The sequence below is a fragment of the Arachis hypogaea genome, chromosome 3, assembly GCF_003086295.3.
Source record: "Arachis hypogaea cultivar Tifrunner chromosome 3, arahy.Tifrunner.gnm2.J5K5, whole genome shotgun sequence".
In the NCBI taxonomy this organism is placed as follows: domain Eukaryota; kingdom Viridiplantae; phylum Streptophyta; class Magnoliopsida; order Fabales; family Fabaceae; genus Arachis; species Arachis hypogaea.
In genome coordinates this window covers 11,527,498-11,599,162 of record NC_092038.1, presented here as the reverse complement: position 1 = coordinate 11,599,162, position 71,665 = coordinate 11,527,498, and the positions used below count along the sequence as shown (strand labels likewise).

The following is a 71,665-nucleotide window of genomic DNA, read 5'->3' as shown; positions in this document are numbered from 1 at the left end:
CTACAGTTTGCTTCGTGGTCGGCTTAAGAGGAATTTCCGTGACAGGATCAGACATACTGAAATCTGGATTGCAGTCACAGAAATCTACACTTAGGCCTCCATACTGAATTGGCACTTGCTCCGGGGAAATATACCTATTAGAGAAAGAAACACCACATAATGTCATAATTCACAACGCAATAAACAAACCAAAAACAGAAGAAGGAACAAATTTTCAGAATATGAATATCCAATAGCAGAAGTTACTAACTTGAAAAGGATATCAGGAGACCTGGATGGCCCTGCAAACACAAGTTTGCTCTTGGTCCTCTGCGTCATGAATGGACTGATCATGGTATAAAATGCAAGATACCACCAGGGAGCATTGATAAAAACCTATTCATTCACAAGAAGTTGATTTAACAAGCATCGACAAAAGGATGATAATTGAAGGGAACCTAACTAACCTGTTTGGCAACAAACTCGGGGTAGTTATCCTGAAGCAATTGGAGAGCTTGTTTGGTGGCAAGACGAAGCTCCCGTTTGGCAGGGCCAGGGGAATTCTTGAGGTCGTTAACTTGAAAAATGGTATTGATGCCACCGGGAGTGAAGTCAAGCTTCCTAATACTCCTCTCCAAGAACTGAATCCGCCACCGGAGGAAGTTGTTTCTCTTTTCCTCGGTGGAGAAGGTCTTATCATAGAGGTCCTTGTTCTGGAACTCGCCGTAGACGTTGTAGCAGACAGGATGGCCCTCTCTGGAGTGGCCGTGCATGAAGACGACCTTGTCCATGTCATCGCCGAGATCTTCGTCGAGGAGAGCGTCGATGTTGAAGTCCTTTCTCCATCGGAGAGTGTTGTTGATCATGGCGAATGCGTCCTTGACCTTGAAGTCGCGGGCTCTGAGGAACTTGAGGAGGATGACGTCAGTTCTCTCGTCCTTGAGGAGAGGGACTCCCCATATGGAAACGTCCTCCTTAATGGAATCTGCTAGAAGCTTCTTGAACTCTTCAAGGGAAGCTTTCTCGGAATCGGAGAGATCAGAAACCCTATTGCTCTCTTCCTTGAACGATACCAGATTCTGCGGAAGCTTGTCACTGCGCTCTTGCTCTTGAGGAGTGGGATTGGGATTCTGCTCTGCAACTGCAACCACATCCTTTTCCTGTTCCGGTTGGCAAGTGTCAGCTTGGACAGCCTCGGGTGCTGACGTGTCTTCTTCTGGTGCTGGTTGTTCAGGTTGAGGGAGTGGCGGGGAAGGTGGGAGGTCTTTGGCGGTGTTATCACGGAGTGGTTCAGCTTCTGTAGCTAAAGCGAGAGCAGGCACATCAGGGTTCGCCGTTTCGCTATGTGTAACGGTAACGGTAACAGGAGGCGGAGGAGGGTTAGAATCGCTGTCAGCCATTTTGGGAGAGAGCGAGAGCGTGCGGGTGTGAAAGTAAAGAGAGTGGGAGTAGTGAGTAGGTGTGTTGGGTTTTGAAAAAAGACAAGGGAGAGAGAATCACAAAAGTGAGAGAGTTATTAATTACAGCTCAACCCTGAGTCCAAATCGTGAGTCCAAACATGGTTTCAACTTTCAACTCTCTAAACACAACATTCCGCAGCGGTCAGAATCCTATGCCTAAAAAAATACCTCTTATTTTTTTACTTACCATTCAATTCATTCATCGAACCACGTTCCTTTTCCTTCTTCCTTCAAGAATTTTCGAGAAAATACTTTACACAACCGTATCTTCAGAGTTTCTCAACAACTCCAGCATCCTTCAAAATTTTTGTTAGGCCACCGCTACCGGAGTTGATGGGCAAAAGTGAGGAATAATACCGTGACATTCAGCATTATTTTGTTTATGCCGTAAACGATTAAACGAGATAAATTAATATAAGAGTAATATTTTAAATAGTTCGTAAAGATTTGGTGGTTCGACAGATTTGGTTCCAAAAGAATTAATTAGGTCTTGGATTTCTAAAATTATTAGATATATGTTATATAGGTTTTCAAGACAAGTTGAATCGGTTAACACGATACTCTCTTTCTTATATAAAAATTGTAGGTGTGACGTGTTAGATAAAACAACAGGTATTGTACTCAAGACAAATTAATTTCTGGACACGTAGCTAAAACGACGTCATTTTGGAATAACGCCAAACGACACCGTTTTGAGGGGACAAATTCGTCCCCACTTTTATTTCCTGATTCTCAAAACTTTGACGTTCTAAAATCAAATAGGTCTTTAAAATTTTGTTATAAGTCAAAAAGGTCCCCTAAAATTTTTGTTATAAGTCAAAAAGGTCCCTGAATTTAAGTAGATACTTTGTATAAAAAAATGTATCCTCTCCCTTTCTCTTTATAAAATTACAAGTGTCCCAAATCCTCACCTAAATTTTACGACCTAACCCTTCATATTCTTCACTCCATTAACGTTTATCAAAGTTCGTAATGGTGCTTTGACAGTGTGTACAGAGACTGCTTGGTGGTGGTGTGTCATGCATATTGCCATTGTTCGAGATAAGTTAGTTTTTGCTGTATTAAATTGGTAGTAAAGAGTGAAGTATGATAAACGTGCATATGATGTACGTTTAGGGTAGATCAAAAATAATTTGTTGTAGGTGTAACTTAAGTGAGAGTTGTGAAGTGGTTACGGGTAGATATTTGATAATAACAAAAACAATGTAAATATTTGAATTTTTTATTCTATTATGATGTTGTTATATTGTGTTGGTTGCTTGGTTAACTTGTGACATAGTTTTATCTTTTGGTATTTAGATGAGTAAAGAGATAGTAACTGTATTTTACCATGGTGAAAGTTTTGTTAGAGACAACAAATGGGTACTTATGCACATTAATGAAAAAGTCAAAAAATTTCTTCTAATAGACATTGACTTGATCTGTTTTTTCGACCTATAGAAATTTTTCTTAGACTTGGGTTACCATGACCACAAGGCAATATATTAGTATGATCCAACTTCTGCTAACTTAGAATCTGATATTCACCCAATTAATGAAGATAAAGAGATCAAAGTTCTGCAAAAGAATAAGATATTAAATGAGGATACTGACGAATTCTAATTGTTTGACTGTAATTATACTTAAGATATGTCATTTTGTGTGCTTGGGATTACATATTTTAACATACTTTGGATAATTTTATCATGATTTGATTCTAGTGATGGTTCTAGTTGCTTAATTCGATGGGACTAATTTGACATATATACTATAAATTCAGGGACCTTTTTGACTTATAACAAAAATTTTAAGGGACCTATTTGACTTTAGAACGTCGAAGTTTCGACAACTAGGGAATAAAGGTGGGGACGAATCTGTCCCACAGCGACGTTTGGCATTGTCCCAAAACGACGTCGTTTTAGCCACGTATCTAGGGACTAATCTGTCCTTAACGCAACACGTGTTGCTTTACCTGACACGTCATACCTACAACCTCCACGTAGGATAGAGAATGTCGTGTTAACCGGTTTAACCTGACTTGGGGACCTCTATGGCATATATTTAGTAATCTTGGAAATCTGGGACCTAGTTAATTTTTTTGGGGGACAAATTTGTCGGACCGTCAAATTTTTTGGGACCTATTTGGGGTATTACTCTTAATATAATGTAAATTGATAAATATATTACAAATTACATATTTTGGTAAATAAAATAATTAAATTATTTATTTATAAAAAATCTTAAACTAACTTGGGTTGGTCGAATAGTCAGCTCACTCGTATACTTAAATAAGTATTAGAGATTCGAATCTCGCCTTGTGTATATAGCAATTCATTGGCCCGTAATAAACCCTTAAAAGGAGCTCAGATTTGCGATGAATTAGTTCTTACTCTATCAAATTGAGGAATATCGTTGACAACAAAAAACATAGACTCATCAAAATTTATTGTTTTTGTTCATTATTTAATTATTAATATTTAAAAATATCGAAAAAAATATATTGTTAAATTATTCAACTAAATAAATTAAATTAAGAATTATTCTCCGCATCCAAATAATTTTAACATTCAAGTTAATTCAAGTGATTTAGAGTCACGCATTTCTTTTTCTCATTTTCTTCTCCCCTCACGCTTCTTCTTCTTCTTCTTCTTCACCCTTAATCTTACGTCTTCTTCTTCTTCTCCTCTTTTTTTTAGTTTTTATTATCGTTACCGTCGTCACCAATACCACCACCACCTCTTCCTCCTCATATTTCTTCTTCTTTTTTTTATTGGAATTTCTTCTTCTCCTTCCATTTCATCCTTCTCCTCCATCATCATCATTATTGTCATTGTCGTCTTCTTCTAATACGTATCGTCGTTATCATTATTAATTCATTCTAAATATAATTTCGATTCATTCTAGATTTAAATAAGGTGCACTTGGTCTATGCTTATTTTAAAACGAGTTTACATTCTTAATTTAATTTTTGGTTCATTATAAATACAATTTCAGTTCATTTTTGAGTGAATTAAGGTGCATTTGATCTCGTTATTTTGCAAAATTTAAAATTCTACCTCCTCACCTTCTACTACTACTTCTTCTTCTTATTCTTCTCCTTTTTTTTTCTTCTTCATCTTCCTTTTGTTATAGATTTTCTTATTTCACTGTTTTGATAAGAATAAAACCAAGAAAAAGATAAGAAAAATCAAACAAAAAAAAAGAAACAAGAATAGAAAACTCCGCAAAACTCTTTATTATATTCTTCTTCTTGTCTTGTTCATCTAATCAAATAAAGAAGAAGAAACACATAATACTGCAAAATTACTTAATGAATTTGGATGTGTTTTTGTTCATGATTTAATTTTATTTTTGTGTTTGTTTTCGAACTAAATTTGTGTGTCGTAATCATTAAGTAATTTCGATTCATTCTGAATTTAAATAAGATGCACTTAGTCTATACTTGTTTTGAAACGAGTTTATATTTTGTATTTAATTTTCGGTTAATTCTGAATATAATTTTGGTTTATTTTTGAGTGAATTAAGGTGTATTTAGTCTCGTTGTTATGCACAATTCAAAACTCTTCTTTCTCACCTTCTACAATCACTTGATGGATTTAGACGTGTTTTTATTTATAATTCAATTTTATTTGTGTGTATGTTTTGGAATTGAGTTTCTGTGTTGCAATCATTACGTAATTTCGGTTTATTCTGGATTTAAATAAGGTGTACTTGGTCTGTACTTGTTTTGAAACGAGTTTATATTTTAAATCTAATTTTCGGTTCATTTGGATATAATTTCAGTTCATTTATGAGTGAATTAAGGTGCATTTGGTTTTGTTATTCTGCACAATTCAAAACTCTTTCTCCTCACCTCCTACAATTACTTGATGGATTTGGATGTATTTTTGTTAATGATTCAATTTTGTTTGTGTTTGTTTTCGAATTGAGTTTGTGTGTCGCAATAATTACGTAATTTCGGTTCATTCTGGATTTAAATAAGGAACATTTGGTCTGTGCTTGTTTTGAAACCAGTTTACATTTTGAATTTAATTTTCAATTCATTTTGAAGATAATTTTGGTTTATTTCTAAGTGAATTAAGGTGTATTTGGTCTCGTTGTTCTGCACAATTCAAAATTCTTCATCCTCACTTTCTACTGCTTCTTCTTCTTCTTCTTTTTAATTTTTTCTTTTTTATCTTCTTCTTATTTCATTTTGTTATAATTTTTCTTGTTTCACTCTATTAAGATGAATAAAATAAAAAAAAAAGAAAAAAATCAAGCAAAAAAAAAGAAGAAATACATAATAGTACAAAACCATCAGAGAGAAAATGAAGAAAAGAAAAAAAAACATAGACGAAGAAGAAGTAGACACTCCGTATATGAATGCGAGTGTAATCACGCTCTTTTAATAAGTGATTTTGGTTGGTGTGGCACCTATTTGAATGATTATAAGATTTGGATGTGTAGCAGTTCTCAAATAAAAATATAATATAACAATATAAATATACATGATATAACTAAAAATTTTAATTTCTTTTTTTATTCTAATTCTAGAGATTTTTATTCTATTTTATTTGAATTTCTATCTAGTTCTCTTTATTCCTTGATAGAATATCGTATCAAATAACTTGATAAGTGTAGAAGACACAAGTTGATAAAGTGGTGAGTTGGATAATTAAACTAAGTTGTAATTTTTGATTCGGTCAAAATTAGATAAACTAGCTTAATTGAAATCTTTAACTAAATCAAAAATAAAAGTTGCTAGCAAATCATATGTTAAAAACAAGTTGTACATAATGATAAAATTAAATTGATATTTATCAATTTGTCATATATGTTAATGAAATTATACAAGATGATAAATTGATAAGATCAAGTTGATATTTATCATCTTAATAAAAATTGAACAAATAGTATCTTATTTATTGTTCATATCACTAGTTTAGAAAACAAAATGCTATTTTTATACTAAAATCAGTCATTAAAATTATCTACCAGTATATTTATATATATAAATACATGTGTGATTTAATTTATTTTTAATGTGTATTTATATTACAACTTATATTTTATACTAAGAACTGATTTTAATATACATATAGCATGATTGTTTAAAAAATTATATACAAGTGGTTAAAATATTTACTAATATATACCAAATTTTACATAAAATTAATGAATGAAAATATAAAAGAACATTAATAAAATCTCTAATATAGATAATTTTTTTATAAATTTTCATGATATATAAGAAGTATTATAAATTTTTTATATATTTTAAAACTTTATAATTTTTACGGCTCTTTGAAAATAATTTCATTATTATTTATAAATTTTAGTTGTGTTGTTTTGTCGGGGAATATTAGAAAAATATCATAATTTATTATTTTTAGTCTTTTTTTTTTTGGCTTCCTAGGATATCCTCCAATTCAATATGTTAAGGACTAATCCGTCGTGGATTTGAGTTCCATTTAAGAGCCTGATGCTGGTTAATGGGTTGCCGCATGCACAAGGCGGGATTCGAACCCCTGACACTTGCTTAAGCAGATGAGTAAACTCACCAATCGACTAATCCAAGTTGGTTATTTTTAGTCATTATTTAACCGTCAATTAATTCTTTTAGTTTAACAGTCTGCTATACATACAAGTCTTTTTGGCATACAAGTTAATACAAGTTAGTCCAAACCCAACAAAAATAACCCTCAATTTAGATTGCGTGTAATTGTAAACATACTCTTTTCCAACTCTTGAATAGCGCAAAAAACATTATAACAAATGGTTCTTCTCTCTCAATCAAAATTGCAACACTCAAAATTCAAATAAGGATCAAAATCTCTCAAAATCGTCGCGAAAAGTGAAGGAAGTTTCAAAGTTGAAGAAGATGAAGAAGAAGAAGCAGCAGAAGATGAGAAGGAGGAAGAGGAAGATTTTTGAATTATGCAGATCTTATTAGTACAAAAATACCGAAAATTCTTAAACAATATACATAAATATCTTATTGTACATCAAAATTTGCTACAAATACACAAAAATGTTTCTTTTAATGCTGTATTTGTTTTCTTCTTCTTTTTTCTTCTTATTTCTTTCTTTCTTTTAGTTGAATGAATGTAAGTTCATCATCTTTCAAGTAATTTTACAGTTTTATGTGTTTTTTCTTCTTTTTTATTTGATTTTTTTATTCTTGTTAAGAGAGTAAAATAAAAAAAAAACTTGAGAAGGTAAAACAAGAAGAAAAAGATAAATAAGAAAAATAAGAAAAAGATAGTGATGATGATGAAAAAAAAAGAAGAAGAAGAGTAAAAGACGAGGGAAATGAAGAGGAAGAGTTTTGAATTATGCAAAACTTATCAGTACAAAAACACCGAAATTTTTTTAACAATACACATAAATATCTTAGTTTTACACCGAAATTTGCTACAAATATACAAAAATATTTCCTTTAATATTGTATTTTTTCCTTTCATCTTTTTTTTCTTTTAGTTGAATGAATGTAAGTTCATGCTCTTTCAAGTAATTTTACAATATTATGTGTTTTTTCTTCTTCTTTGTTTAATTTTTTATTTTTATTCTTGCTAAAAAGGTAAAATAAAAAGAAACTTAAGAAGGTAAAATAAGAAGAAAAATATGAATAAGAAAAAAAAAAGAAGAAGATGATGATGATGATAAAAAAATAAAAAATAAAAAAAGGAGAAGATAAAAAAGAAAAAGAAGAATTTTAAATTATGCAGAATTTATTAATATAAAAATACTAAAAAATTTTAAATAATACATATAAATATCTTAATTTTAAACCAAAATTTATTACAAATACACAAAAATATTAAAGGATTCTTCAAGCAGTGTGATCCTGGTAAGCTACTACTGAACTTTCATTTCGTCAATTACTTTTTTTTCCCTACGATTTTTAATTTTGTTTTAGTAAAAAAGATAAGTCAAAATTGTGTTTGAATTTGTGCATTGTTTGGTTCTGAATTTAAGTTTTCCTTAGAGTTTGAAGCTGCAATTTCCGGTTTTCTATGCTAATTTTCCGGAAACACTATGCAAAATGTTAAGTTTCAAAGATAAATAAATAAATAAAGAAAATAAACGAAAAAGTAAATTCAAATATGAGAGGAGAAATTTTTTTTTAATTATGCAAAATTACTCGGTATATATACAATGAAAATTTTTAACAATTCACATAAATATCTTAGTTTTATACCAAAATTTGTTATAAATATATAAAAAATATATTTTTTAATACAGAACTCCTACATTATATTTAATTCAAATCATAACGATGAACAATAATTTTTATAAACGAAAACAATATTATTCACCTATAGAATTATAAACTACTAACATAAATATTAACTAGAATCGATCCACACATCACCCACTTTGTTTGATTCAAAACAGTAATTCACTTTGCTCTAGTTGAAGTTACCATCTGAACTTGAATTATTCATTATCTTCAACAACGAGAAATCACGGTTTCAGAAACTAATTTCAAAACTTGATTTCAAAAATGTAGAGAGCGAAAAAAATCGTGAAAAACAAAGAAAGAGAACGCAGAGAACGAAGGAAGAAAAACGCAAAAAAAAAACGCAGAGATAGAAGATAAAAAACGCTGACAAAATTTTGAAAAAGAAATGAAATCCTTTCGAAAAAGGCAGTTATATATTCGCGCGTTTATTGAAAAATTGGTTAGATTAGTGAGCGTGAGGTGAATTATGTTAAAGAGACATGTATGGACTTGTATCAAAAAATTACTTGTATGTGGAGAATATTTGATAATTTAATTATTTTAATTACTAAAATTGTATTACCAATTTTTATCGCATTGATTTATCTCGTGTAGATTGTAAACGAGATAATTATGAATGTATCTCATTTACACTAACAAGATACATTTCTAATTATCTCGTTTACCGTGTAAACAAGATATGTGTATTTGTAAATATAAAAATATAATTTTTATAATAAAAAAACAATAATGCTCCACATTCATGTAAAAAATACATGGATGTTATTAAAGTCTTTTTTGCTATACATGCCTCCTCCAATTTCCAAATCGTTTGTGATTCACACGCTATATATAACGTAAACCTTCTAAGACATTTCCTCAACGTAAACCTTCTGAAAAGCAATCTAAATCTTCTTCTTTTCTTCTTCTTCTTCTTCTCTGCTCGTGTTATAGATTGCATCGTTCTCTTCTACTCGCGTTTTCTTTCTTCTTCTTCTTCTTCTTCTCTACTCGCATTCTTTGTTATGGATCTGGATTGACTTCAACGTAATAAGTTTTGTCGTTCTTCTTCTTCTTCGTTTTCTTCTTCGATGTGGACTTCTTAATTGAAACAATGAATGAATCAATTTTAAATCAGTTGAATGAGAACGATTTGGATTATTCTTCTGAAACGAACCAATTTGATGAGGTTTGGATTATTCAATTTTGAATCGAATTCAATGGAATGCAATTGCTAATTTTATTTGAATTGAATTGAATGGACGGAAGTGTTCTGAATCTGAATTAAATTGATAACATCTAAATTGTAGACAGAGGTGTTTCGAATTTAATTTTGTATAATGGATTATGTTTCGTTCACTGAGTACTACACAATTATTTCAATGTGAGTACGTGTTTCGGTTCATCATGCAGAAAGTTGTTTGAATTTGATTTTATATAATGGATTATGTTTTGTTCACTCAGTGCTATAGAATTGTTTCACCATAATGACATTTTGGTTCATTATGCAGAAAGCTGTTTGAATTTGAATTTATATAATGGATTATGTTTCGTTCACTCACTACTATATAATTGTTTCACAATGAGTACTGTGTTCTGTTCATTATGTAGAAAGCTGTTTGAATTTGATTTTATATAATGTATGATGTTTCGTTTACTCAGTACTATACAATTGTTTCACCATGAGTACGTGGTTCGGTTCATTATGCAGAAAGCCGTTTGAATTTGATTTTATATATTGTATTATATTTCGTTCACTTAGTACTATACAATTGTTTTACCATAATGACGTGTTCGGTTCATTTCTATTTTGCACAATTCAAAACTCTTCTACCTCGCCTTCTACTGCTTCTTCACCAGAGAGAAGGAGAAAAAGACAAAAAAATACAGCAGCAACAAAAACAAAAGAATGACGATAAGGAGAAAACACGTGAAGAAAAAGGAACGCAAAAAATAAAGAGGAGAATGAGGAGGAAGAGAAACGCAAAGAAGAAGGCGAAGAAGAAGCGCAGGAGACTAAGAAGAAGAAGAAGTGTGGGAGAGAAGAGAAGAAGAAGAAGAAGAGAATAAGCACTAGGCAAGAGCGGTCGTTTCGTGTGTGTTGGACGCGTATATTTCACGTTTCATTTAATGGTATTAGATTTTTTTGGTGTTGGACCAACTTGGATGGACTTAGATACAAAATTACATGGATGTGTAACATGACTAGTAAAAAAAATTAATAATTTAAATTAGACAAAACTTTTAAAAATTTAACGTTTCAAATAATAGAGAAGATGAGTGATTTTAAAATAATAGAAGAGATAGGCAATTTTAACTAACCAATTAATGGGCGACTGAGTGTATCATGTAATTTGAAACTATCCATTTAAAATCAATACATTATTTTCTTAGAAACCAACCCATTTAAACTATAGTAAAAAAGTTTAGTGTTAATTTATTTTTTTTTAAAGTATGTTTCATAAAAAAATTATAATTAAAATTTGGCTCTTGAATTAATTACGAAATATTTGTATATACTTATACATATAATAATTAAATTGTCATAATAGAATAAAAAATTATAATAAATAAATAATCTAAATTGCTTACAATAATATAATATTTTTTTATGAAATCTTAAATATATATTTTTTTATAGAATGAGTAATAATTGGTTTTATTATTAGCATTGTAATGTATTTTTTTGCTATTAATTTAAATGTGTTGGTTTTTAAGAAAATAATGAGTTGATTTTAGATAGACAATTTCAAATTATGTGATACGCGCAGTTATTCATTGATTAGTTAGTTAAAACCGTTTATTTAATTTGTCCTGTTATTTTGAAATCATTCATCTTTTTTATTATTTGAAATAGCCATCTTCCCTATTATTTTTGAAACGTTTCATTTTTAAGAGTTTGGTCTAATTTAAATTATTAATATTTTTTATTATTTTCAAAAATTATACTTTTATATTTACAAATACACATATCTCATTTACACTGTAATCAAGATAATTATGAACGTTTTTGTTTATACTGTAAATGAGATAAATCAATATTACGTATATTAATAAATACGTTACAAATTATATATTTTAATAATTAAAATAATTAAATTATTTATTTTAAAAAAATTCCCTCTATCAATGTGATATTCCACTAATCCTGAAAAAAAAATATATTTTGTAACAATCAAAATCATTTTTTTTCCATCGGGATTTAGCTCAAATCAATTGAAAACTTCTATATTTGGCTTGTGGTATAAAAAAGGTTACATAAAAAAAAATTGAAAGAGACACTTTGAGATACTTCGAGCGAAGAAGATACTACTCTATACACGTTAACGATGAGAAAACGCAATGAATAACTAAAATCTAAAAGCAACTTGTTTTTTGCAGGCATGATACATGAAGTCCTAAAATAGGAGAAATTTTTTCTATTTTTGCAGCTTAAGGGTACGAAAATAGTATAATTTTATCCCGTTAATTGCAAACATACAACTAAATACGTAAAATAATAGATTTTTGTAGTCGCATTTAAATTTATAAACAATTTGCAGTCATGCTACATATCTATATAAATCTGCATTCAAGTTGTCCCAAGCCTAAATCCAAGCCTAAATACACTCACACGCATTCTATCTAATTAAATGAAACATGACTTTCACGCGCTCAACACACACAAAATCGCTATTTCATTCGCATTTCATTATGAAAAAATGTTCCTTCTTCTTTAACACACACAAAACCGCTCCTTCTTTTCAAATCTCTCTTAAAATCACTCGAACTTCACTCACGCTCTCTGCAGAAACCAATATTGGAGAAAAATCGTGACAATATTTCGTAAGAAAGAAGCACAAACGAACCACCACAGCAACAGAGACTGACGAAGGTATGAGAAAAACTACTGTTCATTTTAAATATTATAATCTCGCGTTTCTCCTAGTTGCATTTTAGGTTTACTGGATAGACTTGCTTCATTTAGTAGATCAACGTATTCTGATTCTATTTTTATAGCGTAGCTAGGGCTTGAAATGAAATGTGTTCTTATTTTCATTCAGTTCACTGGAGTTACTATTTTTTATTCACTTGATTGTTAGTATGTTCACTTGAATTCTTTTGCATGCAAAAATGCTATTCTTGATGAATAAATATTTATAACATTTTACTCAGCACATGCATGTTGCTCGGTTCAGTGGTGTTACTCATTTTCATTCACTTGATTGTTAGTGTGTTCAGTTGAGTCCTTTTGCATGCAGAAATATTTTTCTTGATCATTGAATGCCTATCACGTTTTATTCAACACATGGATGGCGTTTGATTCAATGAAGTTGGTTATTTTCATTTACTTGATTGTTAATGTGTTCAGTTGAGTCCTTTTACATTCAAAAATGCTTTTGTTGCTAATTGAATGCTTATTATGTTTTATTCACAACATGAATGGTGTTCAGTTCAGTGGAGTTGGTTATTTTCATTTACTTGATTGTTAGTGTGTCCAGTTGCATTTTTTTATATGCGAAAATAACTTTGTTGTTGATTCAATGTCTATTAGGTTTTATTCAACACATGAATGGCCTTCGGTTCAGTGGGGTAGGCCATTTTCATTCACTTGATTGTTAGTGTGTTCAGTTTCATCCTTTTGCATGCATGAATGATTTTCTTGATGATTGAATGTTTATTAATTTTCAGTGGAGTTGATAATTTTTTATTCAACTAGTTGTTAGTGTGTTCAAGTAGCTTCTTTTGCATGCAAAAATACTTTTCTAGGTGTTTCATAATTTTTATGTTTTATTCAGTGCATTAAGTGAGTTCGGTTCAGTGGGCTGTGGCATTTTCATTCACTTGATTAAGATATGCATGCTTGTGCTTGTCAGTGTATTGCGTGAAGTATTGACCAATTTTTTTGTCCTTACAGCAAAAATGGAGAAGACAATGGTGACAAAGAAGGAGAAGCCGCGCTATAACGTAAGTACATTAAATATATTTATCCGCTTTGATTCGAATAAAATCTATTTTGTATTATAAATATACCGTGACATTCTGTTTCAAAACCTTGCAGAAAACTCACGATTGTAGATGCCAAATAAAGGCAATAGCGACAGTGTTCAAGATTTTGAGTCACAAAAAGAAAGATGTCGTTGAAGAAATGGGATTCGGTGCCTTAGCACATGTCCCGAAAATGAACGTCTCTCACACCCTTTTGAGAGAATTGATTGATTGCTATGATGAGTATCATGGATGCCTAAAAACTCTCCATGAAAAAATATACATAACACCTCACAAGATAGCAGCTGCACTGGGCATAAGCCACGACGGTAATACACTTTCCACTTTCTGCTTATTTTCGGTTCATTGATTCCTTTGATTTCTGTTCATTTGGGTACAGAAAATTAAACTGGGCCTTTTTGGGTGACTTGTTGCTATCAAAATATTGTAGGGAATCGTTTTCCTGAAAAGGTTGAGTATGGCAAACTGAATGAGGCAGACAAGGTAATATTTGACAGCCTCAAATGTGTTACGTTGGCGACTGATGATTAGATTTTTGATGGTATTGAATTTCACAAATGAATTCTCGTTGCAAGTATAGTTTCTAAACCAATCAATAATCCTTTCATACAAAAAGTTGTTTGTCACTAGTACAAACCCCTAAAATTTATAAACCGAAGTATTCAAACCTCGGGTCGTTCTCCCTAGGAATTACAATAAAGTGTCTTGTTATTGGTTGTGAGTTATTTCGGGGTTTTGATAAGAAGCATGAAAGATAAATGGCAAGAAAGTAAACTAAGGCCTAAAAAAGTCTTGGCAATGGTTGGCGGTCAAGAATTTCTATCCTAATCACTAACCACAATATGAGAATTGGCAAGGATTAATCTCATTAAATCATCCTCTAACTAGTAGTAAAGGAAAGTCGAATGAGCTATATCAATCCTAGTCCATAAGTCCTAACTCTCCACTAATTTAATTAGTGAGAACTAGAGTCAATGGATCCAAATCATCAATTACTTGGACATTAGTAACTCAAGAGTTCCTAAGTTACCTTTCCAAGCCAAGAACATAAAACTCTACTCTAAAATCCAACCAAGCATTTCATCAAACACTTGGAAGGCACAAAAGGAAAACATAGTAAATCAACAACAAGAATTAATTCTAACTACAATCAAATGTAAAGAATTAACAACAACAATTAAAGGAAACAAGATCTACATGAATTACCTCTTATTGAATTGAAAGAAAATGGAATGAACAATAGTGGATCTACAACAAAACATAAGAACAACATAAGGGGAATTACAACAAAAGAATAGAAGAAGATGAATCTAACAACAAGGAATTGAAAGGTAAAAGTAGAAGAAAGCAAAGATTAAAACCTAGATCTAAGAACTAATCCTAATCCTAATCTTAATCCTATAGAGAAGTGAGAGCTTCTCTCTCTAGAAACTAACTCTAACTACTAAACTAAGCTAAACTAAACTAATGGTAACTAACATGTGTTTCCCTCTTCATTCCTTGGGTTAAATAGCATCAGAAATGAGTTGGATTGGGCCCACAAGGCTTTAGAATTTGCTGGCCACGTTTTGCTTTAAGTGAACCAGGTGGCAGCAACGGCACGTGCGCGTACTATGCATGTACGCGTCACCATGCGCGGTTAAACCATAGCAAATCTTATATCGTTTCGAAGCCCCTGATGTTAGCTTTCCAACCCAACTGAAACCGCATCATTTGGACCTCTGTAGCTCAAGTTATGGTCGTTTAAGTGCGAAGAGGTCGGCTTGACAGCTTTCCGGTTCTTTCATTTCTTTATGAGTTCTCCAACTTTTCATGCTTTCTTTCTTCATTCCCTTGATCCAATCTTTGCCTCCTAAACCTTAAATCACTTAACAAACATATCAAGGAATCTAATGGAATCAAGGAGAATTAGATTTAGCTATTTTAAGTCCTAAAAAGCATGTTTTCACTCTTAAGCACAATTAAAGGAGAATATACAAAACCATGCTAATTCATTGGGTAAATGTGAGAAAAAGTCTACAAAATACTCTAAATTCAATACAAGATAAACCGTCAATTTGGGGTTTATCAGCAACTTTGACAAAGTCTGTCCTGAATATGAGTGTTGAAGGGGAGGAGAACCGGCAACAATTTCGGAGGACTTTTGTCGTCTTCATACATAAGTGCTTCCTGTTGCCGACAACGGTAAGCATGGCCTCCCCAATCCATAAGCCGTCTATCTTTCATGTGGACAACATCCGACAGTGGGATTAGGCAAATCATGTGCTCAGCTTCTTGAGGAAGGGAATCGAGAACAAAAGAAAGGGAAAGAAACAGTCCGTTGATGGCTGTGTTTTTGTTTTGATGCTTATTTATTTCCATGAAATCAAGTTCCCTTGCTTGAATGGACCTGATGCTTCCCTACCACCATGGGTGGCCCACTGGACAAAGAAGATGATGCTTGATCGGATTTCACAGGAAGCAACGGACACAATGGTAAATTAAACAAAAATTTCTCCCTAAAATTTCTCCTAGTTGCATTTTAAGTTTATTGATTGAGTTGCTTCATTTAGTACATCGACTTATTCTGAAATGTGTTCTTCATTTTGATTGTTTGTGTGTTCATTTGAATCATTGTGCATACAGAAATATTTTTTTGATTAAATGTTTATCATGTTTTATTCACCATATGAATGTTGTTCGATTCAGTGGGGCTTGAAGTTTTGATTCACCTGATTCTTAATGTGTTTAGTTGAGTTCTGGTGCATGCAGAATTTTTTTCTTAATGAATGAATGTTTATCACGTATTATTGATTAGATGAATGGTGTTCGGTTCAGTGTTTCTGTTCATTTGGATTCACTAATTGTTACCGTATTTGCTCGTTTCAGATGCTTCTAAAATACTCTGCTAACTAAATAAGTTTGTGTGTTTAGGGACTTTTGTATAGAAAGCAAATAAAGGAGAAAAAATAAAAAGAAAGAAGGTGGAGAAGAAACCAACTTTTTTGAAGGGGAAAGAGAAAGGAAAAGAGAAGAAAGGAAAAAAAGAAAAATGTTGATATAGATTCTTCTTTAGAAGAGGACACTTTTTCCAAATCTGGATCCGAATCCGAATCCGACAAAACACCGCCAGCCAAGAGAACAAGACAACAAAGGCTGGTTAAAAAATAAAATATTGTTGAGACGGATTCAAAATAAACAAGAGAAACTTAAAGCAGTCCCACGGATTCAGAAAGCAGAAGTGAATCCGAAAACCAGTAAGTTTGATGTTCATATTGGTTTCACTTTACTTGTATTTGGTTAAAATTGTTCTTATGCGCTTGTTCTTATGTATTTCAAAGAAGAAGAAATTGGAAAAATAGCAACAAAGAAAAGAAAACAACCACAGAAGGTGGTTACAAAAGAAAGCAAAAAAATGAAGCATGTGCCCACGGATTCAGAGAGCACAAGCCAATCTGAAAGCTAGTAAGTATCAGGTGATGTTCATTTATGTGATGTTCATTTCAGTGGGCTTTATAATTTTCGTTCACTTGATTGTTAGTGTTTTCACTTGTCCTTGATTGTTAGTGTTTTCACTTGTCCTTTTGTATGCAGAAATATTTTTTTTGATAATTGAATGTGTATCACGTTTTATTCAGCAAAAGAATTGCATTCGGTTCAGTGGTGTTGCTCATTTTTATTCACTTGATTGTTAGTGTCTTCAGTTAGGTTCTTTTGCATTAGAAATGTTTTTCTTACTGATATTTGTCTCCGATATAAGTTCGATGTGTTTGTCTATGTTGCAGAAAAAAAGAATTTGAAAAAACACCCATAGTAAAAAGAAAACAAGCGGGGAGGTTGACCAAAAAATAAACCAAATCAGGAAAGCTTGTTTTCACAGTTTCAGAGAGTAAAACTGAATCTGACAAGGAGTAAGTTTCTCAAATCATATTTTCGGTTATTCATGCTTTCGTTTTAGGTTCATTGATACTTATTTTATGAATTTTCATAACTGAACAAGAAAAGAATAGCGCTGCAGAAAGAGGAAGAAAGGCGTTGGAGATTTTAAGAGAAAATAGATCAAAGAAAAGAAACGATGGAGCTCAGACAACAAACGTTGTTCCAGATAGGTTTGACTCCACAAAGGCACGAAGTGATTTCTCTGAGATGTAAGATTCGGTTTCTTATATTGATTTCTTTTTCTTTATTTGCTAACATTTGATAGAACCTCTTATAATTCCTCTGGATTCAATGAGTAATACTTATTTATCTTGCTTAGACTGCCAACTCTAAACCTGGGTAGCAAACCTATCTTACAGACTGAAGCAAGTTCTACACCGTCTGTAAATGTCCCGGACAATACCAGGTAAATTCATTTATTGCAGGCTTTACTTTTGGTTCAATGGGGTCCAGAAATGAACTTCATGTGTTTCTAGACCGCTGCTTTTAATCTTGGTTGCTGATTTTAATTTGGTATCTTTTTTATTAGGAAAAATATCCCGAAATCCCGATACAAGTTTTTTGAGGAAAGAAAATCCATCAAAAGAGGAGTTTTAAAACTCTATCATTGTAAGTTAAAAATATTTATGTTGCTCTTTTAAATTTAGGTAATAAATTTTGTTTAATTCATCACACGGAAATCGTGTTTAAATGTCAGTAGCACCACACCTGTTTTCGACCTACAAATAATTGAGGTTCGAGAAGAAACTCGTTCTCAACCTTTGGAAATGTGAGTTTTTTATTGTGCAAATTTCGGTTTCTCAAAACATATTCTAATTATTCAACATTAACTTCTTCCTTCTTTATATTCCTTAGAGATCCTATTGCGGTATCTCTTTCGAGTTCTCTTAAGGAAGAGTTGCTGAAAGATGACTATATCTATATCCCTTATGATAATGAGTAAGTTGCACATAAATTTTTTTTTATTAACTTTAATGGTATAGGATAATAATTTGGGTTCATTATTGAACTGTTTTTTGTATAATGCAGCAGCCCTCTGAAAACGCAACAGCAACCCTGCAAAAAAGCACCGTCACAGCAATCGAAACAAGAAGCACCTATTGATGTGTAAGTTTTGCTGCTTGTACAAATCTTGATAACTTCAGTTCACTACATGGTTTAGTTGTGGTTCAGTTGCTTCAAAAATAAATTCAATGTGTTCTTATTTTTGGACTTTCTTCTGTTTCTTACAGCTGCCCTGTGGAACCCAAAAAGTAGGCTGCGGAGGAATCTTCCCTGAGGAAGACAGAGCCAGAACCTCCGTTGAATGTGTAACTTTTAATTAATACCATTTTTTATAATCTTATGTGTTATATACTGCTTTTTCATTATTTCTTTACGTTGTAATTATAATTCTTTTTATTAGTTTTAATGGTATAGGATAATAATTTTGGGTCGTTATTGAACTCTTTTATGTTTAATGCAGCAACCCTCCCGAAGAACAAGAGCAAAAACGCCAAGAAGTTACGGCGGCATGTCAATTGGAAGAAGAAGCACATCCTAATTTGTAAGTTTTCTACTTGTTCAAATCTGGATAATTTCGGTTCACTGTTTTGTTTTGTTTCGGTTCACTGATTTCTTTAATCCAAAAATCAATTACTCTCTCTGTTGTCTTGCAGTGCTTCTTGTCCTAGGCAATGGGAAGATGATGTGCCTTCCTTCAGCCTTGGGATAAGTCCCTTAGCATCCAACCAACTCCCCCGTCTCAAGTGACAGTGACTCAACCAACTCATCCCTCTGAGCTGACGGTGTTAGGTCTTGAAGTCCTGACAGATGCCACGGTAGATGCTGGGGTGAGGACAACATTAAAGTTTGCTGAAGTAACGAGTGCCGAGCTGAGTTTCACAGCTGATGAACTTTACAAAACTCTGGAGAAAGAAAAATAAATCACGGAGGAGTTAAAGGAGAAGTGTTATCATTTGATGAGACATGTCAAAGTAACCAAAGATGGTACCGATGAATATGTCCCCTTATTCATCTTGAACCATAAAGTGAATTTCGAGTGGCTTAGACATCACTTCATGTCTCTAATACCCGAAGAACAAGTGGAAAGCACGGTAAATTCTTTGCCTATTGCATTAACATTAATGATTTTTCTAGAGACTCTAATATCGCATATCTCGTAAATTTTCTTCTTGTAGGTGGGCAATACACATTGCATGATTCTTAACAACATGAAATGTCCCCAATTTGAGAAAGATATATACTGTGTGCCAACGGATATTGTGGTAGGCCAAATTTTTTATTCCCTGTTGATTGAATGTGTATAACGTTTTATTTAGCACATTAATTGCATTCGGTTCAGTGGTGTTGGTCATTTTCGTTCACTTGATTGTTCGTGTTTCAGCTATGTCCTTTTTCATGCAAAAAAATATTTTTCTTGATGATTAAATGTGTATCACATTTTATTCAGCACATGAGTTGCGTTCGGTTCAGTGGAGTTGTCATTTTCATTCACTTGATTATTAGTGTCTTTAGTTATATCCTTTTATTTAGAAGATGAATGGTCTTTTACTGGTTCTTTTGTGATTTAAATGAGGTTTGTTTTACAGATGTTTGTGTTGGGAAAACATGGCACGGATTACCTTGATCCAAAGACCAAGAAGGCCTACCGGTTTGATGTCGAACGATATGCACACCAACGCCAGTTTCTGGAAAAAAATCTTAGGCTGCTAATTAGGTCTCATCTTCCTAGGGTTGTGACTCAGAAGGAAAGATATTCTACTTCATTTCCTGCCTTATCTGATGTTGGAGGGGGCTAATAAATCGGTATGAGTCAATCTGTGGTCTAGGCTTCTTACTTCCTGGCAAAGGACAAGACGGCAATACCAATCGATATAAACTGATCATCTGCCTTCTGTAGGGCTTGTATTGCTTTATGCAGGACGGCCTTAACACTTTTTTGAATGACTTCTCTCCCTTAACAGTTGAAGTCAGGGCTGGCCTGTCTGACCCTTCTAAGTAGTGGCATGTCTGTCTGCCTATGGGAATTCTCTAAAAGCTACATCAAATCCTTAAGATAAAGTCTATAATTTCTAAGCCTACAACGACAACTATTGAAGACTAACTATCAGTCTCTCAATCCCCCGAACAAGCTAATCCTGAGGTCTAACTAGAAGATAACTTTCTTCCCAAGGCCTAGCTGAATAGATTCATTAAGGGCTTTGAGATAGCTACATCATCTTAGACTATAGACTGTTGCTTTTCCTCATATTTCTTTTCAAGGTATTAGTAACGAAGACGTCAAGAGTAGTTGCCTTTGTAGCTGCGTAGCCTTTATGGATATACTTTTTTCGCATCTCAAGTTGCTTCTTATATTCTCTACGGTATTGACTTAAACTTCTTCGATTCCTTTAACTCTACTGATAGGGTCCCGGAGTGTCGGCAGCGAAAGAGTTAACAACCCTGCCCTGGTCATGCTCCACACCCGTGAAGCACTCCCTCCAACCTAAGAGACTGGGGAAGCCTTTGCCCCGTACGCTTTTAGGTACTATGGGGGCGGTTGCCCTACCACGGGACTGAAACAACAACTATCGTCACTTCCCCACACCTGTGGGTAAGTGCCTTGCTTTCAAGACTAATAGTAGAAAGTCTATTACTAGTATACTGTAGTCCTCTATCGCTCGGGAATCCCACCCGGGATTCCCTCACTTGACTGACCCTGCGGGACTATTACACCTATTCCATTCCTGGATTCTTGGCTGTTGTGGAGAATCCATTCCTTTGTTTATTTATGAAAAAATCTTGTTCAAAGGCTTCAATCCATTAGCACTGCTTTCTTGTCAAGCAAGGGAAGGAATGTTCTCATTTCAAAAGTGAAGTGAAGCATGGATGTGATTTCATGCGAGAAACTAATATCAGAGGCTGGCAGTGGTAGTTACATGATCTGAGGAGAGGAATTGAATGCACTGTTAGCAAGAGAAAGGAAAGATAAGAGGAGGTCTTTGTTTTGTATCTCCTTACTACACTCGTAACCCAGGAACAACCCCTTAAGGTGCATCAAAGGCGAGTAAGCCGACTACCTCTTTTGGTCTACCATGAATGGACTCGAAGGATCATAAATTAATAAAGTAAGTATTTGGAATCAGCTAGCTGGAAGAGTATTCCCCTTCAGGCATTAAGAACTCCAGAAGAAGTTGAAACCTAATGTGTTGAGGCTATCCAGCAATGTTTTCTTGAAGCTTGTTAGAGCACTGGAGCAGAATAGGTAACGAGTAGCTCTTTTTTCACAATCCATTAGGCTCTTCGATTTTCTTCTTAATCCAAGAAACCACATATTCAATATCAATGGAAGTAATTCACCCCAAGGTAAGTGAATCAAAATAGTCCTAATTTTTCCACTTTGCAAAATTCTTACTGATATTATCATCTTCTACTTAGAAACCACTACTTACATCTTGTAAGCAACCACTTCCGACAGCTATTCCATCTTCTAAGCAACCACTTCCGACATCTATTCCATCTTGTAAGGAACCACTTCTGACATCTATAACATCTTCTAAGCAACCTGTTAATACTAGTTTTTACCATGTGTAGTGACTTCCCCATGCCGAGTAATACTTTCATATTGATTCTCATTATCACGGTGTAAGGTTAAGTGCAACTCCAGAAGGAGAAACAGACTCCGTTAATGCTAAACTCAATAATATGCAGGCCACATATACAGCAAAACCCTTTTTTAATGTTAGCCTGCGGGGCACAACTTCCTCCTCCATATTGAACGCTTGCCCACGCGCAGTAGCATCCTCCTGAATTCCTAAAGGATCAAATCTTTGTGGCTCATTAAGCAATATTCTAACTGCATTATTTAAGGGTTCCCCACACTCACATGGGCTGGGGACATGAGGGTGTATGCTACATATTTGGTGATAGAATGTATCCCGAGCTACCCTCAAAAGAGTACTTAGATCAGGGAAGCACAAAGCATGCAGTCTTAAGAACAATTGCTTAGGAGCAATGTTCCACCAAATACCGAAGCATGTCATAGCACAGAGACATATTATAAAGCATGAGTCCCTCAGGTATGAATACCTTATAGCCTCTCTCATTGTGAAGGACTTGATTTTCCCATCCCTCCATTATCAATAGCAGCTAACAATCCTGGCTTTTCTGATCGTACGAGTGGAGTGCGAAAATGGGTCAATTCAAAGGGGAGTGCCTCCCACGCTTTAATTGGAACCCAATTTGCATATGTATATATGAGCTCCCAATACTTACACCTCCATTTACATTGGCGCTCCCCCCTTAACGCTGACTCAAGAATAAAAGATATATTTGATGGGTCAAGATGAGGAAATTTCTTAGGTCTAACCACGTTTTTGCTTAAATCCATTTTACATATCCACTTGTACCAAGCGGGGGGACTGACCCTTTGAGCATTGTTTCCAGTTGTACTACCTATTCGGTCCTCCCTAACTGGAGGAATATTCCTCATTATAGGGATTCCCTTTATTAATGCCATAAACAAACTTATCATGATTGCACCCCTCCCCCATTATCATTTGGAAATAATTCTTTGTTAATGTTGAGCTCTACTATTTTATGTTTAGGGCATAAACCAATGTTTTCCCACATACATTTAACATGTTCATCACCTAAGTTAATGCATTGAATTCTGTGCATTGAATTCTGCCATTCAGACTGTATTTATCTAACATGCTTTGAATAAAAGCTTCAATGTGCTGAGGAGAAGAAGATGAACTATGACTTTCATTATAGCAAGAAAAATAGAATTCTATAGAATACCTATTGTAGCGAAAAACACATGAAGTTTGTAACATTTCCAAATCTAGCTTAATGAACGCCAACTCAAACAAAGCATACGGAAGTAAGCTAACAGGTGGAATTGAATATTCAGACTTAAGCGTTCCCAATTCCATATTGGAATAATCCACTTCAAGATTCATAAATTGAATAACAAGATCAATTATTATCAAATCATTTGTTATAGTACTCAATACCTCTATCAACTTATCATGATCTGTGGTATAAAGAGTATTTGATAAGTCAACACGAAATAGAGTATCAACATTATTCCAAGAGCATACCCTATCATAAAATTTCTTGGCCCCGTTGATATCACGATCTATTAATGAGTTATTGGATAAAGGATATCATTCCCGAAGAGCTATCATTATGGAATTCGCAAGAGCCAGAGCTATCAGCTCCTCTTGGGGCTCCCAAATAAGACAATATAAATCTTAATCATGAGTATGCCCGTCCACCATAAGGTGAGCAGGAAAGGTAGTACGGTGAAAATTATTAGTATTCTTATTAGCATTATGTTCATCAGCCCTAATGAGCCTACGAGAGGGAAGTTGGTATTTACCATCTAATAGCTTTTCAGTAAGATCCTGCATATCTTTTGTTGATAACCATTTACTCCAATCATATGCACATGTGTACTTTATATCCATCAATTGCACCACATGATCTATAGTACATTTAGTAGTGATATCCCTAAGGCTAGACATTATAGATAATCCTGTTCTAAGGTAAACTGATTTGCGCTCTGTGAGCAGTTTAGAAGGGAATATTCAAACCATAAGAGGATCTATCAGTCAAAAATAGTAGAAATGACACGGATTTTATTAAGCCTACACCACAGTCCCTACCACCTACCTCCTACTAGATTCTATATCTAAGTGGTAAGGTCTGATTTAGTGATGAGAGGTCCCAGGATATCTCATCAACTGAAACATGCCACTAATCTAAGGCTGTAATTTCGGAAAAGGGTAACATTGTTACCTTTTTCTCTAAATGGCTAGTCTAAGATGGAGTAATTTTTTCAAGTAATCTCGAAGTTTTCACACGCATCCAAGCAATTGGTATTCGATTAAACCATGGAAAGCATAGATTCGCCTCGCCTACTTGGATTCGGCCCCTGCTTGCCGTGAAAATAAAAGAATCCAGACATGTGCTGAAATGCCTTGTAAGTGGAGACAGAAAGCGATAAGAACCAGTGACGGGAAAGCCTCCCATAAGAAAAGAAGAAAGAAAAAATATTGTTGTTAAAAAAGAAGAAAAGAAGCAAGAGTTGGCACTTAGGATCTCTGAGTCCCCAGGTAATATAGTGAGGAAAGAGAATTCGACCCGAGACCAAAGAAGGCTTTCGCGCGTGTAGACGTGTAGATAAGTTCCGGCTGAGGAAGGTGGGAGGTAGCGATCTCATCCAACAATCCTCTCCTTATGTCGAGGCTTCAGACCTCTAGGAATGGGCCTTCTCGCAAGCTCAATAGCCTGTTTTAGGCCCTGTTGAGTCGGGTATAAAACCACACTACTTTTTGCTTATAGAAATTGGGCTTGTAAGATATCTCTCTGAGCGCAGCTACAATTGCTTTAGGGTAGAAGTCAAGGCCAAAACTCTTTTCTCTCTTTAGCGCTAGGCCTTCATCATAAAGGGAATTGAATCTTATCTTATAAAGGCTAATTGAGTCAAAGAAGTGAAAGACCGACCCAAAAAAGCTAGGCTCAATGCAATTGAGTAAAAGTGGAGGGATATACGGTCTCTTCAAGAATCAATGCCACTTTCTAAGCCCGATTTGCTTCTTCTAATAGAGTAGAGGAAACCCCTCTTCTTTCGTCTATTCTTTGGTTAAAGCGGCTAAATCCTATGGAGCTACATGAAAGATAAAAGCTAAGGTGCGTCTTTACTTTAACATTTCGAAATCTCTTTCTCTCTTGGAAAGCCTTATAGTTCTTGATTCAGTAGGAATTATCCTTCATTATGCTAGAGGCAAGAGGCCCTTATAAAGCATATGAAGGAGAAAGCTAAAGCCCTATAACAAGATAAGAAAGCCTTGACCCATGTTGTCTATTTTTGTAGGTGAATCAAGCAGGGTAGAGGATTTTGCTCTGCTATACAGATCCATTAGACTGGAAAAGAAGTACGCATTACTTTCTTAATGTTTCTGTTTTTTCGATCCCTAGTAGCTAATTAAGTTGCTAGTAGGGCGAGAAGGGGAAGGAAGGGAAATGATAGCCTTTTTTCATAAAAGCTCTTCATAAAGACCTATGAGACTGCGTTTATCCTTAAGATATAGGGGGCTACTTACTGGTGGAACACTTTGAAGGAAAGGTACAGAATTTAAGTCCTAGGCCACAACAGCACCTCTTTATCCCAAATATTTTCTTTTTCCTCATCAGCTTTCGAGCCCCTTTCTACAAAATCTCTTGCCGTCTTTTCCCAGTTGGAATCCTTTTTTAGCCAAGTTTTGTCTCTACCTTTCTCCACTGCTAGATAAGTTGGCTAACTGTGGCCCTACTCCTTTCATGCCTCCCTCAAAATACATCCACTCTGTAAGGAGATGAGAACTCTTGGTCTAGAAGTCAAAAAGAGGTGGAACTTCTATTCTATATATACGCTATTTCACGCTGAGCAAGGCTGCTTTCCCTCCTTACATTGGAGTAAGCTTCTTCTTTGATTTCAAAATACATCCACTCTGTAAAGAGATGAGAACTCTTGGTCTAGGAGTCAAAAAGAGGTGGAACTTCTATTCTATATATACGCTATTTCACGCTGAGTGAGGCTGCTTTCCCTCCTTACGTTGGAGTAAGCTTCTTCTCTGATTTCATCACCTTCTCTTTTCTGGTTCTTCCACAAAGCGGCTGAATGGAGAAGAAGCAGAGTATATCATGCTCAATGGTCAACGTACAAGGTAAAGAATTTTATCTTCTGTAGTGCTATTTTTAATGTGTTTTATTTTGTATACTATTAATTGTAGTTTACTTAAATTCTTGCTTAGCTATTGTGGCATATATGTCATGAAATGGCTTGAAACAATTCATCCTCAAAAGATCAAAAGCGGGAAGAGGTATCAATATAAAGTTTGGATACAAGTAGTTTCTAAATTAATAAAATAAAATTCTAATTGAGTTGGATTCATTTCTTATGTAACTAATTCCTTTCAATCAAAATGTAGGAAGAGATTGATGCCTTCAAGCTTTAATATGGTCCAAATATTATCTTCCACAAACTGAATAAAATGAGAGACCAAATCATTCGGGCATGTGAAGCAATAAGACTCCCGAAGCCATCTGCTGCCCTCTCCAGCCCTTTTTGTAAATTCACGTCTGGGGATATATATATAGTAGTAAATAGGATATAGTTTGTTTGACTAGTTGTAATTAACACTATTTTGTTTAAAAAAGCAAATATTGCTTCTTTCAATGTATATATCTGAATATTAATGTAAATCCTAATGTATATATCTAATGTTAATGTTAATGTATATATTTAATGTTAATATTTATATCTGATTCAAGATGTATATATCTGTTGGAACTGTCTGGTTGCTGTTTTGTTCCAGGTTCTCAGTGAATGGAATCAGGGTGTTTTTCAAACATTACGAACCTCAAATAAACAAATGAAACTAATACACACAGTGAACCAAAAAAATGCATATACCAATATAGTAGAGAGATAATTTGGAAAAATGCCTATATTAATATTCAGTTTCAGAAACACCTGAACTCTCTGACATAGCACAATAAATTGACCATTGAATAAATAATTTCACAAAAGCTAATATCAAAAACAAAAAAATTGACTATTCAATAAAGACTAACAACAGTCAGAAATGAACCATCCTATAACTTCAGTGAACCAAAATTTGCTCATAGGTGAAAGGAAATTTATGTTAATAAAAACTCGTATAATCCTCTCCTGGATAATTCATATCCGGTGCATTGTAAAAGCTTGAACTGGGCCGAATCGCTGGTCCGCTGCCTAAAAGATTCAACTGCAAAAAAAGAAACAAGTCGTATATTAGCAAAATGCACAAATGAATGTTTGCCTAGTCGAAAGCAAATCAATTTTACCTCGCTTGGAGCTGGCCTTTTCTTTTTCTTAGAGATCCTTTTTTCCAGGTTTAATCCAAGTCTGTTCTTGGGCTAGCCTCTGATTCTGACATGTGGCGGGATTTGAAGGTTCTCTCTCTCTCTCTTTGCTCTCTGCTTGCTAGGCAATTGTCGTATTGCTTCACAAATTGACTCGAAGAGCTATTGCGTGTGATGAACTTGTTGAAAAATGGGTGCATGCTCTCGCTCCTTTGTGTGCTTCTCATCCCAACCCAGAAATGGTGATCCAAGTAAACTGGAATCCATAAATGTCGCTCATCGTACAGCACTGTAGAATGAGCTGCACACCTGAGAGCCACTTGTTGCCTCCGAGGCCATGCTTTGTGAGAAAATCATTTCAGTTTCTGTCGAATGCCTCTTTTGTGAACGAGTTCCAAACGACATGGCTCATCTCTTGTTCAATTTCTTTGTGTCGCTTGTAGCCGTTTAGTTTGTTTGTGATTGATAAACCAATATTTTATTGTTTATATTGTATTTAATTGAGTGGTTTTATCAAGCTTTTCACCCACTTATTCATATGATTTGCATAATTTTACAATTCCTTCCTAGTTTAGTTCTATGATTGAAAACATGCTTCTTTGGTTTTAGTTTAGCTAATCTTAATCCTCTCTTATTACCATTCGATACATTGATTTGTGTGTTAAGTGTTTCAGGCTTCATAGGGTAGGAATGGCTTAGAGAATGAAGAGGAAGTGTGCAAAAATGGAAGGAACACAAGGAATTGGGGAGATGACCAGCGAGAAGTCATGCAGTCGCATAGCTCACGCGACTGCGTGAAATGGAAGAAATCAGAGTGACGCGTTCGCGTGCTTGACGCGACCGCGTGGATTGGAAGCTGCACAAACGACGCAAATGCGTGGACGACGCGCACGCGTGATACGAAAAAGCTAAGTGACGCGATCACGTGGACGACGCGGACGCGTGACATGCGCAATCTACAGAATTACAAAAGTCGCTGGCAGAGATTCTGGGCCGCATTTCAACCCAGTTTTCGGCCTAGAAACACAGATTAAAGTCAGGGAACATGCAGAAACTCAACATGCTTTTCATAATTCATAATTTTTAGTTTAGATGTAGTTTTTAGAGAGAGAGGTTCTCTCCTCTCTCTTACGATTTAGGATTAGGATTCCTCTTAAAGGATTTAGGATTTCAACTTTTCATCAGGTTCAATATTCCTTTTACTTTATATTTCTCTTTTAGTTTCAGATACTTTAATGCTTGTATTACATATGTTGCCTATTTGGCTTATGAGCCATTTATGTTAGGATTTTCTTTATCCAATTTATTTTCATTCGAGTAGATTTTCTTCCCTTTTGGCTTTGGTTGATTAATTGGTAACTCTTGAGCTATCAAACTCATTGTTGACTGAAAATTGGAATTCTTCAAGAATTAATTCGAGTTCCAATAACTCTAGCCTTTCCCAAGGAAAGACTAGGACCTGAGGAATCAAAATTAATTCATCCACTTGACTTACCTTCATAGTTTTTTGAAGTTGACTTAGTGGGAGAAAAATCCAATTCTCATCACAATTGATAAGGATAACCGGGATAGGACCTCCAGTTCTCACACCTTGCCAAGAGCTTTACTAGTTATTATTTTGACGACTTGTTATTTTACATTATTTGTTCAACCCTTTTAAAAAACCCCAAAATATACCTTTGCATAACCAATAATAAGAACATACCTCCCTGCAACTCCTTGAGAATACGACCCGAGGTTTAAATACTCGGTTATCAATTTATTTAGGGGTTTGTTACTTGTGACAACCAAAACGTTTGTACGAAGGGATTTTCTGTTGGTTTAGAATCTATACTCACAATGCGACTATATTTTATAAAATTCTTTACTAGCAAAAATCCTAACATCAGTGATCTTCTTCATGATGTGCTAGATGCACCAGCGGTGAATTATTGTTGGCATGCACATCTCAATGGCCCTTTGCATCGATGTGCATTGGTCGGTGAAAATGCCTTTTAGTGCCTTGGCTCCCATGCAACGGAGCCAACACTTGAATAGCCATTTGAATGATTGGATGTCCTCGTTTTTCATTAGTGCACTTCTGAGAAGTGTCGACTGATCATGGTGATTGACGCCCACAAAAGAACCAAAAATCATATTGTACCTGCATAAATGCACTCTCTCACAAATTGATGAACCGAAATATGTACATATGATGAATGTACAGACTTAATCTGGGTGAACGGAATAATTATTTGTGTTGTATGTGGTGTTGAATGAAATGACATCTCCGAAATTCTCGCATGCCGCCCTGCTTCTTGCGTCGGCCCAGAATGCATGTTTGATGGAGTGATCACCTTCGAGGATGAGTTCGAAAAAGAAATTTTGGTTCTTCTCTTTTATTCTTAATAGGTACTTCCCAAATTCTTTGGCGTCGTCTTGTTCGAACACATTCCGTACTTTCTGTGTGATGTAATTTCTCACATCTTTTTCTATAAAACTTAGTTCACGATGACTGTCGGCTACTACTATGAATGATTGGTAAGTTTTTCTAGGTCTGATTCCGGCTTCCTCGTTGGTTTCAATGGTGCGACGCACAAACATGCTTAGCTCCCTGTGTTGTTTGAGCATCTCTGTCCGGTCTGAACAGCAAGGGTGTGAGTGATTCAGATCAACTTTGGAAATTACCCAGAGACCCACGTCCTTCAATATGTATACGTATATCTTAGCTGGACAGTTTATGCCGGCTGAGGGATTTGTCTTCAGAGTAGGAGATATCTTGGATTTTCACCTCCCCCCTTTGCTGTATACAATTAGTTGATTATTAATCTTGTCTCCGTTCCGAGTCATGTTCCTTATTTTGGTAGAAAAACCGACAAGTTTGGATTAATTTTTGTAGAACTTTCTGGCTTCTTCTAATTTCTTGAAAATCATCCTGACCTTTGGTACAAATTGTTCATCCACAACACACCTGGTCTACAGAATGAACCGAATATGTTGTTATGATGAAATAATTATACAACACTGAATGAACGAAATATAATCCATTAGATAAAATTAAATTCAAATAGCTTTCTGCATAATGAACCGAACACGTACTCATGGTGAAACAATTGTATAGTACTGAGTGAATGAAACATAATACATTATATAAAATCAAACTCAAACAACTTTTTGCATAATGAACCGAACATGTACTCATGGTGAAACAATTGTATAGTACTGAGTGAACGAAACATAATCCATTATATAAAATCAAATTCAAGCAGCTTTCTGCATAATAAACCGAAGACGTACTCATGGTGAAACAATTGTATAGTACTGAGTGAACGAAACATAACCCATTATATAAAATCAAATTCAAACAACTCTGCCTACAATCTATAGATTATCAATTCAATTCAGTACACCTCCGTCCATTCAATTCAAATTCAATTCAATTTAGCAATTGCATTCTAGTCAATTCGATTCAAAATTGAATAATCCAAACCTCGTCAGTTTGATTCGTTTAAGAAGAATAATCTAAATCGCTCTCATTCAACTGATTTGAAGTTGAGTAATTCATTGTTTCGATTTAGAAGTGCAGATCGAAGAAGAAAACGAATAACAATAGGAAGAAGATAAATGCAATGTAAGCATATCTAAAGAAGAAAACGAATAAGATGAATGCGACCAGAGAAGAACGACGAAGCTGATTACGTTAAAGGAGAACGCGGGCAGAGAAGAAGAAGAAGAAGAAGAAGAAGAAGAAAACCCGAGCAGAGAAGAAGGTTTAGGTTGCAGGAAAAGGTTTACGTTGAGTAAATGTATAGGAATGCAATGCAGAAAAAGTTTAGTTATATGTGGCGCGTGTATCACAAACGAACGAGGGAATGGGGAGACGCGTCTGTCAAAAAACACTTGGATAACTTGGATGCATTTTTTACATGGATGCATAGTATTATTGAATTTTTTTTTTGTTTCTCACGGTGCTGGTCGGAGCACTATTTAAGGATTTGTTAATGGCTAATAAGTCGCTGCATCATCAAATGATATTCAAATCGTCGACACTTATTTAAATAGACTAGTAATTATATCCAACTTGGTTAAATATTTATTTAAATAAAAAAATAAACCCGTTTCTAAATACGAGAGCCGAGAGGTATTGGATAAAAGGAGATGGATTCAAATAGTGTCAAAATTTGTCCCTACCCGATCATGGTCGTCCCTACTTCTGTTTTATTTGGATGAAAACTAGAAAATAGTAAAAAGTTTTTGTTTTGGGTTGGGCCAAGGCCCAGAGAAAGTGGAACCCTAGCGGTGGAAACGCAGGACGGAGTTTTGTGACATAACAACAACAGGAGAGGAGAGGGAGAAGGAGAGACATCGGCATCGCAGAGAAGAGAAGAGAAGAAAAGAAGAGAAAGGAAATCGGAAGAAGAAGAGAAATGGGAAAGGGAGAAGAGCTAGATGCGAAATGGGAGGCGTGCCTTGATCTCTCCCTTCGGCGCGTCGTGTATTCGTCCCTCGCCGGTGCATTTGGCGGTCTCCTCTTCTTCAGTACGTTCCTTCTTATCCTCACCTGATGATCTCTCACATAACTTAATTGATTATATAACTCATTCCTTTCTTTGTATCTCTGCATCTTAGGTTTCACCGTTTCCCTACCATTACATAGCATAAGCTACCCTAATTTCCAAGCCCCACTTAACATTCCATTATTTCGCTGATTTCTTAGATGCCAGTGTCACTTGCTAGTTTTACCTTATGCTATTGCTTTGGGTTCTGTTTTATGTTACTCGGAGTCCTAGATATGCACTGCAGTGGTGGTTTATTTCTGGTGAATATATGCGATCGTTTCCCAAGCCTCTATGCGAGCTTTTCTCACATATAATGCCGGAAATTTATTGAATTGCATTGGATATGAAGACTTAATTTGTATTGGTTTGACCTCTGCCGAAAAAAGTAATGTTGTATTGCTCCGGTTGTTGTGTCAGGGAGTCCTACAACTCGCTGGGCCTCAGTTGCGTTTGGTGCCGGAGTTGGAATTGGGTCTGCTTACACAGAATGTTCTTCGCTGTTTGCTGGATCGGCAACCAAGATAGCACCACCCCAGGTCCATGACACTCCCATTCAGGTAACATTTTTCTCTTATTTACTTCTTCATCGAAATTGTTTAGTATCGGTGTCTGAAATTATGGGCTGCTACTGCTACATGCTTGCCCTCAATACTAGTCAAACTATTGGTGTATGCTGCTGCTTTACTAAGAAGTAGGAATTAGTGCTGGTTGCTCCTAACTTAATTTTGAATTGGTGAGAGATATTCATGACAAAAGCTGTAGTGAATGCATAGTTCAAGACTTCAAGCAATATGGATATGAATTATTCTTTAGAAAGATTTAATGCCACATTATATTCAGTACTGGTAGTGGCCTGGAAAGTTTGTAAACAGCATTATGGTGAAAACTATGTAGTGAAAATTAGAATTCTCTGATTTCCTGATTATATCATGTGTTGTCTTTTGATGTGCCCTTGATTGTTTATAAATTTATTTCTACCTACAAGCACGTATAGTTTTCTGTTGTCCAAAGTATGCCACTGCTCTTGTTAGTTAAAAGTAAACAATCAAGACTATTTTGTAGAAATTTGTCCTCAAAGAGTAGGAAAAGTACACTAATGGAGAGAGCTTGAGAATTTAGATGTCTCTGCGCTTGAAATTTGCACAGTGGCCTTTGGAACTTAAATATTTTGAAATTTTTTCATTTCATATTCTATAATGATTTGGAAAAAAAATAAGGTCTTTGCCTCTTTAAAATTTTATTCTTAAAATTGAAACGATGATGTTAGCGAGTTTATACTCCTAACACACATTGTTGGCTTGTTGGTTTTTTCTTAACTGCGTAATGAATTTGATACTTGCATTGGAGAGCAAGTGAGGAGAGTGCATGAGAAAAGAAATATTGAAATAATCCAAGAGAAATAGACAAATAGATTCTTGACTTTTTATAGCGAATATGATTAAGTCTCTCACCAAATTTGATTACAAATAAGCCCTGACCTTTGTAAACAGGAGACACATAGCCATAGGTCCCTTCATACTGGGTTCAAATCATCACCAAGGGGACCTATGTCTCCTGTTTTGAAAGATCGGGGATTTAATTGTAATTAAATTTGATGAGGGATTTAATCCCCTTCGAGATAAAAGGTCAGGGACTTCTTTGTTCTTTTCTCTAATCTCAATTGTGGACATCTTATGAACTATGAACTTCCACTGGTATATGGTAATGATGACTAGAGAAGACTGAAGCTTAAATGCTGGTGGTTGTAGTTTGTTTTACTTTTAATCTGAGTGGCAGGGGATACTGGTTGATTTGATTGCTCATTATGTAACTTTTGTGGGCAATGCATGCCCTTGCACTGAGTGGATTGGGAACTTAACTTGCTTACTTGCTCTTATTTCCAGAATGTGCCGGACACGGAGTAGATGCTTGCTTAAGGGATCCCGCTTCTTGGATGTCAAGACAGAATGTTATTATTATTATTGGTGGTTTTTTTTCCATACCGGTAACATGTAGAAACCCTGTGATTCTGTAATGTATGCAGAGTTCATTCACAAGCTGTTAACGTTGGATCACAAAATAGAAATAACCATTGCCTTCTGCAGATTTCAAGTTGTGTCTGCACAATTTTCAATCTGAATGCTAGCTAGTGTCTTATCATTTCTGCTTAGGCATATGACACCATGCGTCTTTGTGTGATTTCAATTTTGTATTGTATAATTGAACTGGATGGCTTCTTGCCGTGAGTCTTAAATGGAATCGAATAATGGATACACTAGCTAGAAAGATGAAGTTGAATGAACAAGAAGTGCTCGTTCTTCGTTTCTGAGCTTGAATTCCCATCTGAAGTTAGTTAAAGGCCCCACGGCAGGATTTTGGGGCATAAGGCATTAAGTCTATGCATAAGAAATTGCCAGTTGTGGAAATATCAAAATATGATTTGTGTTGTGTTTGTGAGCTTGTTACCTATTTCAGTATTTGAGTTGTATTATGAAAAATAAAACAATCGAATAAGTACTTGGTTTTATACATCACGCCATATATACGTTGATGAAAGTGGAAGTTCGTGGATACCCCGTAAAATCACATCCCGGGAGGATGAAATTATCAAAGGTTCAAACATTCAGACGCATAACACATGGATGAAATGGGACGCTTTTAAAATGTTCCCGTTTAAAAAATTGGACATTAATGTTCTGGTTAAATTTAAACTATGCATTTCTTTGATTGAAGACTCATTGGGCAGAAATTAATTTGGTTATGGATAAAATAATGGTGATAAGCTTAAATATGGATGCATGGTGAGTTGTCCACAAATGTGGACCTGCGTTGTTCAGTGACCTGCAAAACGCAGGCGATGAAACAAAAAATTTGCAGCTGCTGCAAAATGCAAGCTGCGATTGGGCTGGAAGGGAATCAGGTTGCGAAACGTGCCCTGATGTTCCCTACATGCTAATAGGAGCAGGTGTTGACCAGTATTGGACTAGGCAAAATGCAGGTTGCGTTTGTCAGCCTTGCAGAGCAAAACGGAAGTTGCGTTTTACAGCCTTCCTAGCTGCATACGTGACACGTGTCATGGAAGGTGGTCACTTGGGTCCTTAAAAACTAGGGGAGGCCAAGTAAAAACGAAGTTAGTTACTGAAGCTAGGGCTGGCAATATATACCCTACCCGCGGTACCCAACTCGGACCAACCTGTTTGGGTAGGATTGTCTACCCGACCCACTGCGGGTAGGGTAGGGTAGGGTACGGGTTTAGGGTATACCCTACCATACCCTACCCGCACCCCTAATATATCATATAGTATATAGTAAAAGTTATGTATGTAGTGAAGAAAGTGAGTGTTGAACTCACAATCTTCCTCTTATAAAAACTTGAAATAACCGTTAAGCTAGTTGATAATCATATTATTTGTAATTTTATGCTGGATTTTTTTAAGATTTTATTGTTTTTAATTTTAATTTAAACTTAATATTTTTTTTCTATTTTATTAATATGCATAAAATTTGGAATGGTTGAATTTTATATTTGCTTGAAAAGTTTTTAATTTTTCTGCGGGTAGGATTGGGTAGGGTAGAATTTAGAACTTTAGGGTACGGATAGGATTAGGGTTGACAGATTCTCAACCCGCGAAAGTAGGATAGAGTTTTAAGAAAGTTTTCAACGCGCGAGTAAGGTTAGGGTAGAGTCTAAACCCTACCCTACCCTACCCATTGCCAACCCTAACTGAAGCTGAGGAAGAGTGAAATGAGAGTGAGGAAGCAAGAGTGAAGAGGGTTAAGAGTGAAGAAGCAAAGTGTGGGAGAAAAAAAAATATATTGTGCAAGAAGAAAAAATGGTACGTAATTTTATCAAATTAAAAGAATATATTACTGAGTATTTAGATTATTCTCAATGGGTAAGTATTTTTTCTTTAATATTTAACGATAAATATATATATATATATTTATTCAAATTTTATTTATTTATATTGTAATTAGTACTATTATCGTTATTAATATTATTATTGCTAATATTATATTATTATTTATTTCTCATTACGGTTTAATATTTTTACTACTGTTATATTATTATTATTATTATTATTATTATTATTATTATTATTTGTTTATAATAGTGAATATGATAATGAAAATAATTTATTAATATTTTTTAATAATAATACTATGTAATAATTTATTATTATTTTTTAGTGATTTATTATTATTTTTCATGATAATAATAATAATGTTTAGTAAACGACTTTTTTAACAATGTTTAATTAAAAAAATTATTATTTTTTAATAATTTATTAATATTTTCTAATAATAAGTAATACTGTTTATTAATTGAATACCGTTTAGAATAATGATAATATAATAAATGGTTATTATTATTATTATTATTATTATTGTTATATTTGAGTAATTATTATTATGATTAGTATATTATTATTTGTTTATAATACTGGTTATGATAGTGAGAATAAGTTATTATTAATTTTTAATAATTAAAAATACTGCTTAATAATTTATTATTAATTTTTAGTGATTTATTACTATTTTTCATTCATGATAATGATAATAATACGATTTAGTAAATGGTATTTTTTAACACTGTTTAATAAAAAAATTATTAATTTTAATAGTTAACTAATATTTTCTAATAATAAATAATATTGTTTAATAATAGAATACTCTCTAGGGTTCCGAAAAAAAAGGTTATTATCATTAGTATAATAGTAAAATACTGTTTAGAATAACAATAATAAATTATTATTATTTTTTAATAATAAATAAATAATACTGTTAATTAAATAAATATTTATCATTTTTTAAGAATTTATTAATATTTTGTTATTCATAAAATAATAAAATACCGTTTAGGATAATAATAATAATAATAATAATAATAATAATAATAATAATAATAATAATAATAATAATAATAATAATAATAATAATGATAATAATAAATTATTATTTATTTTCTAATAATACAAAATTAATGGTTAATATATTTTTTGAATAAATTATTAACTGATATTATATAGAATTTAAATAAATTTTTTTTGCAGGTTATCAAGAATTTGTTGCCCAGAAAACTCGATCCGGCAGATACTTTTAACGAGGTAGCTGTAGCGGCACTGGCATTAACTGGGTTTAAACACGTTTCGCGAGTGGACGAAATGAGAGGTCATTCTGCACTATTGAGTGCCTTGGTGCAATGCTGGAGGTCGGAGACTCACACATTTCATCTTCTGATTGGTGAAGTGACGGTAACGCTGGAAGATGTAAGCTATATTCTTTCTCTCCCGATTAATGAGGAGGCCGTTACGGGTAGATCAGACAGCAATCACCAGTTTTTAGTGGAGAACTGCATTGCGTGTTTTGGTCGGGATCCCGGTCCGCAAGATCATGTGTTGGGGAATGTTAATCTTGCATGGGTCCGGCTGTGCAGAGACACCGAGCCGTGTGACACTCAGGAGTCTGTTGAGCGGTACGTTCGGGCGCACATTTTCTGCGTGCTCGGAACAGTTGTATATCCGGATAAGTCGACCACTTCATTGAACTCGAAGTTTCTACCGCTACTTCGGAATTTCCACTGGATTTCAGGATACAGTTGAGGGACAGTCAGTCTGGCACACCTATACAGATCGTTGTGTCGTGCTTTACAATACAAATATAAAGATATGGATGGCCCACTGATACTGCTTTTTGTTTGGGCGTGGGAGCGTATGCCACTCCTGGCACCTATAACCCGCGATCAACTCGGCAATGTTGGTATTCCACTTGCGCGACAGTATTGTTTATTACTCTTATTATTATTATTATTATTATTATTATTATTATTATTATTATTATTATTATTATTATTCTGTTTTTTATTAGGTGGAGTCATTGGCGCCGACATACAAGATATATAGAGAGGCCTACTTCGAATTTTAGGCGAGGACTTGACAATATAGGAGTTGACGATGTAAGTTGTATCCTCACTCTCATGGTAAACAGAGAGCGTTTTTATTTACACACGAGACCTTGGCATTTTCATAGTCATTGCTTTCAACCATACTGGCAGAATATGGTAAGAAACTTCCCAATCATCGAAAAATTTTGTGATAGATTTCTGCTTTGCCAACCAAGCCTTGTGGTAACTTACAATGTAGTTAAACTTGGATTAAACTTCTGCAATAATAGACTTCACCTTTATCGACGGGTCTGCTTCGACCAACGGCCTAATAGCCTTTGCAATTGTGTCCGAGTCCAACTTCGCATGATCTTGTGAAATCGTGCCCATGGTGCACATGTGTTTGCCATTGTATCTTCTGATCTCCCAACAAGCTTTCTTTCGAATCAAACTAGCTCGGATAGGCCAATCGCACCCTGCACCATAACCCTTGCATTTCGCATAGAATGTCTGCGGGTCAGACTCATACATAGTGTAATCAACTCCTCTAGCGATAGTGTAGCTTTTGATTGCAGATATCACCGACTCTCTTGAACCAAATTCCATTCCGACACTAAACTCACCATCTTCCGTGGCAGCGTTGCCTTCACCTACGACATGCACATCACCATCAATCAGAAGGCAAATTAAATAAACACTATAGGCAACTTGAATTAATAATCATAACGTACTCATGTTCGCATACTCAGAAAATTTCGGGGTATGCATGGCTTCGAGATCTAGAGTTCGCATAAAAAATGGAACACCAAACGAGTACTGGCTTACAATCGCATCCGCTTCATTTTGCACCGTCAGATTGCGTGCCAAGTCTCCGTCATCGTTTTCATCATTGACTTCATAGTTGGCTTCGAATTCCTCTTCACTGTTACTATTATCTTCTCCCCAATCTATATCCCCGAGCTCATCAACATTGACCTCCTCATCAACCGCGTCCAATCCTGACTGCTGTTCGAACTCAACATACAGCTCTATCATCGACACATAAAATTGGGTTTGTTGATAAATACATAACATCTACTGCATACTGGCATCGTCAGTTATGGGCATCATTTGAAACTGTATCAGCCCACCAAATACTTGTACAGGATTCCTGTATAAAATGTTGCTCACCCTTTTCGAAATGTGGTTTTGAATGTTACTACAAAGTCCATTTTGCAATTCTAAAAAACTCATGGTATATGGAATAGCAAATGACAACGGACATTCATAAACAAAAGTCACTCATTTATGTGTGTTTGGTATAACCTCATCGTTATAATACACTCGCAAATTTGTAATATTTTTCATAACTGCAACCTCACTTAATCCAATTTTTTTGACACATCTAACTGCCAAAAAAATTTCAAACTACGTCATATGTGCAAGAAAGAAGAATACAATGAGTAAAAATGGAGTGAGGCAAGCTGAATGAGAGTCTTACTTCGTATTTATAGACCGAACTCTTAGTTAAAATATATTTTTTAAACAAAACGTAACATGCATTTTTAGTTTTTAAAAAAAAAACTGACAGCCTATATAAAACACAATCTACATTTTGGCTCTTCTATAAAAAAATCTAACACAAAAAAGTTGCGTTTTATTACTTCAAAAAAAATTTTAACGCCTACAGCAAAATGTAAGCTACGATTGGGTTTAAGGGGAATAAAAAAAATTAAAAACCTTTGAAAAAACAAAACAGAGTGTGTTTGTCTATTTCCCTCAACAAAAAATAAATAAAAACTAAACTAAACCATAACCTACGTTTTGACCAAGTACCATAGTAGTGAAAATTTTGTTTATGGATCCATTTCATTACACAACACCAATATCAAATCCATAACAAACAAAATAAGCCTCAATTTGATCCATTTTCACGAAAGACGATTCTTATATATAAAAAAAACACCTAAACCCTCATTTTTTTATTTTGGGATAATATGTTTTTCTATTAAAAATTCGTTAAACAGTAATAACAATTATTTTTGTAGGGGATTTTATTTGTATTTTGTAGAAATTTTAAATTTTTACAAAATTCTTTTTAACAATTTGACTAATTATGACCATTATTTTTTTCATTCTCATCATTATCACTTCTACTTCTATTATTTTTATTGTGTATCCATACTTTATCATCATCATTATTTCTTGTGCTATTATCATCACCAATATTAATATCATTAACATTAATATTATTTTCTTTCATTTCTTATTTAATGCTATTTTTTTCTTTAAAAGGTCTTTGTATTGTAATTATTTGTTGTCTTACGATATCATTTTCATTAATGGCCTTTTTTCTACTTAACCACTACTGGTGAAGGAATTTTTTGAAAACAAACTTATTAATAGTTTGTGGGAGTTTAAAATCCCCCACAAATTATAAATAAAACTCTCACAAAATTAATTTATCTTACTATTTAACAGACTTTTAAACAGAGAAATCGTATTGTCCCAAAATAAAAAAGATTGAGGGCTAAAATATCTCTCTTTTTTAGACAGAAATCGCCTTATCTTTTGTGAAAATGAAGAGTCTAATTGAATGTTTACTCACATGTCTTTTATTGATAGATCTAATGGGTAGAATTTAATAGAGTCTAGTAATTGAAACTTGATCACCATTATGGATCTTTAAGTTATCGATAATTATATGAATAATTATTTAAATTAGTTTTTAGAATTTTTAAAATCAGATATTTTAGTCTATTCAATTTTAAAATACATAAAATAATTTTCAATATTTTAGTGATTAACAAAAGAGGACGACATTGTCTAATAGAAAATAATATTAAAAACTATTTTATATATTTTAAAATTTAAAAAATTAAAATATCTAATTTTAAAAATTTTACGAACTAATTTAAATAATTATTCTAATTATATTTTTTAAAAAGAAAAAATTATAAAGAATATAAAAAGACCTAAAGATTATTATCTGTGCTAATATTAAAAGACGTATGAAAATTACTAAAATATAATTTTTTAATTAAAATAAAATAGTGTTAATTATTTAAAATTTAATACAATGCAATAAATGAAATATAATATATAAATTTAATTTTAATATATTACATCCATCAAATTAAACATCAATCTATTTACATTTGCAACAAATTTTCTAATTATCACTGTAACCTTTATATACGACGAGCAGCAAGAGAATCACTGCTTCGAATATAGAAATGACATTCATTCAGTTTTCCCTGGCTGGCATGAATCCACGTGGCCTGTATATTTGAGAAGCACAGTCAGAGAGAGCAAGAGAGTCCACAAAAGCAAGAACTGGTGGTCCCACTCCGAATCCTGTAATGGATCCTGCATCTGACATCATCCAGCACCAGCAAGAAGGCTATGTTATGTAGCGTATAAGCTTGCTTATCTTGTTTTCTTTCTTTGTTTGGTTGCATTTATGTATGGCTTATTTACTGGCATGCAACCCCACCACTTCACACAAGCTTTTCTGCTCAGAAATCTTTCTTGATTCCAGAGTAGTTTCTAGAAATGCGTGTTGCAGTAGTGTGAGAAGGAGTAGCGGCGGCTTTGTGTTGCAATGCACCACCACAAGTAGTACTTCTCAGTTATCTCGTGCAGATCAGAATTTGAGTCTGCAGCAGCAGATTGAGAACGCTGGTGAGAAGCTTAAGCAGCAACTCGAGTATTTGGTGTGTGAATATGAATGGAAGGTAAGGAGGCTTGTTGAGAATAAAGATGAGACAAAGAAAGCCGCTCTAATTCAGGCAGAAGCGTTCCATGAGCCTGTGGCTCTTTTTAATGACTTGTTCTTTCAATTCTTTAAGGTCAATCTTTTGCTTCTCTTATTTTTCTTTTTCTTTTTCTTTTTCAACCAGATACAAGAAAAAGAGTTTAATTTTAATGTACTGAATATGTAAAATATTTTTTGTACTCATTCAATTGCATTAGTTTTTTTTACTATTCATTCAAATAGTTCTATTGATGTAGCTAGCGTTCCGTGCAAAACTGTTTTACGAATATCAAAATTAAATTCTAAAAGAAATCACTTCGTTAGTTCACTGTGAATTTGATGCATTTACAATATGCAAGTAGGCGGAAGTGCTTTCTGGGCTCATGTACAAGCTTAATAACTCACCTCCCAATAGGTAAATTTGTGAACATCTGAACTTCTAAAGAAAATAAAAGAGAGAGAAATATCAAGAATTGATCATTGTTGTTTGTGTAGGTATGCTTGTTTGGTGGCTGAGGCAGCCACAGAAGATGCAGATTCACAAAAACAACTTGTAGGGGTCATAGATGTCACTGTCTTAAGAGACCGAGATGTGCTTCAACATCTTCCTGCTGAAGCACAAGAGTACCTTTACATATCAGGAATAGCAGTCTCCAAAACATTCAGGTAACTAAGTGAAATCTAATATAGACCAAGTTTATTTGGTTTTCATTGTGCTGTTAAGTGTGAATTTATGAAACTAACTGGTGACTACAGGAGGAGGAAAATAGCTACTGCATTGTTGAAAGCGTGTGATAAGCTTTCCATTCTGTGGGGTCATGAGTTTCTTGCACTTCGGGCTTATGAAGAAGATCTTGGTGCACGCAAATTGTACACAAATGCAGGATACCATGTTGTGTCTAGAGATCCACCATGGACAAGTAATTGGATTGGACGAAAATGTCGTGTTCTTATGATTAAAAGAACTAGTTAGCTTAATGTATAAGTTTTGAGACATCTTACATCCAAACGAAACATCAAGATGAGCAAAGTATATCATAAGTACATAGTTTGTGATAGTATAACTATTTTGTAATTCTCATGCTGTCAAAATATGCTTTTCAAGTGAGAAGCCTCAAACTTTTAGCAAACCCTTTTACTAAAATTCGTATGCAATAAACTAAACAACAGGGGAAAGTGCTTAACAGCAGAGATGAACTGTTTTTACATACTAACACAAGCACCCCAAAAATGAAAATAAAATAAAACAAATAAAATCCAGGTAAAAGACTTGACTGATTTCCCTAATAAAGCATCTTATATCACACACCCCAAAAAAAAAAAGAGATCTTACCATTTACAAACAGCAAGGGAATGACACACTCCAAACACTAGAATACATAAAAACAGCAGCATACCATATGCTGCTTATTCACATCTATATACCTTGTACCATACATGGATACACAGAAATACTGAAACTGCAAGCAAACAGAGCTTATGTCTCCACAATGATTTTTCCAGTAGCATGGCCATCAATGCTCTTAGCCCAAGCATCTTCAGCTTTGCTCAAAGGAAACCTAGAGTCAATAACAGTCTTGATTTTCCCATCCTTCACTAACTGAACCATATGCTCCAGGCCCTCCCGCTTGATAGTAACGAAGAATGGCACCAGCTGCTTCTTGGAAAAGGTAATTTTCTTCACAGCAAATGTCCACAAAGAACTCGCGCTAGGTGTCAAATCGATTACCTTCCCACTTTCAGTCAAATTAGGACTGAAAGTTGACCATGGTATTCCGGTTGTACAATGTATCACAGCATCATATTTCTTGCCTGATGGACTCTTTAGAGCTGCCCCCTCTGGCGTCTTGTAGTCAAGAACCTCATCAGCTCCTAAGCCCTTAACAAACTCGATGTTGCGAGCCCCACAAGTGGCTGTCACATGTGTGTTCCCTAGTTTTGCTAGTTGAACAGCATAATGACCTACACCACCCGAAGCAGCAGTTACCAATATGTTCTTTTGCTGGCCAGACCCATCAAGCTTGACTCCTGCAATTTCAGTGAGGGCATCACGAGCAGTGAGACCGGCAATAGGTAGAGCTGCTGCTTCAGCAGCCGAGACTTCTGCTGGTCTGATAGCAGTTAAGCTCTCACTAGCAACGGCATACTCTGCTAATCCACCTCCATACTGCCATTCAAAACAAACAACACATAAAATAGATATTGGAAATATTATCCTAGGATATGTTGGACAACGATCTAAACTTGGAAAATTTACAGGTTTCAGAAAGTTAAATTATACTCTTCCATCTAGGGGCTATCATTTATTAGTTTACGGGAGGAAAACTAGAACAAAAATGGGGAAAGGTGATCTTCAGATTGTGTCACAAAATCAACCTCTCTATTAGGGTTAAGGCCACATACATAAAACCCTCTCCAACCCCACAATTGTCAGAGCTTGGAGCACTGGGGGTACCCGTTTTATTCTCGTGTGTTCCAAAAAGTATCACATGTTTTCTTAGCAGACGTGTTTTATATAATATAGAGAGAAGTATAAGACTATTGTCTTACATCACAGCTATTTAGAACTGCTTCACTGAATTAGTGAATTGCAATTTGTTTGTGTTCACCCCCTACTTTCTTACCTTTTTCCACCTAATTCTTAAAATTTGAATGATTTACTGTGTCTATCCCGAAAACCTAGAATCAAGCATACATTCCAAACACTGGGCTCAAGTGTATGCTCATATTCCCTAGTTAACAGATTATCAAAAAAACAAGGAGAAGGCCCAAGTTCACGGAGCTTGGAGAAGGAAGATCAAATAGAGGAAGATAGATATCCAAAAGGAGGGCATGGCAGTCATGAGGAACACAGAAGAGAAATTAAGGTGGAATGGTGGGTGTGCTGTATTCATGATGCAAATCGAAGAAGATATGCTTTAGGAGGATACTTGTCGAATGGAAAAGGGCTGCTTTACATGATAGGTGATTATGAAGATTCAAACTCAGAAAAATGGTGGAAATGATGGCATTGGAATGGGTATTTCAGTATGCTTTGGAGTTGTTGAATACAATGGAATATTTGAAACATCTTTTATAATTTCATCCAACTTACTACAACTGTCATGGATATAAGGAAATGATGAAGCAGCATCAGAACAAAGATTCAGCTGCAGCTATGTTTTAAAGAGAAAAAAGAATGGTTCAGAGACAGAGAGAAAACACGCAGAAAAAAGAAGGATTTTGCTCTGTTCAGCTTCTTGTGTGTTGAGATAGCACTGGAGACCCGCGAAGCTAGCTGTTGTTTTCTTGAATTGAATTGTGGCATAGGGTTAGAACTTAGAAGGCTAATAGAAGAGACATCTATGTGGGATATATTAGTGTGGATTCTGTTGTTTTCTTTTATTCTTGCTGCACCTTCAGAGTGTAGCTAGTAACCATTTGAAATTATAAGAAATTGAAAAAGAAAGTCCATTTAACCCTATCTATCTCTCTTTTCTCTTCTACTTGATAGAAGTGTTGCCATTTGTGAACAACAATGTATATATACTCAAGCTTACAATTTTAACCCCCTAGCTAGAGTAGACAGTAGATAGAAATCACCGGAACTTTAATCGAAAGCAAATAACAAGTGAAAGATAGAGAAAGTTACATCATGACCGAGTTTAGCAATGACTTTGTCTCCAACTTTAAAATCTTTAACTTGTGGTCCAACCTCTACAACCTCTCCTGCAACATCAGTACCTGATTGCAGCAACATTAAACACGAATTGTCAAATAAATAAACCAGAACACTGCGGATTAGAGGTAAATGGAGAAGAAGATTTAGCACTAGCATAATTACAGGGTATGTGGGGAAACTTTCTCGGTAAGAAAAGAGGGCGAAGTATGCCCTTTTGAATCTTCCAATCAACAGGGTTAATGCTAGTTGCTTCCAGTTTCAGTAAAACCTCACCGCTCTTCGGAGTAGGAACCGGAACTTCAACATGCTGCTTACAAATTACAATCGTTTCTCACTCCCGAATCAAAATCAAGCAACTTCAATTTGGATTCAAACGACCATCAAGTTTTAATTTTGATTAAAAAAAAACAAAGACGAGGGAGGTACCTTCAAACCGGCGGCACCGCCGCCGTAGGAATCGTACTGGAGAGCTCGCATAAGCTTGGTGGCCTTCTCGGAGAGGGATGTCAACGACGACATTCACTATCACGTCGCAACCAAATTCAATTCAATCCAAATGCTGTCACTGTTTTGAGGTAGAAGACGTGTTTGGAAAGATAGTATAATATCTGTCAGATTTGTTTGCTTTTATATAAAAATGAAATTTGAAAATTCCATGGTAATTAATTCACGAAATTTGCAATGAAATAAATATCATATACATCAATTTCCACGTGGCATACATGCCTACCACATGATATCTTTGCAATCGTTGCAAATATGCAAGTCACATCTGATAAACTTGAATTGCATTGTAAATATTGAAATCACGTCACAAATATTGACGAATTCTTTTAAAAGTAATAAATAATCTTCTTAAGAAAGAAATTGTCTCCCTGTTTGATCATCCGCTGATTTCCAATTGCCTAATAAAAAAATATCTGTCCATTTTATGCTAGAATCAAATATTTATTTTATTTTATTGGAGTTGAAAATGTGAACATTTGTTTTGCTAAAATGAATAATTAATGATATAAATACTATTATGTTCTTTTTTTCTTCTGTAGTTGTATTAGTCAATTTTATTACTGTTAATTATCATTATTGAGTTGTAAGGTCACGTTATCTCAAATTGGGTTCTGAATAGTGAAAAGTGAAAGCCCTTGTCTTGTGTTGTGGTTTTCTAAAATTGAGTGTTGTATTCTCCAATTTCCAGTTTCTTCGATAATTGTTTCTTCGTTTTGCCGATTCTGAAGAACGGGAGCTACTGCCATGGCCACCACAGCTCTGCGGTGGCAACCTCTGCTACCGCCCAACACGAACCTGCAGCGCCGCCATCGCCAAATGGTAACCTTCAAAGTCGAAGCCTTTCGCCGGAGCGACATGGACAGCTTCGCGAAGCGTATGGCTTCCGGGGAAGCATGGAAGGACGCGTGGCGAGGCGCCAACGACGGCATGGAGCGCTTCATCTTCGAAGCGAAGAAAACCGCTGAGCGCCTCGACCGCCGCTACGCCCTCTCCAACCGCCTCTCCTCGGTGGCCAGGGCTGCCGCTGACCGAGCACGTGAGATTGATCGCGACTTCGAGATTAGCCTCCGATGGCGCAACTTCACCATGGATTTCAGAAGAAATTGGCCTCAGGTCTTTTCATTATTTCCCTTCTTTTGTGCATTGATGATCTTAGTTTTGTGGTGGTTACTGGTTCGGTATCTTATATTCTTAGGGTTTATGTTATTTTGTGCGTGTGTGTGTGGTTCAGTACAGGGTGCAGCTCAATAAATTTCTGGATAGTCCAGTGGGAAAGGGCGTCGTGGTAAGTATATCACTCAAATTCAAAATTTTTATTTCTGGGTTAAGATGCTAGATAGGAATATTTCATGTAGATTTATTTACAAAGGCCATGTGAAATGCGAGATTTAACTTGAGCATTAAACCATACATTAGGTTCCAAAAATTGAGTCCCATAGAATTCATTGTAAACATTTTCTCCATTAATGCTGCCATAACCTGTGAATCTAATTAACTTTACTTTCTCCAAAGGGCACACTGGATCTAATCACTTTATTTGATCTTACTTTGAAGATATGTAAGCTTTAGTTATTATTTTTATTCTACAAAAAGGAAGAAAAAACCCTTTGAATCATGCTTAAGTGTGCACCAACTCGTCTAAGTATACATGTGATTTTTTAGTTCAGTTTCTCGACCTTGATCTGACTGGTCAATTCTCCCTTTCAGACAACTTTCTTCATCTGGTTTGCATTGTCTGGTTGGCTTTTTCGAATCTTGATTATTGCAACATGGGTACTTCCATTTGCTGGTCCTCTTCTCATAGGGACATTGGCTAACAATTTAGCTATTCAGGTATGAGGAATCATTGCCGCGTTCAAGCATGTGCATAACTTCTGAATTGTGCTGTTTAGAGTAGTGTACATCACTTCAATAGCAGTTATGACTTGTGGCCATGACCAGGTAGGTGAAATTCTCTTTAGGAAAAAAGGCGTGCAAACAATAAGTACACCAAAAATAATTTAACATGATGGCCTCATTGACAACCTGTAGACTCTGAACTGGGCCTATGAAGCTTGTTTTAACTGCGACCAAGAAAACTTCTGTGTTCAATGAAATAACTTTTTTCCCTTGAATCATCTGTACTATGTTTTCATTTTTACTTGATGTTTAAATGTTCATGCATTTATACTTGAGCTGCATTTGTTAAATTATTTTTGCAACTTAGCACTCAGTTAATTCTCACCATGCTGGCAGTTGCCATCGACGTTAAACACATTGGATCAAATTATTTGGACTTGTTATTTATGTGGCACATAGCTCAAGTTGCTCTAGTGGTCTTTCAATTATAATGTTTTATGCACTTTATAGGCTCAAAATATTGTTAAATCTGTATAGGGAAATTGTCCAGCTTGTAAGATGCAATTTGTTGGTCTTAAGAGCCAAATAATTCGATGTACAAGCTGTGGCAACATTGTGTGGCAACCTAAAGGGGATTTCTCTTCAAGAGATGGTAAAAGAACCTCTGCATCTAAGTCAGACCCTGAGATTATTGATGTTGATTTTGAGGAGAAATGAAGACATGTAGGAGTTGGTGAATATCACTATGGATTTGACTTTGCAAACATAATGTGATCAGCTTCAATTCATTAATTATGTTTCCGGTTTCTTTATAATTGGAGTTTGTTCTTATATATTTGCTGTACAAGTGTTTGTAGTGTTAGTTGTATGCACTTGTAAATTTTTCCTTGTACGATGAAACCTGAGATCGGAAAGAAGAAAACCAAACACTAAAAGAAAATTGGAAGACAAATGAAAAAGTAACAGCCAGTTTCCGGTGCAAACAGTTTCTGGGGCCACATCAATTTGTGAACGTTGTCGGCAGATAGCATCAATTTTGCAGCAAGATGTTTGGGCAACATAATATTACCATCATCAAGAAGCATGTCATTACTTAACAGACTTTAGGATTATGCTTTGAAATGGACAAAGGGGAATGCCCCTTGCATGTTGACTATTTTGAATGTTCAAAGATCCCTGATTCCAAATAATTATATTTTTACTAAATTTGGTCCTGTAATTGTCATGTTTCCGATTTTGCGGGTTGCGTCTCTTTATTACGAAAACGTATTCTATTTGCAAGGTCTTTTCCTTCAATGAGGTAACATCACAGAATTAGAAGTTAAAATCGTATCTTTGTCTAGAGTAAGTTGGTGTGAATGGACTTGGATTCCAAATGAGTCTTCCGATGGGGAGGTAGGTGGGCTGGAATGGGGAATAATTTGCCCACCCAAACCAGAAACCGAAGCAGCCCCGATTCATCCGTAGACTGTACCACTGTGGTCATAAAAATGGCCGAAAGCTCAATCTACAATATGGAAAAACGTTATAATGCTCTCCTAATACCTTGTATCTGTGTTTTCCCCAGGACTATACTCAATTGCTCAGGTTTTGCCATATATAAAATGTCTCTGATTTAAGTGTACACAGTGAAGAACAATCATTTCATTATATAGCAATTTGTTCTAAGGACCATGATTATACAGTTCGTAAACAAAAGGTACAAGTATGACTTTCCCCGCTCTTTTCTCCTCCTATGTACATTGGAGAATGGAACAATTCACCACTACACTAGTCAGCCATATCGGACAACTCTAAGATGATGAATCCTTCTACTTCTAGTGTACACTCTTTGACAATTACACAATTGCAATTACATTGTTAGAGGCATTAACAGCAACTACGGATGAATGATTGAGAGCAATGCTCGTATCAGCATGTGCCACATTCACAAAGCAGTGATTTGATGCAGTTACATCTCTAGCCTTGCATTTATTTAGAAACTAGAAGGTGTGCGCTTCTGTATAATCCTTCTAGCCTTGCTTGAGAAGTTTCTCACCATTACCTTGTCAGAGAATGTCAAGGGAACTTCTTCCTCAACAGTCTCTCTCCTATCAAACCAGCCAGTAGAACCACTCTCGTACTTTGAGGTGCCTGTGCCTGATGCATCCGAGTAGTTGGGGTCTTCTGGTATATCTCGATACAAATGTTTCAATATAAAAAGAGCAGTGTCATAATCCCGCCAATAGTTTCTGTACAGAGCAAAAAAAATGGTTGTCAGTTATCAGTTATAAGAATAACACCACAAAATCCATGATATTTCTGTCAAATCATTCATTCTCTTTCTAGTAATAAAATAATAGACACTGAAGCTCCAAAACATATATTAACCATGTCTTTCCCGCTGCAGAGAAGACCCTTATGATTAGGCACATCAATTCTAAATCTAATCTATGCTATGTTTAAGGAAGAGAATCAACTCATCACCACATTGGATCTGATTTTAAAATAGATTGTTCTGTGCATTGTCCCGGTATATATAACGTGGCAATTGAGCCACTGACCATGTAATTGGCTCAAGGGACATAAGAAAAAATGCAATATGTTATTGTTTTACATAAATTTTAAACATATCTTTATGAATTTAATGTTCATGTACTGTCAATGTAAAAGAATTTTACACAGACAACCAATCGTGTATTGCCATGTCAGCAAAAATAACTAATTTCCAAACCCACTACTTAAAAAGTCATCTAAACTTGCATCAAAATTATACTTATCAAAATTACACAGACAACCAATAGTGTATTATGTTAACAACTAGCGAACAAATTAAACAAATCACAAAGATATTCTAAGCAAACTCCAATTACAAGTCTACAGAGGATCAGATGTATGTAGCCTAACATAAGTAAAGAGGTTGTTTATGTTATTAGAATCCATGGCCACCAGACAAGAAATAAGAATTGTTATATATATATATAACCTAACAATTAAAATAATCACCCAGTTGCTTCATTTTATTCACTTCCAATGACTACAATCTTGATAGTATGATAATTACACAAATTCTAAATGAAGCACTTACGTATGTGATCCAATGGCTTGCAGATATGGATGCTCGAATGTCTTATCCTGTATATCAAACAGAAAATCAAACGAATAAAGAAAAAGAATTTGAATGAGTTAATTTTGGAGCAGCAAATTTTGCAGAAATCAGTTATGTATGATCTTGGTTTGCACAAGACTTCTGACACTGGAGTAGTGGGTCAACAATAGCAGTAGCAGATTGTTAGTTTGGAACAACTCCATACCTGTAGCATGTGATCAATTCGTCCATCCTTGCTTCCTGTCAACCTCTCCATCATCAAAGACCCATATGATGGCTCTTCCTCCACTTCTGGATTTTCATCTGCAATACAGGAGCCAAGAAAAAATTGTCACAATTATGTTATAGCATTAATCAAGAATAAATGATTTAATAACCACGAGACCAATAAAGTTGCAAAATCAGAGTCAAACTATCAAACACAACATGTTTGGTATTGTTATATTATTTTCAATTTACATTCTACAATAAAGACTATAGATGAGGACCACAAATATCTGCATTAAGAACAGAAGCAAGATTTAATTTGAACTCAAGTAGTCAAGTTTTATAACTTGTTAAAGCTGAAATCAGCTTGCAATGCTTTTTACAGTTATTGTGGAATTTCGCACATTCCCATTAGGTTATAAAAATCTAAATGTTCATAGATATAGCCATCACATGACTTTAAAGTCCAACATTTCTTTTGGTGACATAATATTTACCAAAAAGTCAGCGAATGAAACTTAATCCCACAAGACTGACTACCATGTCTGTGGCATGGTTATTAGTTATCACAACCCTGGCAAAAGGAACTAAGAAAAGCCACTTCTAAATAAAATGCAAATGGGAAAAGCTGTAAGATTACAAAAATCCATTTTAACAGCTACTATATCAACAGTCTTAAAAACAACCTTATTATATGAAATCGGAAAACATTAGCTCATAAAAATGAAGTTATCAAATGAAAAGGATCCTGAAAGACAATATTACCTTCTTGGTTGTCCATGCTTGTCGATTGACAAACTGTGAGGACCTTAACCTGCTCGAAAATCATGAATAACAATCATTTTACAAAGCTAAACAATATGTTTTCTGTTCAATCTAGCAGAACCATCATAATTGATGAATTACATAATTTATTTTATGTCCTAAAATAATATTAAGCTTCAAATTGTCTATATTGAGCTGCATTTGTAACAAACCTGCATACACTTTAGCTTACTAGTATATTCTCCCAATATGAATTGTCGACCAACCCATGAACCAAACTCTAAGCTAGCAAGTTTACAAAGCAATCAAAACTCATAAATTTCACATTCGAAACTTAGAAAACCACTATGGTAGCTGCAATCTTCGTAGTTATTATTAACATCTCTGCTTAGGTGGTCCTATATTTCGTGAACATTACTCCAAATGTGTCCTCCTTCACTTTCTTTCTCCCTTTAGGATTCCAATAAGGGTAGCAGATATTAGTAACATACATTGCTTTATGGTCAGCCTTTGACTCCTAATCCAAAATCCCAATAAAGGAACTCACCCCAACAGAAATACGAGGACAGAACCTAATTGCATTATGTTTCTTAAAACTTTTGACGCTGATTTGGCCAACAGAGGAATATCTAATTATTATTCTTTTTTTTTTTTTTCAAAAAATGTACTTCTCTCTGATAAAGCCTCTTGCTTTTAACCAAAAAAGTGGTCAAGGTGACAAGTAATCTTAACCACTGGACATCAGTTTAAATATTAGGGAAGCAACTCTTTATATGGAAATTATATAATTCATACCCCCATGGTTAAACAAAAATTAACTCCACGAGTGTTTCAAATGAATTCAGAGACAAAAATGAAAACTGCACATTTTCTGTGCACAATGCACATGAAACATGAAAAGCGAGGGAAAAATAATAGAAAAAAAGATTCAAAAATGGATATTATAGAAGGGGAAAATGTAACAGGGAGAAAGGATGATATGAAATGAATAAATAATCGTAATTCTTGGTCATCTAGCCTAATCTGTATGCCATCCCTCCACTTTGTTATTCTTATAGAAAAGATGCTCACCGTTGCAGAATTCAGATAATTCTTCACTGCTTGAGTGCGAACTGCCAAATCTTCAGTAAATTCCTACACCAGGATTGAGGGGATTATTTGAGACAAATACAGTGGTCCAGTGCATTCACATGGTACAAGCATCTATACCGCCTTACCTGAAATCCAATATGCAACCTTCTTCCTCCTTTGTGATACGGAATCAAAACAGGACGTTTGCCAATGTATTCTTTACAGACAAGTGGCTCTATCCTGCAGTGATATTTGTTTGGGGGGATAAAAATAGCATTTATGATGTCATATATTTTTCTAAATCCTCAGATAGAATATTAAAGTAATATATTTTGGAAAGAAAATTAGTAAAATAATGTTGAATCGGTATTAACAATCCCACAAGCCAGTGTGCAAGTAGCAAGACAAAGGTCCTCACATCCATGTTCAAACAATGTGGAGCAGTTTGTTAGATATATACCTTTTTTCCCACCCTAATATAATACCCCTCTTGTTGCAAAATCTATATATTAAAGTGATGTTCCAAATTCAAATAGCAGCAACGGGATTTAGCAAATACATAGAATTTGAGCATAATTAAGGGATTATTTAAAAACAACTGGCGGCAAGAAATAAAAAGCCTACTAGGGAATTTCATTGGGGATGAAAATATAACAAACCTGTATGCAACTGGATCGTAGGGGTGAAAAATGTTGAACATCTGACGACAAGCTGGCATTTCTTCGATTATATTTTCCTGCTCCCAATATTCTTGACCTCTGCCTAGAATGATGAGGAAAGAGTTTTGTCTTAATTTACATCAATACAATTGAAGCTTGTATGTTTATAGGTGACTAGCACTTATCCAATAAAGTAATATGGTGTGATATTCCCAACTTCCTATTTCCAACTTAATCTGATAGTGTCAAATGAATTTGAATGAAGGGAAGTTTTAGAAGAAACATGGTCAAAGCAGGGGAGCCCAATGAACAAGATCTGAACCAATGGAGATTAGGAAGGATAGTGCGTGCAGTCTTATTTCCACAAGCAGAGAAACTCAACTTGTGAGCTCTAAGTCACAAGGCAGAAACCTTTTGCACTAAGGCTAACCCTCAATTTGCATACTCCTTATATGGTCTCTAAATCATACTTCCATTACAAATGGTTCATCAATGTGGAAACAGAGCAATATAGTATAAAATGTGCACTATTGTAAAAGGAACTTCAAGACTAGAAATAAAATTTCTACATTCTATGGTGGCTATAAAGTTCTGGCAACACTTAAAAATTGTACCAAAATTAAGGTCACATTTTTTTATTATTGCCAATGCTTTTTAATTTGGAAAAAAAAGTGTGACCTTAATTTTAGCAATACTTTTTTAAGTGTTGACAAAGTTTCATAGCCATCATAATTATAGCCACTATAGAATTCACACCATTTATGTATATACATGCTCAAAACTTATTACCATTGCCAATTCGGATATTACGGAGAGAAAGAAATACACCAAGAGGGGATCCAACAGCGAAGAAGGTGTCAACCTGCCATACAAGCAGTAATAATCATATTATCAACGAGATATAACTCATATTTTAAATGGAAATTAGCAAGCACCCATCTTTTTTTCATTGGATATGTTTAAAATACTAAAGGGAAACATACATCACAGTAGAAAACACTGAAGAGATTATATACCTGAAACAAAGGTTTTTATTTGTTACCATACCTTGAAATGAAGCTTTGTGTACTTGATATATGGGGTATAACTCTTTGATTCATCTTGTGGCGTAGGTAACCCTTCAGGTAACTGTTGCACTGCCATATTGACATAAGCATCTTTAACTATTTTGCGTTATATATTGAAATTCAAAGAGAACAAAGAAAACACTTTAAGCTGTTCAAGCACAAGCTAGTAACTACCAGGTTGCAACTCTTCAATATGCCCTGCACCTCGTGATTCCATTTTGACTAGAGAGGCTCTCAATGAATCAATCTAAACAACGAAATTACAAGTTATTACCATACTAATTCAAGAACATTCCATTGATTTTATAAGTCTAAAAGTAAGTAAGCCATGTATGTAGTATATATGCACACACCAAACCCAGCCTCCATCTTACAGTTCAAGCTCTCATACCAGTATAAACATGTATCACAGACCAATTCAGAAATTCAACCCACTAGGAGTAATACACCAAGAATAGGCACAGTGAAACACAGCTAAGGACTAAATCTTTACAGGGTAACAAACCAGGCGATAATGAAGTTCTTAATACTTCCAGGTTTTATTCAAGAAATGGCAGAGATTTTACAATTCAAGACAATACCTCTCAAGTTAATGCCATCTTAGCAAATTCAAAACTAAGTATTGAACAATAACTTCATATCCACACGTTATTAGACTAAAATAACTCCCAAACCATAGTTACTAAGCCAAACCCACCATTCCATGGGACATATTGACATACTAACAAGACACTAACAATTCATAAGCACACACAGGACGCAATCAAACTCATAACCAAAAGTGTAAAAAGAACTTAACATTGCCACTTCTCTGGGTGTGTGGAAAAGAAGGGGGGATGGGGGGAGGGTGAGGTAGCCAACCTAAAATTTACAATGGACTGAGTGTTTGCTTTCTCCATAGAAACACCTTTAATAGGATGAGGTGTCAGAGAAAACAAACCATTATGGGCAAGCAAATAACAGCTTATGATAATGGTACTGCAATTGACATGATTAATTGATTGATTGTCATGAATTAACGATTCATCTTGAAGGGAAATAAGTAAAGGATAAACAGCAGGGGTCTGTATCTTATGGCTTCTTAGATTCCCTGACTATCTTGAAAGGGGGAAGTTTCCAGAAAAGAACATTAAAAATGAAAAATTACAAATAAAGGAACAGGTAGAACCTGAAAACTAACCTCTTTCATGAGCTTCTTGATTACTTCATCTTTGTTCTCTGTACCCTGGCATTCTTCCTCAGACAATCTCTTTGCCAATAGCCCAACATTCGCGCTCTCAGACTTATCCAACCCATTGAATGTCTCCGAAGGCATGTCACTAGAATAAGAAAGGAACTCAGAAACATCTCCCTTATTACTTGGTTTAGGAGCATCAGTCTCAGCAGTGATGTGTTCACTTGATGAGGCAGGAACTGAAACTAACGATTCCTCTGAATTTTCTTTCTCTACTTCGGGAATGATCTGCTGCATACTGTTCTTTTCATTGGAGGGGTTCACTGTGTTCAAAGTGTCGTCCTTATTGATTGATGAATGGAGAAAATGACTGTCTTGCTCATCAGGAAGTGATTCCCCGTTTTTAGCATGCTCCTTGAACATCCAATCCATTGGAAAAGGGCAGGACAGATTATTTTGATGGCAGAGGATATCATATGAAAGGACACTTCCCAGAGAATGTCCATATAAAGAAATCTACAGAAAAATCAGCCAAAAATAGATAATTATATATATTGAAAATGCATAGAGGACAAATGAAGCAAACTTGCTCATAGTGTACCTTTCCATCATATCCAGGATTCCTCTTGAGAAACTTCAGATATAATCGATTCAGTTGGTTAGATACCTATAGAATGGTTTCACAATCAAGGGTTCTGTTACAAAAATCTTCAAAACAAACCATCCAAATCAAGAAGGAAACAAGAATGTTACTTTCCATCTGAAATTTTTGAAATTAGATAAATCTGTTGTGCTGTCACGTGAAATTAAAAAAAAATGCATCATGTTTCCACTTGTATGTTTGACAGTGCTGTTTTTGCAATTACCAAAACAGCTCTGAGAACAACAAGAGGCTCATAGAAGTAATCCTCTCTAAAGTTCTTCAAAAATGGAGTTTATGGTTTGTTGATTCAAGGGGATATTAAAGCAGAAACCATATAATATCATAAATGCCCCTAGGATCAGAAAAATACAAAAATACCTTCTTTACCAATTCTAATAGACCTAAGTGATTGTGAAAAAGTAAGTTATTGGGCCATTGCAGTCGATTGAAAATAAAACAGTAAGATTTGATCTTTAAATGGGGAAAAAGTAGGAAAAAGTTGAAATAACGAGATCTGATCATTTTTAAAGATTTAAAAGACAATGTAGGTATGCATGTCTATATGTGCACACATACATACCGAGTCAATTATGTCTTGACAGTATATTGGGCTCATGTAGTATAAAACATCATGAACAGTAGCACTCAGCATAACACGCAAGCCGCGAACCCCATCGAGAGTTATTTTCTCAACAGCTGTTTCACCACTAAGCTTCAAACCTTTTCTCCACTAGATAACATGAATTCATGAATAAATATAGCAAAATAAAATGAAAGATTATGATTAACATAAACAATCACAATGATTAAAAGCATTGAGGCCTCCGTAAAATTTGCAATGTGCTCTTTGTACACAGATTTGTAGAAGAACCCGTAAGATTTCAACTTATATATTTCTCTTTGCCTGTAAACATGCTACAAGCTTTGGTTCTGTCTAGAAAAATGGCCTCTCTTTCATGTTCAACTTATATTTCAAGGGAATTTCTCATTCTGACGTTCAGGATAGATTGTGCAGGTTGCTCACACATATTAGGAGAACAACCCCCACCCCCACCCCCCCAACAGCCAAAAAAAAAAAAAAAAAAACCACACACCTACACACATAAAAATACAGCAGATTTTGCGAATTTGCCAAGTTTGGAACTTGACTCTAGTCTATCCAAAGTAATTCCAGCTTTGATTACATATGCTGTATAAATTGCAAAAGATACTTTGAATCCATAACATCAGAACATCACGTAACTCCACAAAAACAAAATCAAAGAGCAAGCCTAAACACTCATCAAACAGAGCAAGTGAAATGGACAACATTTCCACACTGTTGCAGAGATCACCAGGAAGATTATGGGATTTCATGCAAGTTTCTAACTATGTGGTACAGCCATACAGGTCATACAAGCCAGGAAATAGTTCTTCGATTCACAATACAAGTCTCAATTCGGTTTAATATGGATTAGCATAGTATCTATGTCAGTTTCGACCATTTTTGCAACATGCAGTCCAATGGATAATCAAGATGAGAAAGAGCTTAACTTTGTATATAAGGGAAATAATGATAAAAGCCTCAAAATAATAATAATAATAATAATAATAATAATAATAAATAAAAAAACAGGAAATCTCATATAAGGCTCAGAACACAAAAATGAGAACATGTGAGATACCTGGCATGGTATAAAGAGGACCCTTTGAGTGCCACGTTGGTGATGAGTAAGATGCTGTTCTGCAAGCCTTGCTGTAATATGCCGAAAATTTGCCACATCATCAACCAAATTAGATTTTTCCAGCCTTTGACCAATTCCATGAACCATAAATACCAAGTGTCGAACAGGGACCTACAAACAATTATTATCATACAGCTGATATGAAGCAAACCAATTATGACCAGGGGAAGGCGCATTATATGATCAAATCCAATTCCAAAGGGAAATAAAACTAAGTTTCCAAGTTTTAGCAGGATGGTATGGAGCTCTAGAGACTGACAAGAACACAAAGAGCTAACTGAAAGGGAGAAGAAAAGTATGACGATGAACACAATATAAATGTAGGCTATACCTGTGAGCAGTAATCATCCATCTCCTCCTCCTTCTGTTGCCGTAATTCATCCTGTTAAAATTTGTAAGTTAATAACAATAGAACTGATCTCTATTTGTGTGCTTCCAGAAAGAAGAGCCTTGAAGTTTATTCAACAATTAACTGATAATTATCCACAATATTATAATCGCAATCAACTTACTAAAATTTACGATATGAATTGCCATGTGTTGAATATGATACAGTTTCTTATTTTCTACAACAAATCATGCATTAAAGAATAACCAAGAAATAATGGCATCCCTGACATAGCTACAGCAAGATTTATATATCAACATAAGCACGCCTCTGTAATCACAATAATTGAGAAGATAAAATTCCAAGGCAAATTTGCTATCCATAAGGGAAAAGAAACAGGAGCGGGGTGAGTTTAGACATGATTAATGACAAGGAGCAATGACGTCATTTAATCTATGTAACCAATCCCACCTAGTAGGACAAGGCTCTGTTGTTATATCTTATGGAAAGATTGAGGAGCTTTTTTGTGACAAAATGGTTATATATAACTATTAGTACCTATATGCATTCTAGTAGTAAGACCCCCCCCCCCTCCACACACAAAAAAAAAAGAAGAAAAAAACCTGGGTTGGTTTTGCTGAATCTGACGGCGAGTAACCACGTCTTAGTTTGATTGCATTTCTGCTAAAACTAACAAAACTAGAAAAGCCAGAAGCATCGACACTTAGCCAGGCATCCCAGGTATCATCTTCTCCTGTGAAAAGTGCATGCAGACCCTGCATGATTAACAACAATATAGAATGAAGCATCAGTCATTTACAATTTTAAAAATAAATAAATTCTCTATCTATAAAACAAAATAAATAAAACATATCATCCTTTTAGAGATATTCTACATACTGGTGTGGAGCCTTGCAAATCAACTCGAGCTGCAAATAGACCTGAAGGTTGAAATGTTCTACGATGCCAAACCTGTAGAAACCAATGAATCGTAAACCTTATACTCTGGGCGAAGGGAAGAACCCAAATTGAAGCCGATCACCCTCTAACCCCTCCCCCCCTCTCTCTTTCTCACAACAACAAAACAAACAACACCCTTCCTTTCCTTCCTTCACACAAGTGTGATGCTAACATGTCCAGGATATGTATTTAGAATCTTCACGGAGTAAAGAGGTTTCCAAGTTTTTGTCGCACAGCTAATTTGTAAGAGTACCTTTGTGAACTCCATGAAACTTACAAGATTACGTGTTATCTCTGGCTGTTCTGTTTTCTTTATCTTTCAGGATCATAATAAATCCCTTGATCTTATAATCTTTTTTCTTGTACAACAATTTCCAATAAATGATAATAAAAAGAGACTAAAGAAACGGAAGTATAATAACAACCTTGGCGTTTTGTAAATAGATTGCAAAACATTGTATAAGGCGAGAAACAAAATTGCAAAAAGCAGAAGGTAATAACATACTAAACTGGGATAAACAAGAAAAGCATATCAATTGGACAAAAACCTATCAAACAGCCTTCCAGAAACAATTTGAAAAGAACAATAAAATAAAAAAGGAGCAAGAGTTGCACATGGAAGATGATTTTGCAATTCACATTAGACCCACATGCACAGCTAAAGCCTTTTTAAAATTATGAATAGAATTATTTGTTGGAAAACATTAACACAAACAGTTAGAATGACCTGAGTACGATAAGCAATCTCTAGTTGTTCAGCAACATCTTCACGAATTGGTAGCCAATCGAGCCCACCTTTACGAGCAAACCAATGGCCTCTTAGAACACGTCTATTTTCTCCGTTCCAGTAAACTGGGAAACAATGTCTCTTTGTCAAATCCACCTGCATGGATTCAGAATCACATCCTCAGAAATCAGTTCTAGTTATTTTCAAGCAAGAGAAAAGTCATGTTCCCTCTTTTTTTTCATTCTCTTTCTTTGAATCAAAGAATAATATCCTAAGAGGAATGGAAGAACAATACAAAAAACACTGGAGGACCTCACACGAGTCCAAATATATATAGCTCCACTACTCAACATGTCCAAGAGGTAACATCCTCTAAAAAGATAATGAACTTTACATAAAGTAGGGCCAAACACTTAATCCTATCCCATAAAACTTGCTTGAGGAAATGCCCATTCTTTTATGTGCTTAATATAATTACTCACCAAAAATATCCTTAGAAGCAAGCAATATATAACAAGTGCTGATGAAAAATTTACGCCAAAAACACTTGATCCTTTCCTATCCTCTCTCTCCGCATTTAGAACCATGCATCAAAAACCAAATAATAAACGACATGCATCATGAAGACATGAAAGAACCTGTTTTTCTTGTGGGGAAAAAGGGTGAATTCAAACAAACATTGTACGTTTTCCAATTTTGTTTTCCATTTATTTTTAATCCACCTTCTAATAAAGTAAGATTAGAAAGCACTATGGTGTTTACCATAAATCACCCAAGAGTAGGAATGATATAGAAGCCACTTCTACCACAAAACATTAAGGTTTTTCCATTAAAAACTCACCAAATTTCCTCATATTGTGCTACATAAATCTAGAAAGTTATCATTGAGACCATTATGAAAAGAAGACACAAAAAACAAACAAAATACCTCATAGAGCCCTCCCTTTACAGGGACACCAACTCTCTCTTCCTCAATTTCAAAAAGTTGAAACGACTTTTTTCGCTCCAGCAAAGATTCATTGTGCTGCTTATCTAAATTTGTACTGGTACTTTGTCGCTGTCTTGGGCCTTCACTACATTCTGCATATTCTCTCCACCAACTAGAGAGTAACTCTTCCTCTTTCTACCAATGCATATACAACAAAGAATCTCATTATCTAGAAGTCATCCCATCCATGATTCAAGTAAAAAAAAAAAGTAGAAGAAAAAGTAACCAACTATACATTTTATAAAATGACCTGCAAGAATGCTGCTTCAATTGCCAGAGAATCCCTCATGCCGAAACGAAAATAATCACTCTTCCCCACTATCTCTGTGCTCGGGACTGAGGCTGCCAACTCTGCAACGAGAGAGCAGGTGAGTGCAAGTACCAATGCTTCCACATTTTAATGAACAGACAAACAAACTCCGCAGCATATCAGAAGGAACAAGATTCTAAAATGTTGATGAGAATGACAGGAAGTTAATAAGTTAAATGATAATTTAGTGCCAATGCTTCCACATTTTAATTGAACAGACAAACAAACTCCGAAAGCATATCAAAAGAACAAGATTCAAAAATGTTGATACGAATCACAGGAAGTTAACGAGTTAAATGACAGTTTATGCATGCGTGCTTGGTTTTTCTCAACACGGTTCCTTTTCTTGTGCAACAATTCATCAAACACATCACTTCGTACTTATATATTCACTAAGTCATTAATACACTAAGGCCCTGCAAGCCATTTCTAGCAAAGTTCAATTTAAAAAAGCAAAAGCAACATCAGAGTCTCATGCAAGTTAAAAGATCACACTCCTAAAAGTCTAAAACCCAAAGCCAAGCACAGCCCTATTGATTTGTAGCTGAACAGTGAGTGAAATGGCCCATAGAGAAACAAATGAAAGAGAAGCATAGTGAAGTATGGATATCAAGATTGGCGAATTGAATGAAGAGAATAGATACCGTTGGGAGCGAGAGGGATCTTGCAGAAGTACCACCTAACGTCACCGCCATCGGAGGGGCTAGAAGTCTGAGCAAGATACTTGTGCCTTGCTTTTGAATGCTCGATCACGTCTTCAAGCCTCGCAATGTTGGAAGGCGTGTTCTTCAGCGAGTCAGGGTCAGGGCTGTTGCTACTTCCCTCAGCGCCGCGGCGGTGCTCTTCCGCTTCCGCCATCGCCCGCCGCCGAGGAAATCAGAACCGATTGATGGGGGAAGGTGTTGTATTGTTGTTGCGTTCGGTTGGAGTGAGCTACCAATTCTAAAATTGGAAGCGATTCTGTTTCTCTTCCTTTTTCTAATTCCTCTCTTTCTACTTTGTAAATCAAAACTGAGAGAGAAAGAGAGAAGGGAAGGAGGGAGAATGACAGAGATGGCGTGCGTTGAATGTCAGGTGAATTTCATTTCATTCATCATTTCAAACATGCTATTTTCCATACACCAACAGCCAAACACCGGTGGCTCTACCCAAAATCAACACATTATTACATTAAGAAAATGAATTTATTTTTTATGCAGGAAAATCGTTTTAATGAGAATAATTACTTTTTATCTTTATTGATTGCGTATATAATTATATAAAAAATAATTATAATTAATTTTTTTTATCAAAAATAGAAAAATTAGAACTGACAATTTAGTAAATAAATATAAAAAAATTATACCATTTTAATTATAACTCGTTGGTTAATACATATTAACTATTAATACCTAGTAAATGGCATTGCTCCTTCCATAAAAATAATAATTATATATATGTATTATATCAAATAATTTAATTAAATATATTGAAATCATATAACAATTTTTAGTTATCATCTTTAATTTTCATCTTAATAGGTATATTCGTGATTCATAAATTCTAGATCGGATATTTTACTTTCAATAATTATTATTTTAAAAAATAATTGACGTGACTATCATAACACTATATGTTAAGCAAAAACAAATAGATCTCTATTTAAGTACTTGGTAAGTTATTTTGATAAGACACGTAAATCTTTAATAAAAAGTCTTAAAACCACTAAATTGTTGTGATAAGAATATTTTATCACTCCTTATGTGTATCTACTTTTTATAAGATACAGTTTTTTAAGAATAATTATATTTAATATAGTTTAAAAAAGTGCCATCAGTCTCTAACACAATATACAATTAATAATCAATATCAATATTCTCTCTTTTACATACGATCTTGCTTAATATATATATATATATATATATATATATATATATATATATATATATATATATCAAAATAATTATATTGGTGAATATTAATAATAAGAGTTTTATATTTATATTCCTCTATCTTATATTTGTATCTTCTTTAATTATTTATTTTACAACACATTATCAGTACGAGACACTGACCAAATTTTAAGAAGACATAGGTAACAAATTTTTATTATGTCGAAACTCTTTCATATTGAATTTAATACTCTTGATATATCTGGAAATAACTATTTATCATGGATACTAGATACTGAAATCCATCTTAATTCAATGGATCTTGGAGATACCATTAAGGGTGAAAATGATGCATCCCAAAAGGATAAAGCCAAAGCCATGAAGACTGAGTTAGACTCACTTGCAAAACGTGAAGTCTTTGGACCTGTAATCCGTACACCAGAAGATATAAAACCTGTTGGATACCGATGGGTATTTGTGAAAAAACGAAATGAGAAAAATGAAGTTGTGCGCTACAAAACCCGACTTGTGGCACAAGGTTTTTCACAAAGGTTCGGTATAGATTATGAAGAAACGTATTCCCCTGTAGTGATGCAATAATATTGCGTTATTTGGTCAGTTTATCTACATATCATAAACTGCATATGTATTTAATAGATGTGGTAACAGCCTACTTATACGGCTCATTAGATCGTGATATCTATATGAAAGTCCCTGAAGGACTAAAGATATCTAAACCATCCAATGAATATTCACAAGGGTTACACTCAGTCAAATTGCAAAGATCTTCTTATGGTCTAAAGCAATTTGGACGAATGTGGTATAATCGTCTTACTGAGTATCTAGTCAAAAACAGATTCAAGAATGATAATGTTTGTCCATGTGTTTTCATAAAGAAATCTGCATATGAGTTTATTATAATTGCTGTGTACGTTGATGATTTAAATATCATTGGAATTCCTGAAGAGATTCCAACAATTATAAAAACTCTAAAAGAGGAGTTTGAGATAAAAGATCTTAGAAAGACTAAATTTTGTCTCGGCCTGCAGATCAAGCATACAAAAAATGGAATCTTTATTCATCAAGCGACATACACAGAAAGGATATTGAAAAGATTTTATATGGATAAGTCACATCCCTTGAGTACCCCAATGATCGTAAGATCTTTGGATGTGGAGAATGATCAATTCAATCCTAAAGAAGAGAATGAAGATATCCTTGGTCCTGAAGTACCATATCTTAGTGCCATTGGAGCGCTAATGTATCTTGCTAATAATACACGACCCCATATATCATTTGCTATGAATTTACTAGTAAGATATAGTTCCTCTCCAACTAGAAGACATTGGAGTGGAATCAAGCAAATCTTTCGATATTTTTATGGAACGGTTGATATGGGATTGTTTTACCCATATGGATCAAAGTCACAACTAGCTGGCTATGCAAATGCTGGATACTTGTCTGATCCACACAAAGGGAGATCTCAAACACGATACTTGTTCACATATGGTGGTACAGCTATATCATGGAGGTCCACGAAATAGACGATAACCGCAACCTCCTCTAATCATGCTGAAATACTAGCGATACATGAAGTTAGTCGCGAGTGTTTTTGGCTCAGGAGTTTGATCCAATATATTCTATCATCATGTGGACTGATTGATCAGAAGATAGCTCCAACTATCCTGTTTGAAGATAATACAATATGTATTGCTCAACTTGAAGGAGGATACATCAAAGGTGATAGAACAAAACATATTTCTCCTAAATTCTTCTTCACTCGTGATCTTCAAAATTAAGGGACAATTGATGTCCAACAGATCCGCTCAAGTGATAATCTGGCAGATTTATTTACAAAGTCACTCCCAAAATTCTCCTTTGAAAGATTGGTACATAAGATTGGGATGCATCGATTTCGAGACATCAACTGATGTTGACAAGAGGGGGAGACTGTACTCTTTTTTTCTTGATCAGTTTTTTTCTTATTGGATTTTTCTTGACAAGGTTTTTAATGAGGCAGTCCCCATCACTAAAGGATATTGTACTCTTTTTCCTTCACTAAGGTTTTTTCCCACTGGGTTTTTCTTTAGTAAGGTTTTAACGAAACAATAATTCTAAATGGTCATCCAATGGAGAGTATTGTGATAAGAATACCTTATCACACCTTATGTGGATGCCCATTTTTCATAAGATACAGTTTCTCAAGAATGACTGTATGTAATATAGTTTGAAAAAGTGCCATTATGTACGTATATAAATAGAGGCTTAAACATCTGACACAATACACAATCAATAATCAATATCAATATTCTCTCTCTTATTCTTTTCTATCTCTTTTACATACATCCTACTTAGTAATATATATATATATATATATATATATATATATATATATATATATATATATATATATTACTTTTATTATATCAAAATAATTATATTAGTGAACATTAATACTAAGAGTTTTATATTTATATTCCTCTATCTTATATTTGTATCTTCCTTAATTATTTATTTCACAACACAAATAATATTATTTAAAAAAAATAATTTGTTGGGTTAAATACGATTTTATAATTTGTTGGATTAAGTACGATTTTTATCTCAAAGATATAGATTGAAAATTTTTTCCATGCTTAATTTTTTTGCATATAAAATCATCTTTAAGGTTCAACGTAATTTTAAAATCGTTCTTTTGGCTTAAATTTTAAAATTCTATCCACCTATGGCTGATCAATCGTCTCTCACACCCCTGAACTACTTCGGATGGTGATTGAGTTACAGCAGGCTAATCAGCGCATGGCGGAAGAAAATCAAAGAATGACAAACCAAATAGCCGAGTTGACCAATGCTCGGATTGAAAATAATGACGATCATAATAAAAGAGCCGAAGATGAAGAGCATGAATCTGACCCAACACATATCTCTGAAACCCGGTGACATGAAGAAGGCCAGCGAGCCGATGAAGAAAATCAACCGGACAATAATGTTGGTCCGTTCACTGCAGATGTCATGAACTTTCAAATGCTCAAGAGGTTTACTCTACCTACCAGCTTAACCCCTTATGATGGGTTGGGCAATCCAAGAAAGCACGTCAAGAAATTCCGATCTATAATGATAGTAAACAGTGCTTCTAACTCTGTTTTGTGTCGTTGTTTTCCTACTTATTTAGACGGTCCTACACTTGGTTGGTTTTGTTCTTTACATGCAGATTCTATTTCTCATTTTCAGGACTTAGCAAAATTTTTCAAGGATCAGTTTGTTACATCTTCTATCTATTTACATGATTCCGATTATTTAAACATAATCAAACAAGGACAGAATGAAAGCCTGAAAGATTATATTACTCATTTTACAAAGGTAGAAAAATTACATAACTATAAAACCAATATATATATATATATATATATATATATATATATAGAGAGAGAGAGAGAGAGAGAGAGAGAGAGAGAGAGATTTGTGCTTCTTGATATGTCTTTAATTAGGTACTAACTTTAATATGCTATAAGGTAGCGTTTGGTGGAGAGACAGAGACTAAGAGACAGAAATTGAAATAAATCTCAGTATTCTGTTTGGTGTAAAGTGAAAGACATAAATTAAAATAAGAATAAAATTCTAATTTAATTTGTACAAAGAGTAAAATTGAAATTAATTAATTGAAATGAAGGTATTTTAGGTATAAAATGTTATTAAAATTTCAGTCTCCATCTCTAAAAATTTTAGTCCCCTGTATTCTTATTTTTTGGAGGTACTGAAATACTGAAATTTTAGGGACATAGACAGAAATTTAAGTACCAGTCTCTGAACCAACAAACATGATACTGAGTTTTAGTCTTCCAGTCTCTGTCTCTGTACCTCAAAACAGACGCTACCTAAAAGACCTCGAAATATCCTTATTATGACCTCACCCAGGGGCGGAGCTTTAGTTTGATAATAGAGGCCATGTCGAACTTTTTTATGTATATATTAAATTATGAGTGGTAAATTATTTGAAGATGATCTAAATTATGTATTATACATTGTTGTGGGATTTTACAAAATGGTAGTGACGTTTTGTCTTTTTTATAATTAAAATATACCAAGACTCTAATGAGTGTTGCTGACATAACAAGTTCCAGCTACTCTCAAGCACCACCAGCGAGAGTTAGAGGCCGTGTTGGGGTCAGAATTGGGGGGAGAAGCCGTGGAAGTGGCAGAAATTCGAACAAATTGTGCTCTTATTGTGGCAAAACCGGGCACCTAGTTGATACTTGCTATAGAAAGCATGGGTTTCCACCACACTTGAAAGATTCAAAGTGTTAAGAAATGACCAAGATCAATAACATTTCATCTGAGAAAATTGATGAAGATGAACAAAAAACAACAAGCAATGAGATATCTTTATATGAAGAGGATTGTGAAGGTTTAAATGTAGAGTTTACTTTAGAGTAAAAGAAGGCCTTGCTCACATTCTTACAACAAAATGGAGTTCAACCAATTCATAGTGTCAATCAGGTTATGAACTCTACTCAAGATAATGACATAATCATGATCATTGAGAGGTGTCAAGGAGCTCCCTGAGTCATTGACACAGGGGCTACCATTCATGTCACACACAACTTTAATCAACTTCACACATATAAACAAATTAAACTCATTCGAGTTAAACTACCCAACAACTGCATCTTAACCACACATATTGCGGGTACAGTTATATTTTTAGAATTATTGTGTTTGACCAATGTGCTGTATTTGCCTCAATTTGCTTACAATTTAATATATGTCTCTCATTAATTAAATGCCTAGACTGTCAATTTATGATTAATATATTTGGATGAGAGATTTAAGATTATAAAACGCAGATGATGATTGGTGCAGCTAAACTACAAAATAGACTATATACTGTGAAAAACAATAAAGCACAAAAGCATAATTCATATTCCATTAATTCATCACAGGATGACAAGCGAATAAACGAAGGTATGACTAAAATTTCAGAGCAGATTGTGCCATTTCAGGTTGTGGCATGTCCTACCTAATAAATTGGATGTAATACAACAATTGTATCCATCCATTGATCCAATGAATAAAGTTAAATTGTCTAAATCTTGTGATGTGTGCCATTATGCAGGGCAGAAACACCTTCCATTCCCTTTTAGCTTATCACATTCAAATGAATGTTTTGGTATGATTCATTTAGACATATGGGGTCAATTGCCAGACTATCAATTGAAGGACACAAGTACTTCTTGACAGTGGTAGATGATTATAGTAGACACACTTGGATATACTTTATGAAATTATAATAAAAAAGTGCTACAATTATCCCATAATTTGTTCAACTAGTTAAAACCCATTTTAAAGTAGACGTCAATACCGCATTTTTGCATGGGAATTTGCACAAAGAGGTATACATAAAAGATCCACGAGGATTGTCTGTTTTAAATTCCAAATTAGTGTGCAAATTGGACAAGTCACTATATGGGTTAAAGCAGGCTAGTAGGCAGTGGCATAAAAAGCTATGTTCTGAACTTAGTGCTTTCGGTTATATACAATCAAAGCATGACTATGCTTTGTTTACTCGAGCTTCAAATTCAACCTTCACAGCAATACTAGAGTATGTGGATGACTTGGTATTTGTTGGAGATTGCTTAAACGAGATAAATAGGATCAAGAAAATACTTGATGATGCTTTCAAGATCAAAGATATAGGAAAACTAAAGTACCTCATTGGGATGGAAGTGTCATGCAGCAACAAAGTATTACATTGTACTAGTGGAATTATGTTCTTGAATTGCTCTCCGAATATGGCATGCTCAATGCCAAACCTGTCACAATGCCCATGAATTACTCCACCAAGTTGTCAAAAGATTATGCAGCACCATTTCAAGATGTGTCCCTCTATCGAAGATTGGTTGGAATATTGCTTTATTTGACCAACACAAGATCTGATATTAGTTTTGCTGTTAGAAAGCTGAGCCAGTGTTTTGATTGCCCCACCATTGCTCATCATCAAGCTGTGCTGCGCATGTTGAAATATCTAAAGCTCGCCCTTACTCGAGATCTATTCTTTCCAGCATTATCCGACTTGTGTCTCGCTGCATACTCCGACTTTGGACTGGGCTGGGTGGCCAGATACAAGTAGATTAGTTACAACAATATGCTTCTTCTTAAGACATCCCTTGTATCTTGGAAAAGTAAGAAACAAGTGACAGTACCCTGCTCTTCCTCTGAGGTAGAATACAGGGCGCTAGCGGCTGCCGTTCGTGTGGCACAATGGCTAGCCTTTATGATGATTGAGTTTAAAAAGCCATTCTCAAAGTCCATGCCATAGTAAATCAGCTCTCCCCATAGTCGCCAATCTTATATTCCATGAACGTACTAAGCATATCGAAGTTGATTATTGCATTATGCACGAAAAGGCTCAAAATGGGTTTGTCAAGCTGCAGCCAATTCACTCCAATGAACAAGTTGCGGATGTGTTTACCAAGCCATTACCTCCAGGACCATTTTAGACATGCATTTCCAAGCTCAGATTGTATGACTTTTATACTCCTGAGTTTGAGGGGGTGAAGAAGTACTATATACTGACACGAGCTGCATAGACTACATGCTGTGAGTGCATCAGATAAAATGAAAGTGGTAGTAACTTAAGGCAGCGTTTGGTTTGATAGACATAGACACAGTGGTACACGGTGACACATGTCTGCTGTTTGGTTTGGTGAGACACAGATTTTCGAAGGACACGAGAGGACACGGAGACATTAAATTTGTGTACCTCCAATTTGGTGAGACACTAAGACACAACTTGTGAGACACTAATTTTTTACTCTTTTACCCTTATTGAAATTTTAAAATTTGTCCTCTTATCTCCCCAAACCTTTCTTTTTTCTCTTCCTCTTTTAGATTCTAAAACTTAATTTATCTTTCTATTTTCTTCAAAAAAATTGTACATTTAATTTTTTATTTATTTAAATTTTGATTAATCTTTGATAAATTCTGAGCTTTAATTTTTTATTTTTTTCAAAAAAAAATTATATATTTAATATTTGAATGATAATTTAAGATAATATTAGAAGAAATAAAAAATATTAAAAGAAATAAAAATTTAATGGTGATGACATGTAGTGTTTGGAATAATGGATATACAGTAATAATAGTAAAACTTGTGGTAGAATGAAGGGTAATTCAGTCTTTTTAAAATATGTATGTTTTGTTCTTTATTTTTACCAAACACAATATATAGATACAAATATTTTATGTCCATATCTTTAATTTCTATGTCTTTGTGTCTATATCTCATCATATACATCAACCAAACAGAACCTAATTACACCAGAGTTAGTTACAAGGAATAATTAGTTAGTTAGTTTTGCTATTAGTTTATTAGCTTAGCATGTTAACTAAATATCTATCTCAGGTAGATTAGGTGTTAGTATAAATAGTTAGGAGTCATGTACATCTCGTTTTTGTAGTTTGTCACCATATGAATGTATGGTTCTCTCACAAATTTTTTGTAGTTCTGACGTTTTGTCTTTTTATAATTAATTTTTTTTACAAAATGTCAATAATATTTTATACTATCATCATAGTAGTATAAAATATTAAAATAATATAGGGCTCCGCTACACATACAAGCAAATAACGCATACAATCCTTACAAGTTGGCCTAACTCAGGTTTAATCCACGTGCACTCCCTCCCTTTAAATGGAGCGTCAATTTCACGCGCGTCACTCGATCGATTACGCTTCGAAAATACCGCTCGTTATGGCTCACTCTTCCTCTTCTCCTTCAAAGATAACACAAATCCTCAAGTTTTGAGCAACATTCCAAACTGAAGAGACATTTGAACTCGTCGCGAATAATAGCAGAAACCATCAACAAAATATTATTCAAGGTACGTTATTGTTTTACTCATCTTGTACATTTTCTACATTTCTGTTTCTGATTTCGAAATCGAAGAACTATGTTTTACTGTTCTTCTATGTTCTTTTAGGTTTTATTGATCTTCTTGTTCTAAGAAATTGAACACATGGTGTAAATATATTTGATCCAATTATAAGTAAATTTTTTTTTCCATAATTAAACTCTCTCTGGTGTATTCAAAATGTCTGATTTACAGGTACTATAATATGAAGTGGTGATCCAGATAGATTGGAACCCATATATGACGGTCTGCATAGAGATCTGCATAATACACCCAAACACAGACTATAAATACACCCGATAAAAAATTAAATTTACACCTCTGCTGCAGATTTTAACCCAACACTACCTGAAAGTCACTTGTTGTCCACAAGACCAAAATTAATTAAACTCTCTCTGGTGTAATCAAAATGTCTGATTTACAGGTACTATAATATGAAGTGGCGATCCAGATAGATTGGAACCCATATATGACGGTCTGCATAGAGATCTGCATAATACACCCAAACACAGACTATAAATACACCCGATAAAAAATTAAATTTACACCCCTGCTGCAGATTTTAACCCAACACTACCTGAAAGCTACTTGTTGTCCACAAGACCAAAATTAATTAAACTC

General features: G+C 34.6%; 6 protein-coding genes across 6 annotated transcripts in view; 3 read left to right on the top strand and 3 right to left on the bottom strand.

Moving 5' to 3' along the window:
• Positions 1-1,820, bottom strand: part of LOC112789498 (patellin-3) — a 2,633-nt gene extending 813 nt beyond the window's left edge. The window contains exons 1-3 of the mRNA XM_025831428.3: positions 447-1,820; positions 251-375; positions 1-134 (exon numbers count right to left, since the gene is read on the bottom strand). The exon at positions 1-134 is cut by the window's left edge and continues 17 nt beyond it. Coding sequence (XP_025687213.1) covers positions 1-134; positions 251-375; positions 447-1,379 — 1,192 coding nt within the window. The 5' untranslated portion in view covers positions 1,380-1,820. The remainder of the gene's footprint in view (positions 135-250; positions 376-446) is intronic.
• A 29,750-nt stretch (positions 1,821-31,570) lies between these two features.
• LOC112789497 (MICOS complex subunit MIC10) lies at positions 31,571-34,059 on the top strand. The gene is made up of 3 exons (XM_025831427.3): positions 31,571-31,926; positions 32,364-32,503; positions 33,830-34,059. The coding sequence occupies exons 1-3, from the start codon at positions 31,815-31,817 to the stop codon at positions 33,848-33,850; spliced, it is 273 nt and encodes a 90-aa protein (XP_025687212.1). The 5' UTR covers positions 31,571-31,814; the 3' UTR covers positions 33,851-34,059.
• A 6,767-nt stretch (positions 34,060-40,826) lies between these two features.
• Positions 40,827-42,675, top strand: LOC112789495 (GCN5-related N-acetyltransferase 10, chloroplastic). Its single transcript, XM_025831425.3, has 4 exons — positions 40,827-41,639; positions 41,908-41,960; positions 42,041-42,211; positions 42,302-42,675. The coding sequence occupies exons 1-4, from the start codon at positions 41,256-41,258 to the stop codon at positions 42,516-42,518; spliced, it is 825 nt and encodes a 274-aa protein (XP_025687210.1). The 5' UTR covers positions 40,827-41,255; the 3' UTR covers positions 42,519-42,675.
• Positions 42,666-45,960, bottom strand: LOC112789494 (chloroplast envelope quinone oxidoreductase homolog). Its single transcript, XM_025831424.3, has 4 exons — positions 45,633-45,960; positions 45,369-45,513; positions 45,177-45,268; positions 42,666-43,712 (listed from the first exon to the last, which is right to left on the bottom strand). Exons 1-4 carry the CDS (start codon positions 45,723-45,725, stop codon positions 43,023-43,025), a joined length of 1,020 nt encoding a protein of 339 aa, XP_025687209.1. The 5' UTR covers positions 45,726-45,960; the 3' UTR covers positions 42,666-43,022.
• Positions 45,961-45,994: 34 nt separating this feature from the next.
• Positions 45,995-48,771, top strand: LOC112789496 (uncharacterized). Its single transcript, XM_025831426.2, has 4 exons — positions 45,995-46,826; positions 46,945-46,998; positions 47,421-47,546; positions 48,090-48,771. The coding sequence occupies exons 1-4, from the start codon at positions 46,458-46,460 to the stop codon at positions 48,267-48,269; spliced, it is 729 nt and encodes a 242-aa protein (XP_025687211.1). The 5' UTR covers positions 45,995-46,457; the 3' UTR covers positions 48,270-48,771.
• Positions 48,772-49,181: 410 nt separating this feature from the next.
• On the bottom strand, positions 49,182-62,427 carry LOC112789493 (phospholipase SGR2). The gene is made up of 21 exons (XM_025831422.3): positions 61,908-62,427; positions 61,204-61,304; positions 60,894-61,088; positions 59,966-60,121; positions 59,179-59,250; positions 58,902-59,054; positions 58,282-58,332; positions 57,891-58,061; positions 56,807-56,956; positions 56,185-56,250; positions 55,590-56,099; positions 54,584-54,656; positions 54,390-54,478; positions 54,132-54,204; positions 53,343-53,445; positions 52,830-52,923; positions 52,684-52,746; positions 51,613-51,661; positions 50,846-50,943; positions 50,620-50,666; positions 49,182-49,783 (listed from the first exon to the last, which is right to left on the bottom strand). Exons 1-21 carry the CDS (start codon positions 62,119-62,121, stop codon positions 49,528-49,530), a joined length of 2,784 nt encoding a protein of 927 aa, XP_025687207.1. The 5' UTR covers positions 62,122-62,427; the 3' UTR covers positions 49,182-49,527.
• Positions 62,428-71,665: the final 9,238 nt, after the last annotated feature.

Excerpts from the sequence above, each read along its gene's own strand:
- LOC112789497 (XM_025831427.3), top strand. The coding sequence starts at position 31,815 with ATGGGAAAGGGAGAAGAGCTAGATGCGAAATGGGAGGCGTGCCTTGAT. Across the intron at positions 31,927-32,363 it reads TGGCGGTCTCCTCTTCTTCA|GGAGTCCTACAACTCGCTGG; the intron begins GTACGTTCCTTC and ends TTGTTGTGTCAG. Across the intron at positions 32,504-33,829 it reads TCCATGACACTCCCATTCAG|AATGTGCCGGACACGGAGTA; the intron begins GTAACATTTTTC and ends TCTTATTTCCAG.
- LOC112789496 (XM_025831426.2), top strand. The coding sequence starts at position 46,458 with ATGGCCACCACAGCTCTGCGGTGGCAACCTCTGCTACCGCCCAACACG. Across the intron at positions 46,999-47,420 it reads CAGTGGGAAAGGGCGTCGTG|ACAACTTTCTTCATCTGGTT; the intron begins GTAAGTATATCA and ends TCTCCCTTTCAG. Across the intron at positions 47,547-48,089 it reads CTAACAATTTAGCTATTCAG|GGAAATTGTCCAGCTTGTAA; the intron begins GTATGAGGAATC and ends AAATCTGTATAG.
- LOC112789494 (XM_025831424.3), bottom strand. The coding sequence starts at position 45,725 with ATGTCGTCGTTGACATCCCTCTCCGAGAAGGCCACCAAGCTTATGCGA. Across the intron at positions 45,514-45,632 it reads GCGGTGCCGCCGGTTTGAAG|CATGTTGAAGTTCCGGTTCC; the intron begins GTACCTCCCTCG and ends ATTTGTAAGCAG. Across the intron at positions 45,269-45,368 it reads AAAGTTTCCCCACATACCCT|GTACTGATGTTGCAGGAGAG; the intron begins GTAATTATGCTA and ends TGCTGCAATCAG.
- LOC112789493 (XM_025831422.3), bottom strand. The coding sequence starts at position 62,121 with ATGGCGGAAGCGGAAGAGCACCGCCGCGGCGCTGAGGGAAGTAGCAAC. Across the intron at positions 58,333-58,901 it reads ATTCAGCAAAACCAACCCAG|GATGAATTACGGCAACAGAA; the intron begins GTTTTTTTCTTC and ends AAATTTTAACAG. Across the intron at positions 54,657-55,589 it reads TCAAGAAGCTCATGAAAGAG|ATTGATTCATTGAGAGCCTC; the intron begins GTTAGTTTTCAG and ends TTCGTTGTTTAG.
- LOC112789495 (XM_025831425.3), top strand. The coding sequence starts at position 41,256 with ATGGCTTATTTACTGGCATGCAACCCCACCACTTCACACAAGCTTTTC. Across the intron at positions 41,961-42,040 it reads AATAACTCACCTCCCAATAG|GTATGCTTGTTTGGTGGCTG; the intron begins GTAAATTTGTGA and ends TTGTTTGTGTAG. Across the intron at positions 42,212-42,301 it reads GCAGTCTCCAAAACATTCAG|GAGGAGGAAAATAGCTACTG; the intron begins GTAACTAAGTGA and ends TGGTGACTACAG.